We start from the raw sequence: 57419 nt of genomic DNA on the forward strand, positions 1-57419 counted from the left end.
CTCAGGAGTATCTGACTCTTCACGACCCAGTGGACTGTAGCCCACCAGGCTCCTCCATCCATGGGATTCTCCAGGCAAGAATACTGGAGTGGGTTGCCATTTCCTTCTCCAGGGGATCTTTCTGACTCAGGGATCAAACCCAGGTCTTCTGCATTGCAGGCAGATGCTTTAACCTCTGAGCCACCAGGGAAGCCCTTTTGACTTTTAAGAGGAAATAATTCCTTCATGTGAAATACTCCATGAAACTTTCATATTTCTTAAACAATATTTGTAGCATCTCTAGGTTAATATATTGACAACTATGCTTTTCCTGTTTGTCTATATTTCTCTTGCAAGATTATTTCCTCTTTCAAAATCAATTAACATTCAGAAGTTATTTGAGTTACATCTTATCAGACTGTAATTATACTTGCCTAGTTTGGAAATCATATACTGAGAAATGGGCTCCTCTAATTCCAAAATAGTTCCCCCCAAACACAATACAATAAACAAGATGTAGCACTCCTTCCCTTAATTTCTTAGAGAATTCATCCACACAATCTGCATGTGGAGTAGAGTTCCCTTTGGTCCACATCTTCTCTAGCATTCGTTATTGACAGACTTTGCAATGAGGACTATTCGAACTCGTGGAAGCGGTCCCTCCTTGTAACTTGGAGTTGAGTCTCTCCAAACATTAGTGTTATGGAGCAAGATGACATTTTGGAAATGCAGAGAAATTCTATCATCTCCCTGCCCCAACTGCTCTTGTATTTTCCCATCATATTGAATATATGATCACATCCCTTCATGCTTGTTCCCCACGTTAGTCTCTGATGCCTTTTAACTGGAATGCCCTCTGTACTCTTTGGCTTCCATCCCATAGGGCATTTTTCATTTCTTGAACGTTCTAAGTTTCCCTGGTCACATAGCCTTCCAAGATGCTATTTTCCCTGCCTGAAATTCTTCCTGCATCTTAACCCTGGTTTACGTAGGTTCAACCTATGGACCTCAACTCAATTGTTACTCTGAAAAGCCTTCCCTGACACCCAGGTTTTGGTGAGGGTAGAGGCCCCTCGATAAGTTTTCAAAGGATCTGCCTGTGATGTATCATTAGATTCGTCTCAGTGAAAGCAGGAACTCTGTGTCTTCTTCTCTCCGCCTTCTAGTTCCAGAAACTTATGACATGCCTCCCAGCTCATTGTAGGTGCTCAGGATTTACTTAGTGTGTGAAAGACAGAAAAGTTCTTGGAAGCCTCAAGGTGTCACTTGGCTCGGCACTTTTGATTTCTTTGTATATTTGGCGATTCAATTCTTTCCTTTCCTGGGTTCATGTGTACGCTATATTCAAGGCACAATCTAAGGCATTAAGACATATCCATCAGTATGGGTTCTTGCTTTCAAGGAACTCGTACAGCAGATTTCTACAGTTTAGGGCTTTTCAAATGCTCTAGAAGAATGTGAACGTTCAGTGTGATCCATTTTCATTTCCAAGAAAGATCGTTTGACTTCCATAGCAAAGGTGGAGACCTTCCAACGTGTAGTCCAATGCTTAGACCTTGACCATGTCAGGCAAGTCTTGTGGTTCCTTCTGGAGGTGTGTGGCTCTTGCAGAAACGTGAAGATCTTCCATCGTCCTCGGACTTCGGTGTCATTTGCAATCATCAAGAAAGCTTCTAGGTATAGGTTCCAGACCACCACCTCACACACTCAGTAGCCAATGGAGTGGATTCCAGGAATATGCGTTGTTAACCAGCATCACCGTTGATATTGTTGCTGCACGCTCTATGCAGTGGCCAGGTCCTGGATTGTCCACTGGGTCTCATGTGGAATGGAAAGAAGGGCTTCCCCCACCCCCCCACCCCACCCCCCACTGTTGACAGCCTTGTGACTAGAAACAGTCCCTGAAACAAGAATCAAACAAACCAGATAAGACCAGATGGTAGTCCATGAGATGAAGGAAGTAAGCAGCTGGTTGGGATGGCACCAAGGGGAAAGGTTGCTCTTTTTGTCTCCCACTCTACTCCTTTCTTCCTGGACGCCTTAAGGTTTCATCATGTAGATTTGAAATAAAGTTCACCAAAGTCATATGTGTTGAATCAAGATTTTGCATTTCACCATCTCTCAAAAACGAAGAGTGCTTAACCTGCACAGGTTTCTTTCAAAAAAGTCAATTGTTTTTCAATGCTGGGGTTTCTCTCTTGCCTTGTTCAAGTACGCTTAATAGTAAAAATCAACGAAATCTAAAGAAAGATTCAAAGATACCAACAAAGGACACCTTCTGTTTCTTAAATCATCTTTCCACTTGGTAGAACGCGAGCTTTTTTCTTTGTATTTTGCCTAGGGAATTAGCAGTGTCCTGGTTTAGATGGCAAGGCATCCGCCCGCAGGAGACTCGGGTTTGATCCCTGGGTCGGGAAGATCCCCTGGAGAAGGAAATGGCAACCCACTCCAGTATTCTCGCCTGGAGAATCCCATGGACAGAGGAGCTAGTGTTCTACAGTCCCTGGGGTCTCAGAGTCAGTCACGACTGAAGCAAGTTAGCACACACTCAGGTTTTAGTTCAGCCACTCAGGTGTGTCCCCCTCTTTGCCACTCTGTGGACTGCAGCACTCCAGGCTTTCCTGTCCTTCACTATCTCCTGGAATTTGCTCCAACTTACGTCCATTGAATCATCATGCCATAGAACCATCTCATTCCGGTGGCATCCACCAGAGAGGTGGCTGTGGTTTGGCAAAATGCCTGGTCCCACTGCGTGGGTGTGAACCTGCCCTCACCACTCCCTGACCGTGTGACCGTTCACCATGTCCTCCTCTGTAAATTGTGAGGGGGCAACACCTGCTTGGGAAGGGGCACACACAGCATCTGGTATATAATCAATGCACCATCCATCGCAGCGTTGTATATATTAATAATAGGGATCGCACATAATAACCTGCTCCTTTTTCTCTCTTGTCACTTAACTGTGCTCCAGATCACATCTGCTTTACTTACCCCTGTAAATCCCACACCCAGCACAAATAAGACTCAACAAATTTGTGGCTGAAGAGGCAGGAACATATCCTGTCTTCAAGAAGATGAAGCCAAGTGAGATGAGGGCCTAGTGATAACCCTGTGTGATGAGGGGACCCCAGGAGGACCTGTGTGGCTGTGGGGTGGGGTGGGGGCATGGGCAGAACCCCTGATGAGCTCCTGGGATGGGGAAGGTGGCAGGAAGGAGGGCGGGCTATTCCTTTTGGGGTGTCCACAGATTGTACTTCACCCCTCACTGATGAGCACTTAGGCAGTTTCCAAACACGTGTCACTGTTAGGAGGAAACAATCATTGCCCAGCTCCTATTCAATCAATTTCGTACAATATGTTTCTAGCATTGGAGTACAATCATCTGCTTTATTCATTCCATGCTCCGTCCATCCACCCAGCCAGCCAGCCATCTGTTCATCCATCCACCACTCACTAATCAATCCATCCATCCACTCGTTAACTCATCTGATCATCTCAGACTCATTGAGAAGACAGACCCCTCTTCCGCTCCTGCTCCCAGGAGGACTCCCAGCGTGAGTGACTGGAGCCTCGTGGGGACAACAGGGGAGACACAGAAGGGAGATGCCTGCAGGCCCTCCTCCCTCTGAACGGTGAAGCACCCACCTGGTCCTAATGCCTCCTTGTTGGGGTGTTCAGCCGGCCCTTTTCCTTCTTGCGAAACAAGCAGCTGATGGAGGACTTGATTGATGCCCTTTTTCTTTGGGGCTTTGTGCAGCGAGTCCTGCCTGCTGGTGCTGCTGCTGGGGTTGTTCCCGGGGTTGTCCTGAGAGCCTGTCGAGCTTTAGGGAGAGAAAAGGACCTTTAACTGGCACCCTCGTGCAAACACACAGCCCTCCACAAGAGCTACTGATAGAAACAGGCACCCAGCAACACTCGTGCCTCAACCTCGCAGCAGACAGTGGAGTCTCCTTCACCAAACACACTCCACACGAGCAATGCAGGCTCCGAGACACAGAGAACCACCCCAGGAAGTTGAGATTCTCTGCCTTGAGCTCTCCCCTGAGGAGGGCTTGACTCCAGGCCAGCTGGTGCAGAGGGCACTCCGACCCTCCATCAGGGTCGCTGCTCAGCAGGTGAAAACGCTCCAGCAGAAGGCAAGCTCCCCTGCTCTGGGCAGTTCCCCCCACCTCCTGCAGGGTGACTGTCCCCGGCCATGGCAGGAGAGCGACGGTCACCATGCAGGTCAGCTGGCCAAGTGACCACATGTGTCGCCCATCGAGTGCTGCCTGGCTCAGGATGGGAGCTTAGGTGGTGGTCTCAATGAGGACAGTGTCAGTCACAGGAAGGGACGGAGTCTCCTGAGAGGAGACCCCTGAGGAAACAGGAGGGACCCTCAAGAGCGAACCTGAGAGGCACAGGGCCGTCACTGTCAGGAACATGCCCCGGGCCGGGCAGACCTCTACCAAGATCAGGAAGAAAGCTCCCACAGGAGTCAATCTGTAGAGAAGGACGTTTTCTAAAATCACTGAGGTCACTGAGCTCTTCTTCCCCAGCACCTGAAATTCACCACTAAATACAGGCACTGAACCCAATGGTATTCCTTTAAAATCATCCTTGCAACTCCTTCAAGACAAGAGGCGCAGGGCTCCTGAAACTGACGACGCGCACACAGGCCGCTTACTTGTGGGCGTCCCTGAGGTCCTCGTGGGTGGCTGTGCGCAGCGGCCCCGTGTGCAGGCGGCTCAGCTGAAGGGACTGCGGCGAGGCGGGGGTCGAGGTTTCACATTTGATGGCGGTCTTGTCATCTCCTACCTCTTCCCGTAAAGCTGGCAGCTGAGGGAGTGAGGTAAGTGTCAAATTGGCTAACAATAGACTGTTTTGAAAATGGCAATCACACAGGTGTTACATTATAACCAGAAACTTATTTGAAAATCTATTAGCTATGCTTTCCCCCAAGTACAAAAAACCCCCTTGTTCTAGCTTAATGCCATCTTAAAGGACTGTCTTGTTCAAGAGAAGCAGGGCTATGGGGCAGCGAGAGCATCCGACTGAGTGCAGAGACCCTGGATGGGAGCCTCCCTGCAGCCGGGCTCGGCCCTCTCTGGAATCCAGCGACCAGATGGCCCTGCCGGGCAGGACAGCAGAGCGACCCTGGCACCGTGGACCCTGCATGGCATGAACTGCCCTGATGACAGGACTGTGCTCATCGCCAGATGCTGCTCAGAAGCACCACAGCTAGAGTACAAAACCCCTCAGCAAAGCCGTCCAGACCTTTCTGTTTGAAGGAGAAAAAGACACAGCTTGTGCCACCATCCAAGATCATTTGTAGTGATGATGCAGGTTACTGGAACCCATGACAACAAGAGAAACACAGAAAAGGTACCTAACCCCTCCACGCCAACACCATGTGCCTGGATCATATTTCTCGGTAACATACAGACTCGGGGCTCCCCACTGAAGTACCTACAGGCAGTTCGAGTGTCATTCGCTCACAGTGGTTTCCATAAGGCACCCCCTGGTCTTCACTAAGAGATGATCTTGTATCACCCTCGAGGGGTGGGAGGTTCAAAAGGGAGGAGATATATGGGTACCTATGGCTGATTCATGTTGAGGTTTGACAGAAAAGAAAATTCTGTAAAGCAATTATCTTTCAGCTAAAAAATAAACGAATTAAAAAAACAAAAAGAGAGATGATTTCTCCTGGACTCCCATCTTTTCTGCTGGTCCTGGGTGTGAGGACAGGAAAGACAGTGGTGGCAAGAGTGTGGGGACAGATTAACCCCTCAGGGTCCAGACAGGTCTCACTCATACATCTGGGTGTGTGGTTAAGCCAGGGGAGGTTTTAGGAGACATGCATGACATGTATTTTTATAAACAATGAGTGTGCTGTTTTAACCAACTAACCTGTGCCTTTTTAGTGGGATTCTGTAAAGAATACTGATCCTGTGCAGTCCCACGGGAGCTTGGTGACAACAAAGTGACAGTGCAAAATGCAGCTGAACTCGTTTAACAGCAGCTGGATAAACTGGGCTCCCTCCCCTGAGCTCTAACAAGAACCCTCAGACAACAGAAGGCTACAAAGGCTAGAAATTTTCCACATGGAACTGAACAGGGATCAATCTCAAATTCAAGTTAAAATAAGCATTTATAAAAATCAGAAAACAGCAACGAACAGAGCAGAGAAGTGACACACCTGGGTTGACTATGGACTCAGTGGAGACAAACACCTGCCTCAAAGTCAGGGACTTTGGCCAGCCCCTTCCCCCGGGCCTCCTCCTGAGGAAGGCCTCTGGGTCCACAGCCTGGCTGCCCTCCCCCAGGATGGGAGCCACACCACTGGTGCCCACGTGGCCAGGATGGGCAGCACCGTGTCCACTTAACAGGAGGGCAAAGCAGGCCACAGAGCAGGCGAGCGGCACACCCAGGTCACCAACCCCAGGGGGACGGTGCTGGTCTGATGTGCCCAGCAGAAGGGCTCCCCGGCACTGAGCTGCCTGAACTGGAGCACAGCCACCCCAGTCCTGCGGGAAGGCCCAGGAGTGCTCGGTCAGCGGGCTGGGAGCAGGAGAGGGACAAGGAAGGCCAGCCCTTGGGGCACTGGACTCCAACAACAGGGGCTCATCCAAGTGACCCGAGGGGAGAGGCAGCGAGCTCCCTCCTGATGCTCCCTCCATCAGGGATGCCGTGATGGACACGAGAGCCTCTGGAGGAAAGCGGGCTGGACAGCACCACGGTTAAGTGTCTAGGCTCTGATCAGACCAGTCCATACCACGCTGCTGGGTGTGAGAGCCTGGGCAGGGTGCCCGGCCTCCCTAAGCCTCAGTGTCTGTCTGCTGAATGGGGATAGCAGTAGACTGGACCTCACCTGGGGATGAGATGACAGACTCGGAAAGCACGTGCCCGGCACACAGAGTCTCCTGCACACTGCTACCCACCATCATTAAATTGGCTTCCCGCAAATCTAACATCTATGGCTCTGATTCAGTCATTTCTTATAAGAAAACACTAAGTGGAAATTCCATGGTGGTCCAGAGGTTAAGACTTGGCATTTTCACTGCCAGGACACTGGTCTGATCCCTGGTTGGGGAACTAAGATCCCATAAGCTGTGCAGCATGGCCAAAAACATAAGTACAGAACATTTTAAAAATAATAAATAATACTATGTCTATTATAAACAAGCATGAGATGATCAGAAGGCCAACAAGTGGGAGAAAGGCACACTGTTACAATTGTCCCAACGAATGACCAATTTCCAACAGAACCATCAGCACATTTTAAGTGGTGGGTGAGTTTCATCACTTCCATTAAACCGTCAATTATTCACCAGGACATAACCACACAGTGCTCATTCACGTTAAACGATAAGGACTCTTCAATACTTCACAGAGAAACAAAGGCCTGCTAAATTACTCAATAGTTTACCTTTTGACGCTGCTTCCTTAAATCACTAGGCTGACAGATGCATGCAAAGAAATGAAGAGAAACCAGATTCATTGCGACTTGGAAGCTAAAATTTCAAGAATCCATAGAGGCAAATACAGTAAAGCAAAAATGATGGCAAACATGTAAGTGACATGAAGATTTACAGAACATATGACTGGAAGCAGAACATTTTTTTTGACCACAGAAATTAAATAAGCTATTCAAGATTTACTAGAGGAACACTATAAATTATTACTCAGGAAGATACCATTCTATTACAACATCATGATTTATTAAAGCACAGCATTCTGTACAACAAAGGGCCTTAACAGGTGTCTATTCTCAGCCAAATCTCTCTATAAGTTAGTTTCTCTTAATCAAAAACATGTTATACTTTAAATTAGTAATTTAACTGATGAGGAAGTTACCATAATACCTAGTTTAACGTTGAACAAATCTAACCACCTCTTGGACATTAATGTAAAATCCTGACATAGAATTTGATTTAAAACTTCTCACAATAAATTCATTAAAGCAAGTTCCCTGTGAAAATACGTAAGAATGAAAGCTAGCATAATAGCAGGTGCAGTCTTTACATTTTATTAACCATAGAAGATACTTTTTTAACGAGTCTAATAGAGACATTAACTGTGCAAAAGCTGATGAGATTTACAGTCTTAAATACAAGCACCAACACAGAAAGGATATTGTGTCAGTTCAATTCAGTTCAGTCGCTCAGTCGTGTCCGACTCTTTGTGACCCCATGAATCGCAGCACACCAGGCCCCCCTGTCCATCACCAACTCTCGGAGTTCAACCAAACTCATGTCCATCGAGTCGGTGATGCCATCCAGCCATCTCATCCTCTGTCGTCCCCTTCTCCTCCTTCCCCCAATCCCTCCCAGCATCAGAGTCTTTTCCAATGAGTCAACTCTTCACTTGAGGTGGCCAAAGTACTGGAGTTTCAGCTTTAGCATCGGTCCTTCCAATCAACACCCAGGACTGATCTCCTTTAGAATGGACTGGTTGCATCTCCCTGCAGTCCAAGGGACTCACTCTCAAGAGTCTTCTGCAACACCACAGCTCAAAAGCATCAATTCTTTGGCACTCGGCTTTCTTCACATCCCAACTTTCATATCCATACATGACCACTGGAAAAACCATAGCCTTGACTAGATGGACCTTTGTTGGCAAAGTAATGTCTCTGCTTTTTAATACCCTATCTTGGTTGGTCATTAACTTTCCTTCCAAGGAGTAAGCGTCTTTTTAATTTCATGGCTGCAATCACCATCTGCCGTGATTTTGGAGCCCGCAAAAATAAAGTCTGACACTGTTTCCCCATCTATTTCCCATGAAGTGATGGGACCAGATGCCATGATCTTAGTTTTCTGAATGGTGAGCTTTAAGCCAACTGTTTCACTCTCCTTTTTCACTTTCATCAAGAGGCTTTCTAGTTCCTCTTCACTTTCTGCCATAAGGGTGGTGTCATTTGCATATCTAAAAGTCCATTAATTCTACACTTAAGAGGATCATTTCTTTATGTAAGCACAATCTCATTTATGAATTACACATAATATGTAGTTTAGGATCCATCTACATTATGCTTATACCTGCGTGCTGCTGCTGTTAAGTCCCTTCAGTCCTGTCCGACTCTGTGCGACCCCATGGACTGCAGCCTACCAGGTTCCTCCGTCCATGGGATTTTCCAGGCAAGAGTACTGGAGTGGGTTGCCATTGCCTTCTCCTGTAACTGCATAGTGATACACCAATTCAAATTACTGCTATGGGGGAAAAACACCATTTAATGAGACATGAGGACAAAGCACAAACCCGACTAAGGGGACTCACGCTGTGGACAACAGCACTGCTATGACCAGAGGAAGTGGGGGGACGGGGGAGGGGAGATGGATGGGTAAACTACAGCCTCGGGGGCTGGAGGGGGGAGGTCTGGATTGACGACGACTAAGCAGACAACAGGATGAGACAGGAAATCAAAACCAATGATGAAAGCAGACACACTGTCAGAGAACTCCAACAGCAAGGAAAACATACAGAACTGTTCTTTTCATAAATATTCGGAAAGAAATCAAGCATGAAACCACAGAGAAATCGTCAAAGAATTTTAAATATCAACTAATTAGCCAATGATGCAAATTATAAAAACAGTGTCAAAAGACCACAAAATGGACTAGTTACCACTTCACAGGCCTCTAAAATGATTCACGGTTAATTTAATTATAAGCTGACTAACAATGCAGCTAACATGAAATGGGTGGTAACAGAAAAAAGAGACAATACAAGTCCAGTTACAAAGCAGAGTGTTGTACACGTGATTTCATGGGGTAAACAGCAATGCACTCACAACACCTAAGCTAAACACGCAAGAAAGCTGGAATATGTGCTTTAGGGCTGCACACTTTGTCACCAAAAGCCCTAGGTCGTCATCCCAGTTTTAGACTCGGAAAAGTGAGGCAGCCCGACGTCTTCCCTGGGGCCCTGGGGCCCTGGGCTTTTAACCTGGTTTCACATGCAGAGCTGGCCGGAGTGCGTGGCCAGGTTCATCAGCAAGCAGACCAGTGTAGATTCTTGGTTTTGTTCCCACCGCATGCCCTGCACCCTGTAGCCAGGCATCTCCAGTGGAAAATCTGCTGCACGGCTTTCCCATGCCATGAGAGCTGCCTATGGTTACTTTCACGAAGCTGTCTGCTCCCTGAGAACAGAAACTTCCCTGCAGCTGCTGTGCCCTGCACAAGGCCAGGCCCAACGTTACAGAGGCAGGCTCTGGCTGAGTTCATGATGACGTGCTAAGTAGTGGTCCAAATATCAAGACTAATTTGTCGCTGTGCCATTGTGGAATGATTAAAGACGAGGCAGTTTAAAAACTTTTAGACCTCTGAGCGTAGCAAATGTACCTGATTTTCTTCTGGGTATAAAGAGAAAAAAACAAAAAACAAACAAAAAACAGCATGCTGGGGGAGGGATGCGGCAGGGAGGAGGCAGACACATACCAGAGTCATGATGCCCAGCTGGTCTCCCTCCTATGCCAGGCTGTGCTGCCTCCTTCTGGGCTTGGGCAGGGGCGGGCAGGAGCCAGCATGCAAGGAGGTGGGAAGCAGGTTGAGGGAGCTCACTGATTTAAAACGACGGAGGCTGCCTAAGCTCCCTCTGCCCTCCCTGCTCTCAGTCTCCTCGGCCCACTGCTCTGTGTTCTCCTTCTCTTCTTCGATCAACCTAAAATAGAATAAAAGGCGTCACCTGCCTTTGTCAGCAGAGGAACCTGTCTGGACAATAAATTTGGGCTGGCATTCTGTGTCATGATTAGCAAATTCCAGAAACAGTTGCTCAACTAACATCTCAGCCAAAAGGTTCTACCTTTCCTCGTTTGAATATTCTCAAAGTTAGAATAACTTAGCCTTGAGTCTTCCAAACTGGCCCTGATCATTCACGCTTGATTTCACTTATTTACTCTAACATTCTGAAGGGGCCCTGGTGGCAACTCTCTTTCCTGTGAAGAGAAACCTCAAGTTGACAACCCTTGCCTCCCCTGCTCTCAGGGCAGAGATGCACGTCAAGTGCCTCAAGTCTTTTCCACTGGGGATCAGGAACTCTGTATAATCAAAACAGCAATTCACAAACAAGCTGCAGTTTCTAAACACAAGTCTCCAGACTAGATGAAGTGCTGAGTTGATCTTTTTTTTTTTTTAAGGTTGTATATATACAAATGCATCACTCGATGAAGTTCTCCACCAGCTTTGTGTGAGTTTCTGGATTCATGTCAATGTGCTGCATTAACCTAGAATTCAGTTTCTGCTCTTCTCCCCTAATGTGTGGTGGATGTTTTTATATAGCAGTTTAAATACACGATTATGCGAATAAAATGATTTTCAAATTAAAATACAAGATTCTTACAGGAAGTAAACTCTCCAGCTTCACTTCTACTCATACATCTGGAAAGTTTTTCACTGTTGATAACAAGTTGAAGGACAGAATTGACCATTTACATCAAGTCAACTTGTCACATAAGGAAAAATCACTTTTACCTGACAACTTGCTGTAAAATAAAAATAATATATAACTGTTCCATATTTCCTGCGGGAACGTGGAAAGACCATCTTTCTGAGCTCATCTGTGCTCAAACACGGCCCAGAAAGCTGTGTGTCTCGGCGTCAAACGGGCAGGCGGCACCACCTGCGTTTGCTGGCTGTCCCATTCAACCCCTGCCTTTCCCCCAGCCCCCACGCTCGGCCGACAGAAACGGGCACCTTGGCCTGGGCTGACGTGACGAGAACAGTCTGAGCAGCCACTCTGTCTGGTCCTGTGCAGGGTCACCGGCCTGCGGCCACTCTGAACATGGACTCGGGACACGGGCATAGCTGTGCGGGTGTGGCACCAGGCAGGCCTCGGGGCCCCCAGCCACCCAGCTGCACCCAGACCCAAGGCCCCCTGCTTACCACCAGGCGGGCCTTTGGATTCTATCCCTTTTTGAAAATTGTTATAACTGCCAAGACGGTGTCTAAAGAAAACATCTTAAATATACTGATGAGATGAGAAAAACTCAAACACATGTCCTTGGACCACTGTCTTACAACAAGCCAATCTTCACACTGCATTAAGTTAAAAAGGAAAAGGCAGATCTGAGTGGGAATTTGCCAACCCCAAAACCCCAGCTTTCACCAGGTGGCTTTTCACCAGAACGTGGGGGGCTCTGAGGGACACAGGAGGGTGCATGGGCCGCAGGGGACACCGCCTCGGCACCTCACCTACCTTGGGGCTCAGAGCTGAGGGGGGACACCCCACAATGCCCCCCCACACACACACAGAGTTCTGACACCACACCGTGGACAGAACGCCCCGGCTGCCCGAGCTCTGTAATCAAGGGCCATGTCAAAACTGAAAATTCTTGAAGCAGACCTGAGGTCGGGTTTCTTACTATGGAACACTCAGACGTCCCTAGGAGAAGACAGCTCCTCAGAGAAACCGAGTTTCTGGGGACCTGAGTTCGCGATCACCCACCAGATCTCTTCGTTGATGGCGTCCAGCTGCTCCTGAAGCAACACAGTCAGAGTCTTGGCATCGGCCTGCCCGCTGGGTGACAGTTGAGTGGCCAAGCTGAAGAGGGTGACCCTGTCGCCCTCACCGTCAGACATGCCCACGTCACTCTTGAACGCCTGGGCCACGTCGGCCAGCACGCTGGCTTGCTGCGTGCGCTCCCAGTCCTGCTCCTTCGGGGTCTGCACCTGGGCACGAGAGGACCACATCTCGTCAGCGGCATTCAGGGCAGCTCAAGTCTATCAGGAACTGAACCCAATTTTACATGGAAGCCCTGATTGTGGATAAATGGGCCATGCTCATGAGACACTGCCATCTCTTAAGCGAGCAGGACTGAAGAAACGGGCAGGGCAAGAATCCAGTTCCTATATGGCCTGGTGACACTCAGGTCTCATCGTGGACGGCAGGCAATCCTATGAGGTTTTTCACATGGGTGGGCTGATGGAGTCAGAGACAGAAACCATAAATTACAAAAATACATCCATGCCTCCATCAGCCAGGCTGGAGGAAAATAGGAAAAAAGAACCCTTCAGCTCGGCAGCCGCTGGGTCCCCTTCAGTGGTCATCACTGGTCCTTGTTCACTGGAGAGTGCCATCCTCCGTTTCCCAGGCTGGTCTGAACACCCACAGACAGGATCGAGCAGGGGCAGCCGGGGGATGGGAGGGCCAGCCCCACTGTGGCTCCCCTCTCAGGGCACAGGCCCTCGGGCTGTTTTGGGGGACGGCCCCTCGCACCTCAAGGGCGGCTCTGTCGTCAGAGGCACACAGGGCAGTGCCCACAGTGCCCCGTGCTGGCCTCCCATTCTCACACCTCACACCCTTCTCTCTGCAAATCTCCCCCCTGCCACAATCTCAACCCAGGTCCTGTCTTCTTTTCCCAGACATGACCTCAAAGCAACCGAAGGGCAGCCTTGAGGTGCTGGCTTGTTGGCTCCCTGTCCCCTATGGCCAGTACCCTCGCCTCCTGTCTTCATCACGACCCCGCCCCAGGGCGAGGCCACCCCATCACTGGCTCCAGGACCACCTGCCATCATTCCTGCTCCACTCCAGAGAACCAGCTGCCTATGAGTTCACCCCCATCAGCCCGGTCAGCACGTCCTCTCCCTTCTCTTGCCTTCTGATCAACCAAGGGGAACCAGCAGATTCCTCGTCCAGGGCTCCCTGCAGCGCCCACTGCGGGTCTCTGAAAGCTCCCTGGGAGCAGCCTCTACGGTCCCCCTCCCCACCCAGTCTCCAAGTCTCTGCCAGCAGGCAGTGTGCCCCGCCCTGCAGGGCAGCTCCCTGGGGGCTCTAGGAACCCACGTTACCAAACCCCCCTCCCCTGTTGCCCTCCCCCACGCCTGCCCCAGCATGTCTCTCCCTGGGCTCCAGGCCCCGCCCTCCCTGGGGTTATTCCTCAGTCCCTTGCACCCCTTCTCAACCTTGGAATGTGGGGCACCCCACGGCTCTACCCTTGCACCCCATCTCTCTCCACCAGCACCCGCCTGGTGACTTTACCGTGCTCGTACCTTTAAATGCCATCTGTATGCCCATGACCTCAGTCCACCCTGAGCTGAGTGAGTCCTCTCCCGGATGCAGGCCGGAACACTCAGCTGCTCTCCTGACACGTCCCCTGGACATCCCATGGGCTCGTCCACCTCAACAGGGCTGAGGCCCGGCTCTTAGCTCCCCGCCCCAGCAGCCCTCCTCACCTCAGGAAACAGGCTCTGGCCTCGAGCTGCTGAGGCCTGAGCCCGGGCTCCTCCCTGATGCGGCCCGCTCTCTCCCTTCTCCCCGCTGGTTGACATGACCCTTTTTCTATCTCCGAGTGGCTACTTCTTTTCCTGCCTCCGGGTCTCTGGTTCAAGGTCATCCTCCTGGTGTCACCTCACTGGCCACTCTTCACACACAATCATCCCCTCCTCCTCAGACAACTCGGGCACTCTGGTCTCCTTTCCCTGCTCATTACTGTTCGACAGGCTGCAACGGGCTTAAAAGGGGGTCCACAAATTCTTCCATCCTCCTCCTTTCAAGAGGCAGAAGGGGCGACTCCTGCTCAGGCCCTGAGCGAGGCAGGACTTCGCAGCTCACTCTCGCAAACAGAAGTGAAGGTGTGTGGCTTCGAGACTGGGGAGCGAAAGGCCCCGGGCTACACCCCACAATCTTGCTCTCAGAGGGTGTTCCAAGGAAAGCCAGGCCATGAAGAGGTCCACCCAGCAGGGACCTGGGCCTGTCCCCAGCAGCCAGGTGAGTCTGAAAGCCTGCCATCCAGGCTGTCTGTGCCCTCAGGAGGCCCTGAACCAGGCCCGCCTGCTACAATGCACAGGCACTGTGGACTGTGAGCTGCTCCCTGGGAAGTCACTAAGTTTGCCGTGATCCATTACATAGCAGTGGATAAAGAACACACACAGTTTTTAATTCACTGTTGGAGTCCTACTTCTGACCATGTCTGGCCCAAACTAACTGTTCAACAATATAGAAGCTCAAAACACAGACATGTATGAACAAATACATGCCATGAATGAGGTGAAAAGATAAAGGCACTTAAACTTCCAATGAGAATTCTTCTCACTATAAAGCTGATGGATATGTGTATCCATTTACTCGTAGGACGATTTCAAAACTGTGCTAATTAGTACCATGCTGAGCCTCACAGTAGGCCACAAATTATCAAAATTGGTTAAGAAAAAAAAGCATGCCTTAAAAGCAAACTCTTAGCCAGAAAAAGGAAAATGTAAAGCGATCTATCAGTGCTTTGTTCCAAACCCACCTCAGGACCACAGTGTGAGGGGGCAGGTGCCTCACAAGGTGCCCACCAGGGATGGGAAGGGGGCGGCGGGGTCCTTGCCTTGGATGGCTCGTTCTGCAGCGCTGCCAGCTGGCCTTTCTGGGGGGCACCGCAGCAGCGCCCTGTTGCCCGAGGAGTCTGCCGGCCGGTCCGCCACAGGGAATCTGAGGTTTGGGGCACTGCCCAAGTAGGGTCGGCTGCCGGGAGCCGGCATATTGCATATTGAGTGCATATTGCATATTGAGTGCAGCACTTTCCACAGCATCATCTTTCAGGATCTGGAATAGCTCAACTGGAATTCTATCACTGCCGGGAGCCAGCGTGAGGAGCTCCACCCATGACAAAGGTCATGAGGAAGGAGGCTCGGCATACGCAAAGGCGGGATCGAGCCTCAGGAGTCCCCCTGGAAATTCTCGAGCATCTACCCCCCAAAACCAGAGTCTGCCTACTTTCTGCTTTGTGCCTTCACCTACACCTCTGACTTTATGGGGGGCTGTCCCCCACTACCTCTCTCTGAAAAAAGAGTTGGCTTACAGCTCCAGTTAACAATTCCTGGGTGTGACAGTGTTTCAACCTACAAACTCCTTTGGAAATCCTCTAGCCTGCCTGAATAGGTTTTTCCGGCCACATGTGATTGCTCAGAGCCTCCCAACTGTGAGAGGCATGAGATGTTCTAAACTGTCTAAACACAGATTCCTTTGAGCAGTTACAAGATTGATTAGAAATTGTATTGGTGAAGGGATTTTCACTTGTTGGGCCAATGTTTGCTGCTAAGTTTCCATATCCCTTACCTGCTGTGTCCCTGGCAGTGTACTGATTAATAAAATTGGTGTAAGTAGTAGCTTTAATGTTTGTAACCTGGGACCCTTGAGTTAATTCTTTTTCTTGTTATAGCCCACCACACCTTTGCTCTGTAGGAATGCAACTTTAATGCTTTTGGAGGGTGGCTCCTGACCAATCACCTTTAGAGAAAAATAAGCCTTCTGAAGGAAGGGTCTTAAAATGTTAACAGGCCTCCGGGCCAGAAGATGATGCAAATCACCTAAGCTTTTGCATATGATAAGTTTGCAGGAAGAAAGCCTGGCTTGCTGCATGACTCTACCCCTTCCCCCATTATCCTCTATGCATAACTTAAGGTATAAAAACTACTTTGGAAAATAAAGTGCGGGCCTTGTTCACCAAAACTTGGTCTCCCCATGTCGTTTTTTCTCTCACCTTCTGGCTGAATTATTCAGCCTCTTTTCTCCACTGAATTTCCTCACTGAGCTATTCTTATTTCAGCCTCTTTTCTCCACTGAATTTCCTCACTGAGCTATCCTTATTCTATTACTCTATATCCTTAATTAAAGTTTAATTAAGCAGTTGTTTCCTGATCCTCGCTGACGCCGTCCCCGCTTTGAATTCCCTGGATCCACCGGGGCTGGACCCCGGCAGTCGGCTGAAACACACGGGTAAGAATAGCACTGTTAGAAGAAAAGAGTTCACTCTGTCAGTCGAGCCAGAGCCTGTCCATTTGGAAGATCAGCAATTTCACAGCAAAAGGGCCCCTGGGAGGGCCCTCCTGGCTCCAACAGCAACAGGCTGCCCACTGCCCCACATACACTGAGGGCTCAGCCCCACCAGCTGGAAAACTTCTGTATGTGGGGAAGGCAGCGCTGATGCGAGGGTGTGGAGCTGACTAGGACTGGATCGGCTGTCTGGGATGGGGCATCCAGGGTCGCCCCAGAGCCCACCCTCTGGTCCCAGGGCAGGGCCTGCACCTGCTCTGCTTTCTCCTTGGCACCCCACCTCCTCTTCGGCCTGCGCCTGCTCTGATCTCCAGGAGAAGGTTTCAGAGACAAGGTGACCAATTCCTCTGGGAGGTCCCACCAAATACGCCGTGCCTGCCCTGCCTGTGAGCCAGGTTTTCAGTCCCCACTCCCTTTCTCCTGAGCCAGCACAGTGCCCCCCACCCAGCCCACAGTGCCCACAAGCCCCACTCCGAGGCCCCACCTGTGCTGCTAAGTCACTGCCATGACCCCTCGAGAGCTGCCTCCTGGAGACACCCCTCCCTCGCACCAGCCGCTGTGGCCCATTGCTTCCTCTTCTCGTCTCTCACTCTCATTGACACACAGGGGACTGGTGACCAGGCACCAGGCTTCTCCATCTGAGCCCCCCAACCATGCCAGGCCTCGGGTCCTGGCACCCGGGCCCTCCTCTTTACCCAAAAACCCCCAAGAGCAGGAGGGCATGTCCACCTCCTCTTTCTCCACTGTCTACACAGTCCGCCTCACACTCACCTTGTCCACCCCGGGAGCAGGGGTTCCCCACTTCTGACAGCACCAGCCCCTCACATTGGGGGAGCTCTACCAGCAAGTCCGGCCATGTCCCCTATCCGTTCTGCAGGGCACGGGCTCTCCTTGAACTCCACCCACTGTGGTTTCAGACTCCACCTGCCAGTTTCTGGCTCTGCCTTTGTCTCAAATGATATCCCCTTACTCTAGAAGAAAGCTGGGTTGGGGCCCTGGACTTCGAGGATCCCCTAAGCACACAAACACAGAAATATGCGTATGGGCTCCAAACTGTCTCCTAAGTCAGGCTGCAAGCAGTAGTCGATTTCCTACAGATGAATGAATGTCACCAGTTAAGCACTTAATGACCTTTGCTAAAGTTTATCTCTCACTTGTGACCATTTTCCGTTAAGAAGCCAAAGAAACATTTAAATACTTAATAAGAATTATCGCCCCTAGAACAATGAGCAAGAAAAAATCAGAATGCTCAGTAATCTGCTCGCCTCATTCACAAGCCAGGTGATTCCTCCCACCACAGTCAACGGCAAGTCATGTCTCAGTCTCCATTCATGTAAAAATGACTACAGGTCATTAACCTTCTGCGACTCTTCAGAAACATCAGTGTCACAGTCTGTCAGGCCCCTCAAATGAATACGCCCAAATATCAACTGGTCGGCCCCCTACTTCCAAACCTCTGCCTGTGGTTTTGAGTGTTGTCAATCCTGTGACTACCACTCCGTGGTACCAAGTTTGACCCTAAGGAACAATGTTTGTCTCTTCCCTCTCGCTGGCCACGAAGCTACAGGCTCCTTGAGGTGCGACCATGAGCAACACCCAGTCATACTGTCCACACACCAGACAGGCCCTTGTCACACTCGACAGCGCTGAGGGGAGCTGCCCGGGGGAGCAGCCTACCTGTGGTGGAAGGGAGCCCCTCGCAGTCTCGTCTGGTCCACTTCGGCTCTCAGGGTTTCCAGGTTTAGAATCAGCTGGCCCTACGAAAAAGCCAATGACACAGCCTGCACCGCTTGCTTTCCGGATGCAAAATGACTTGCACCGAAATGTGCAGAACAGGTTACGTGAGTAGGTATCAACTCCGAACATTTTAATTCTGAGAAAATGTTCTCTAGGTGTCCCTAGAAAATATAAACACTCAGAACAATATTCACCCATAAACCATAATGAGGAGGAAGTTCCATCTCAGGTGTAGAAAAGGTTCCTCTGGAGGAAACATGGCAAGCCATTAACAACGATGAAGTCTGTAGAGAGAAGCTGGACTTCAGGCGGGGGGTTCGGGTCAGGGGGACACGACTCACTCTATTGCCCTCACTCCTCTCATTGCTTTAAACGGTCTCCATGGAGCTCACCTGCATTCCTGGGCATTCCTCACATTCATTCCTCTATGCCCACTTCACTTCCTCATGGGGTAAAACAAGTCAAACGGGCCAAGTTTCCGAGTCACTCGAATCAACCTGGCAGCTCTGTGCTGTCGGCCATGGCAGTCACTCGCCTCGTGCCGCCCCTGGGCACGTGAGACAGGCTGGTGCAACACTAGATGTGGAAATCACACAGAAGATTTCAAGACTCACAGTGAAAGAAGGATGTCAAGTAGCCCGATGGGTTTTAGGAAATTTTAGATTGTGTAGGTGGCTCGTATTATCTTCCTGATGCACAGCACAGTCCACGTGAAGGGCTCATGCTTTGTCTCAGCTTTCGGGTGATCCCAGAAAGGACTACTCAGAATTCTGAACCACACATAATGGCCACACACTCTAAACCCAACTATAATGCAAACACATTCAGTGTTCAAAACCAGAAATGCTATACGTGTTACAGCAGTGGATTAGCCATAAGGAAAATGTAACTCGACTATTGCTAAGCATCTGCTCAAACTCATGTCCATTGAGTTGGTGATGCCGTCCAACCATCTCATCCTCTGTCATCCACTCTCTTCCTGCCTTCAATCTTTCCCAGCATCAGGGTCTTTTCCAATATGAAAATTCATATTAAAAAACTGGAAATAATTACCTCAAGCAATTTTTAAAGTAATAACAAAGTTGGCAAGGCTGTGTTTTATAAAATGAGCATCAATTTCAAGGTTTAAAAAGCTGTTTTAGAACCTACCATATAAAAAAAAATGGAGAGAAGACAGAAGAATGATCTACTTGAGATTGGCTTTGTGTTAAAAATTGCTGAGACTAATTGACGGGTCATGGGTATTTATTATACTACTCCATCCACTTTTGTGCCTGTTTGAAATTTTCCATTATAATACATTTAAAAACAGTTTATTTTCTGTTAGAACAGAGTCTTCTCCAGCAACACAATTCGAAAGCATCAGTTCTTCAGGGCTCAGCCTTCTTTATGGTCCAATTCTCACACCCATCCGTGACTACTGGAAAAACCATAGCTTTGACTATATGGATCTTTGTCGGCAAAGTGATGTCTCTACTTTTCAATATGCTGTCTATGTCTTGTCATGGCTTTCCAAGGAGCAAGCATTTTTTAATCTCATGGCTGCAGTCACCGTCTGCAGTGATTTTTGAGCCCAAGGAAACAAAACCTGTCACAGCTTCCACAATAAGGCATTGGCATTCAAAGATTTTTAAAGCAAAACAAAAGTTGACTTTGAATTGGCTTAGTCATAAACAGCATCCTGATCTCAACAGCCTCTGAATAGCAGTTCTGAAAGTAAGGAAGAGCACCCCTGATCGGGAGCCATTGAGCTCTCTGCCTAAGCCGGGAGGGCGCCTCACCACAGAGCTCACTATGGGAGTCAGAACCATTGCCCCCTGGGAGTCCATCTTTGAGGCTCTGCAGTCCAGGCCCAAGAACACAGGCATGGTGGGGACAGTACTGACATGTGAGGCTGGACCCGGGATCCCCACTCCATTTCCTGAATGGTCTGTATCGCCGTGTGGCCAACCTTTCCAGGAAACCTCTCTCAGGACTCGGTGACGCGAGCCTCCACCATCACCCTTTCTTGACGCGCCTTCTGTCGCAGCGCAACTGCGGTTCTCCTGTCTAGAGGCAGCCATCCTACACACACACCGTGTCTGGACCAGCGGTTTGGCATGTGGGACTCCAGCGCCACGTCCGAGGCAAGCAGGCTCCACACCTGGGCACCATGCCTTCAGTTTCATGGGCCCCGGGCTGGCACCCCAGGGGCAGTCGTGAGGTCCACCTGTATCCCAAGCAGCTCCCCGGACTGACTGGTCAGAGCAACAAGCAGCCTCTTTGAATGTGGGGAAGCCCTGGCTCCTGCCCACTGCCTATGGGCGACCACCTCTGGCCCTGCTCCCGAGGAGGTGGGTGCCCAGATCAGCAGATGGGGCCACACAGGCACACACTTGGAGGCAGAGAAGGGAGCAGTGAAGAAAGGCAGCACTGGCCCCCACCCAAGCCTCATCTCCCGCCCAGACGCTGCCTCCCCATCAGCACAGGCACCCGCTGCAGCTCCTTGTTCTTCTCCTCCAGTTGGGCCTCCATCTGGTACAGCCTATCCTCGATGCTGCCGCGACTCTCTCCCACCTGTTGGCCAAGAACAGCGTCAGCTCCGCTCGCAAGGACCCTGTCCTGACGGCACGCGGGCTGTGACTGTACGGGCGGCAAATGGGCCATGCTCTGTGCGGACCACAGGCCCCGGGCTCGTGGGGGGCATGCCCGCATGCCTGCTCACGCAGCCTGTGTGGCTTTGTGTGTGACGCCTGGATCACGGAGGGTGCTGGTGACCGGCTGGTGAGAGGAGACGTACTCCCCCTGCCCCGGCCCTGCAACCGCGGCCGCTGCGCCCCCTCCTCGGACTGCCTGTGGCAAGCCAGCACAGGCAGCAGGCAGCGCCAAGTGCGGGACGCGCGAGGCACACATTCTACCTTCCTAAGCTGGGAGGGAAGTTCCAACCGTTTAGCCTCCTTAGAGGCAGAGCTTCCGAAGACGAAAGGTCGAACTACAAGGCCAACCTGGGACTGACAGCAGAGATGCCAGGGGAGAGGAGAAACCAAGCCTGAAGAGGAAGATCAAAGGCGAAGGGCGCCCCCTGGCGGCTGTTAGTGACCCTGCTCTGGGAGGGTTTGCGAGCGCACCTGACACCGCAGGCCGCCCACCAACGGACGGCCCCACAGCTGCTCACGGAGCTCCGGGCAATGCTCCCAACAGCCGCGCCAGCACAACCCCGCCTGACTCTCCATCCCCAGCCACTGCCCACTGGCAGCGCGGGGCAACACTTTCCCACCAGAAGGACAGGGTGGCTGGCTGGCTGGCTGGCTGGCAGTGGGGACGATTCCCCCAGCAGCGCCACATCCCCGGGATGTTTCTCATAAATCATGACCCCCGCAGACACGACCGCCAGAAACATTATGATTCCACATGGTCACACAGCTCGGGCCTGAGGATCCCAGGGTGAGCAGACGCCACGACTTGTCTGACCGCCGGTATCACTGTCACACATCCCTTCAAGGAGCGGAACCTCAGAAAACTAGAGAAGATGGCCAGGCAAGCTGCCTCAGCAGAGCCCACACAGCATGCTCCCATCTCTCTGAGAGAACGGGCTCCACAGATGTCACCAGACTCGTCTGAGGGAATCAGAAGGAAATTTCAGCATTCAACAGGCAGGTGGAGGCGGGGATGAACTGGGAGACTGGGGTTGACATATATACAGTACCGATACTACACATAAAGTCCATGAGTAAGGACCTAGTGTACAGCACAGGGAAGTCTACTCAGTGCTCTGTGGTGAAGTAAATGGGCAGGAAATCTAAAAGAGAGGCAGATAGATAGATAGATAGATAGATGATTGATTCACTTTGCTGTACAGCAGAAATTGGCATAGCAGTGTAAAGCCACTATACGCCAAGAAATGAATGAATGGATGAATGACTTTTTACAAAAGGAGCACACTGGGCCCCCTAGAACTTGTGGAAAGGAGGAGTCCACACCCAGGGTGCAGCACAGTGCCAGGGCTGCCCTCGTGTTGGTCCACTGCCAACGGACTGCCTAGACCAGGCCTCTTCTACCCCAGAGAGCTCGACGCAGAGGTGGGGAGGCAGCCAGTTGTGGTCTCTGCAGTGCTCTGCTCTTACTCACGCAGCCATCCCAAGGCTGAGATCACCGGGAGAAGAAGGGACCCACAGCCCACCTCAGGCAGACACGACCGCTGTCACTCACTTCGTGGATGTCCCACTGCAGTTTCGTGTTCCTGTCCTTAGACTTGAGGAGGTCCTTCCTGGCCGTGTCCAGGTCTTCCTCCAGATCTGTAACGTGGAAAGAGAGGGCTGCCAGGCACTCCTTCAACTGGCTCTCCTCCTGTGACTGCTTTTCTATGACTTCCTGAGTGCAATCACCTTAGTCAGGTCTTCCTCGTGGCTTAGAGAGCCGTAGGAGAGTCTCTAAGGGGGAAAGGAAGCCTTAGCCCTGTTTTGAGAGGGAAGGAACACAGCACTTCCAGGCAATCGGTGAGGTCAAAACAAGGCACTAAGTGTACAAATCCAGGATGGATGGGTGGCTGGTACCTTCTCGTCCAGGGCCTTGTGGTGCTCAAACAGCAGTTTCCGTGCCCTGAGCACCTCCACCTCGCTGGTCATGTTAGCTGGGGACTGTGCCTGCCGCTTGCCCACTGTAATCCGGAAGGATGGAATGTACCGGGCAACCAGTAACCCCAGGTGCTCCAACAGCAGCTGCAGGGCAGGGCCAAAGGGGCACTTTCAACCTCATGCTTGACTTCAGGCCCGATAACTCCTTTCAGCCTCACGCTACAGCTGGAAACATGCTAAGGCACGTTGGAATCCTGCCAGTTCAGTCTAAAGTTAAGAGTGGACTTCCCCAGGGGCCCAGTAGTTACGACTCCACCCTTCTGCAGGGGTCATGGGTTTTAATCCCTGATTGGGGAACTAAGATCCCACACAAAGTGTAGCATGGACAAAAATGTAAGTTGAGAACTCCCCTCTCAAAGGTACTAAAATTACATTAGCTCTCATCATAAATTTGAAGTAAGGTATGAGAACCACAAACTGATCCACCCTGGTCTTCTCAGTGGGAAGATGTGAAAAATGACTTGAAAATCAGACAGAGTTTAAAGACAGCAACACAGAGGCTAGCGGTGACCCACGTGGGGCAAATGTCAACACGTGAGAATCCCCCTGCTGACCCTGGTGTTGCTTCTTTCTGCTTTCAGTTCAGCAATTTCTCCTTCTCTTTTAAGAAGCTGGTCCCTGCATATTTTGAGCTCTACGCTAGGAGTTGGAAACTCCTAGAAAACAGTTAAATGAGAAACTAAATGCAAACATAAATTAAAAAGAGAGCAAGACTGTGAAGACTGACCCTGTCAAGTCTCTCCAGGCTTCACACAAAGGATCTCCTTGCCCCTCCAGAGAAGAGGGGGTCCACTGACCCCAAGACCACACAGACCACCACAACTCAGACTGGCCTTTGGCCTCCACCTCGACCTGGCAGGCACGCAGCAGGGGAGAACCCGGAATCCAAGCCTGCCTTCTCAAGACCCAGGGACGCCTGAGAAGCTTTCCAAAACATAAACCTAACAACAAAGTGGATAAAGAGATTCTTAAATGACACACAGACCAATGACCTAGAGCCACTGGGGAGAGTGAAGAATAAAGGGAAGGTCTACAAGGCCACCAAGCTTTGGAGTGTTCCTCTGGGACAAAGGCAGATGGCACCCCAAGGCCATCTGTTATCCTGACTCCACTGAAGCCACCCAGTCATTCAGTCAACTGGGGAAAATGTAAAATTTATGTTATATGTATTTTACCACAATTTACATGCACGCAGGGCCGTCCACGTGGTGAACTTGCTCAAGCTGAACCACACGGAGTCTTTCGTTCTTCTGTTTTTCTTTGCAGAAACAGAAAGATCCTGGGCTACGTATCCCCTACTATATACTGGGTGTCCAGCACCCAGAACAGTGCCCAGCACTTGTAAGAGGCATGTAGTAGACATGTGAAGCTATGAGGGTGTATGTCATACACGTAAGCAGTAGGTACCCGTCATTAAAACACTGGACACATTGCTCTGTGGCTTGTAAGATGGGAGACATTAACGGGCTTAGCCTTTCTGCTTCAAGGACTGACTCTCTAGCTCGATCCTCATGCCCCAGAGACTCCTCCAGCCAGTGTATTCTTTCCTTGGAAGAAGGGAGACGTAAAGGGTTTAGCCTTTCTGCTTCAAGGACTGACTTGATAGCTCAGTCCACATGCCCCCGTGACTCCTCTAGCCAGTGTTTCCCTTCTTGTGGGGCCCCCGCCCATCCTCTACGTGGCACCTGCACAACCTCTTACAAGGTAAACTGCTGGGGTCGATCCTGCCCACTAAGGCCAAAATGCCCTGGCCAGCAGGGCCCACAACTATGCTAACAAAATGAAACACAACCCCAATGCTTCACTGGGTGAGGGCCAATCCGATGGGCGTAGTCCCTGGCTGCTCTCAGCTTGTTGAAGTCCTTTAACGGACTGGAACCTGGTGGTCTAGAGTCGATGATAAGAAGGTAAAGGAGAGAAAAAGGCTGATATTCCTTGATTTATGCAGAAAGCCAATAAAGCCCCTGAGACGGGACTTGCTCTGTTCACGGAGGCCTCAGGTGCCCTCTCGATGGAGTGAAGATGGAGAGCGCCTTCTCCAGAGGGTCTTAGAAGCCCGGGTAGGAAAGTGAACTCAGAGAGCCTCTGCACTCCAAGGGATCAGCCTGAAAAAGAGAGAGAGAGAGAGAGAGAGAGAGAGAGAGAGAGAGAGAAATACACGGGGACCAGAGCTCTGATGGAGCAAAGGTGTTTTAATCAAACATGGTGTGGGCATATAGACTGTCTTACAAGGTAGTTGTTCTCAGCAAAGATAAAGATTAAAATTCCAGACTTACAAAACATAGGTGATCCATATTAAAGGGAGAGAGAGTTGTATACAATCACTTTTACCGTATGGTTCACAGGAAGGAAGAGGGTACTTATCACTGTATAGAAAAACTAATGAAGGAAATGCCTGGATTCTTCAGCCCGCGGGAGAGGCTTGCCTCTCCTCTTCAGGAATTAATAAGGAGCAGAGAATTCCTGACAGATCCAAAACAGCACACAGGATGCCTCTTGTTAAATGCTTCCTGACAATTCCCTCTATTTTATTAAATTTGTCAAAAAAAGGTCTTGACCAAATGAGTTTGGTTAGTATTAACCAACCTTATAGAAAGGCGATGGTAAACAACAAATATAATTATCAAGACAATCACCAAAGCTACAGTTCCAGACCCGATACTGTGGGTAATACTTTGAAACCATCCTCGTGGGTCTAGCCCAGGTAATTTGTTCAGCTAAGGTTTCCAAATTAGGGGAAGAGGGCAGATTTTTAGAAAAGGTTTTAAAGATTTTCTTTTATAGTAATTGTACATTCAGAGAGGCATTATCACGTATATTTTGTAAATGAAATTTGATTTGTTCCCAGTTGTAGGCACTATGATTGACGTGAACAGGAATAACACAAAAAGCTTAAAGAAATAGAGGAGTTAATACAAGTATACAGTTTGCAATTAATACAAGTTACAGAACGTAAAAGTCTTATTAAATTGTAAATTTTCTATGGCTATAACAAAAGGAAGTGGGACACAGGCCTGTATAAAATATGACTGACTGTAGCAAAAGAAATAGTTACTATGACGACTGGTCCCTATGAAATGTCCGGTCCAAGTTCCAAGTTCTTCGGTGCTCTGATGCTCGCAGCAAGTTTCCAAATGGCCCATTGTTCAGACCCACTCTGTTTATCGAGGACGATCTTAGGAGGAGGTGGGGCTAATCCACGGTCAAGCCACTCAAGAAGTCGTTTGTCATAGTAATGTTCCATCATAGTGTCAGTGACCTTCCATATCACACACAGTGTTGTTAATATCATCTGAGCAGTCAGATAACCACATACCATGGGGTCCCCAATCAACAATTGTATGATTAGCCACAAACATTGATTTTCTTGATTTGGTTTGACATTTGTCCCAAGGAATGGGAGTATAAGTAAAGTTTTTATACGTAAACCCTTTGCATAAAGTTCTTTGTTCTTTCCCTAACTCTTTCCCTAAAGTTTCAGTAGTATAAACATGGTTTACAGACGAAGAAAGGGCAGTAAATAATCCAAGCAGTGTCTGAAAGTCTTCTTTTGGAGGCAGGACGAAAGCCCAAGTTTGTCAGCCCAAATTTGTCGGCTGACGTTTATGCACAATTTTGCTGGGCCCATGCACAAGGGAAGGACTTCATAGCCTAAAGAAAAATTAATTAGTTTTCTTTCCTGCCCAGGGTGTGAAGGCCCTTTCATGTACTAGGGGAGAAAGCATATGTATAGAGTCATTAGTTGAAATGATTGGTCCTCTCTCTGTCCATTCGACCACCTGTAATAGAGGGGGGTTGGGTGTTAGTCTGAGCTTGAGCAGGGGGAGGCACAGGCCAAAAGACTGAGCATTGCCAGGAGAATGTATTCAGGACTCGGAGGCAACCCTTGTTGAGAGACCAAATTTTCAGCTTGATTAGTAGGGCTTTTATTTGTCTCCAAGTGAGGAGATCATCGGGGTGATGCCGCCGAGGGTGGTGCTTTCTGAAGATTTTTGGAGCAGACATGGCCCGTATTGGAATTTCTTCTTCCTGGGGTTCTTATTTCACCTCCATTTTGAATGCCGGGGCCCCCCTTGGGTCGAATCTTAAGAAGAGGTTAAAAAATTTAAAACAAATAAAGCTGTAGTAACAATAGTTATAGGTTTAGAAAATGTTAGAACCTAGTAAAGTCTGCTTTAGATAAGGAAGACAGTAGTGTACCTGTGTATTCCCCTTTTAAAATTTTTTTTATTTGTAACTTTAGTGTGTGATGTGTTTGTTTTGACTATGTCTTGTGTCTGTGGATTATAAGGAATACCTGTAATATGTATTTATTGATAGGTATTACAATTTTATGAGGATCGGAGCCAATTAGAGTTTTAGTCCTAATTCTTCCACTGATAACGATTAGAGCAATTAAATCAAGGTCGGGTGTAAGTGACTTTATTTCCATAAAACGGGTATAGATCCATTTTACTGGGTGTTCTTGTTGGGCAATAAGTCCTGTGGGAGAATTAGAGGGGAGTATAAACAATTCTAGAGGTAAATCTATTTTGATGCGAGTAAGAAATTGTTTTTGTAATTTATTTTGCACCAAACAGAGTTCTTCTCGTGCCTCTTGAGAAAGTGAATGAGGGCTATTTAAATCAGGATCTCCTTTTAAAGTACTAAATAGACTATTCAGTTGATAATTAGCAATGCCTAAAGAAGGTCTAATCCAATTAATATCACCTAAGAGCTTTTGAAAATCATTTAAGGTTGATAATTTATCAGCACGGATCTGAGTTAGTTCGGGAGTAATGTGTTGTTGCCTATTAACAACGAACCCCAAGTAATAGTAAGGTGTAGAGGTTTGAATTTTTTCAGGGGCAATGATTAATCTAGAGTTTTTAAAGCATAGTTGAGCTACATCAAACATGTGTTCAGTGTTTAAGATAGATGGAGCCGAAAACAATATATCATCCATATAGTGAATAACAAGAAAGTTAGGAAATTGCTTTCTCACAGGCTCAAGGGTTTTGGCTACATAGTACTGACACATGGTGGGAGAATTCATCATCTCTTGTGGCAGTACAGTCTATTGGTACCGTTCATGAGGTCTAATATGATTAGGAGAAGAGACAGAGAAAGTGAATCTCTATTGGTCTAAAGGGTGTAAAGGTATATTAAAAAAGCAATCTTGTCCTGGTTGCAATGCACCCATAGGTTTCACAGATGCACTAACTTTTCTAAGGTCTGTTAGGAGACGCCATTTGTTAGTTGTTTTTTTTTTATGACAAAAATAGGAGAGTTCCAAGGAGAACAAGATTCTTCAATATGTTTTAATTCTAGTTGTGCATCTATAAGTTCCTTAGCCGCCTGTAATTTCTCTTTCGTGAGGGGCCACTGCTCTGTCCAAATAGGCTCGTCATTCTTCCAAGTTATTTTAATAATTGTATTGTTTGTTAAATGAGCAGTGGCCCCCAGGGAAAATGTGGGATGTATATCTCAGTATGTCATATCTTATATCTTTTTATTAAAAGCATATATCTCACTTTTCCTTAGCAACTATGAAGTGTCTTGTATATTAGCATTTTATAGATTGGTTAATATATTTATATTTATATATATCAATATATTATACATTATAAAATATATTTATTAATAGTTTAAAATCTCTTTAGTTTTTCTGTAAGAAAAACTTTTTGTAAGAGGAATTTAATGTTTAGTAATTAATGTTTTAAAATCTTATTTTATTTGGAAATGACCTAGCTGTTTAATAAACTTTTATTATTTAGTTTTAGTACAACTCTAGAAATTTAAGTTATTCTAATCCTAAGAGACTATTTTAGATTACAATAACAGATTATAATAATAGATTATTCTATTAAAACTATAATTACTTTTAACAGTTTATCCAAAAGTTTTTATCTCATACATATATATATCTATATATATATCTATATATATAGATATATATATAAAGAGTTACCTTTTTGTTGACAAATTTAGTTTACCTTAAACCTAGGCATAAGAAAAGTATTATATAATGTTGATGACTTAAGACATGTCTTAATTAGATTAGCAAACAATTATATTTAAATTATATTCATATTTAAATAATTATATATATTTAATATTTTTCAGTTCACGTGAATTTGAATTTAAGTAGAGCTCGTTAACTTCATAGTATCTAAAACCAAAGCTGGTATATCGATGGCAACACTGCCAGATGTTGAGGGTTTCAGGTAAAAGATGGAATTTGTCTCAGGTTTTTGCTGAAGGGGACGTGGGGGGTCCCTGCTTGCAGTTTTCTGGAATAGGTTTCCTTTCAATGCCAGATTTAGACTTACAATCTTTAGCCCAATGCATTCCTCTACTGTAGCGAGGGCAGATTTTTGGAGGTCTTTTATCTTTATATATTTTTCTTTTCTTTTTTTTTTAAGCTTTCTTAGGGCCATCCCTTTTTAAATGGTTCTTATTTCCACATGTAAAGCATCCTTTATTTCCCTTTCTTAACGCAGCAGCTATTGTTTCAGCTACCATTTGCATCTTTTGAGTTTCTAATCCTAGATTGCGACAAGCCTTGAAATAATCAATAGTCCCTTTCTCATGAATTGGAGCTATAGCTTTTTGACATCCCTGATTTGCATTATCACATAATGCAAGTAATTTGCAAGTAATTAAAGGTGTTTTAATCAACATGGTGTGGGCATATATACTGTCTTACAAGGTAGTTATTCTCAGCAAAGATAAAGATTAAAATTCCAGACTTACAAAACATAGGCGATCCATATTAAAGAGAGAGAGAGTTGTAAAGCAAATAATTTCTCTAGTTGCCTTTTGGCTTCTCCAAATACACTACGGGAAATAGCAGTTTCTAATCTAGCTAAAAAATCAGCATGCATTTCCTTAGATCCCTGAACTTTAAATAAGTGATGAAGTAAAGTAGAAAAGTGATGGGGCTTTCCAGCCTTTTTACCCATGTCTTAGTACTTACTGGCCTCAATAGGCCCTGCGGTCACTCCGTCCAAGAATCTGCCTACGTGTACCAAGTCCCTGTTCTGGGTGCCACTTGTTGAGGTCCTTTAATGGGCCAGAACTTGGTGGTCCGGAGTTGACGATAAGAAGGTAAGGGACAGAAAGAGGCTGATAGTCCTTGGCTTATGCAGAAAGCCAATAAAGCCCCCGACACGGGACTTGCTCTGTTCACGGAGGCCTCAGGTGCCCTCTCAATGGAGTGAACACACAGAGTGCCTTCTCGAGAGGGTCTTAGAAGCCCGGGCAGGAAAGTGAACTCAGAGAGCCTTTGCAGAGCTCCAAGGGATCAGCCTGAAAAAGAGAGAGAGAGAGAGAGAAAGACAGACACGGGGACCAGAGCTCTGATGGAACAAAGGTGTTTTAATCAACATGATGTGGAAATATATACTGTCTTACAAGGTAGTTATTCTCAGCAAAGATAAAAATTAAAATTCCAGACTTACAAAACATAGGCGATCCATATTAAAGAGAGAGAGAGTTGTAAGCAGTCACTTTTACCGTATGGTTCACAAGAAGGAAGAGGGTACTTATCACTGTATAGAAAAATTAATGAAGGAAATGCCTGGATTCTTCAGCCCGCGGGAGAGGCTTGCCTCTCCTCTTAATTCCTGAGTATTCAGGAATTAATAAGGAGCAGAGAATTCCTGACAGATCTAAAACAGCACACAGGAAGCCTCCTGTTAAATGCATCCTGACATCCCCTCAGGCCACTCTCCTTACAGGACTTGGGCCGAGGCCAAGTTCTTCCTTGTCTTGGCCTTTGCCTTGGGGTTGCAGCACTGAAAAAGTGCCCACAGGCGGGCCCTGCTGCAACCCATCCTCGCGGATGGGGGCAGCCCCCCACTCGGGGGCAACTGCTGTTTCACGGCAGGATACCCACCAATCTCACACTACAACCACTGCTATTCACACTATGACCACCACTCTCACACACACTGCTCTCACACACCACTCTCACACACACCGCTCCCACACTATGACCGCTGCTCTCACACTATGACCACTAGCACCACTGTCTCAAGGAGAAATGGCATGAAGGCTCTGCCTCCAGCACGTCTCCTACGAGCCTGGAACCGGAACCCACTCAGTCACAAGGGGCTCTGTGGTAACGGGGGGCTGGGCTCAGGCCCACCTTCAAGGGTGCAGAGAGGGGGGACGGGCTGCCAAAAAGACGACAGGTGAGTGTGGGGTGCGGGAGAAGGAAGGCCGTGCCCGTGGCTCAGGCCCCCAGTCAAACATGACCCTGCAAGGTACTGGGTCACAGTCGAACCGACCAGTATGAACTCCTTCAGAAACCACCACCCCTGGGAATGAGCACATCTTCTAAGTGGGCTTCTGCCCCCCTTTAAGCCCCAAACAAGCCTCCAGTGAGGCTACTGAAAGGGCACCCATGAACTCAAGGGCGTCCCCAGAACCCACCTGGCTGAGGAGGACTCACCACGCTAGCTGCCCCTCACTCTCACCCTGAGCTCGGTCCTCCCTGACTGACTCCCTCACTCGAGCTCAGCAAGGGCTTGACCAACCTCGCTCCAGGCACTTAAAATGAACCCACAGTGCGTACAGGGGTTCATTCAACCTGCTGTGAACTCGCCCGTTTAACTTCGACCCTGGGCTGTCAGACGACTCTGCCCCGTGGGGGCTGCAAGGTGGAGGTTCAGGGGTGTCCCTGCCTCGAGCCGCGACAGCCAGCGCCTCCCAGAGCCCACCAGGTGCTGCACCACCCTCCGCCCCCGAGTCTCCCACCCCTCTCCTGGCCCCACTCCCACCCTCGCGGCTCTCCACTAGCCAGAGCACAGGCCACTTGCTCCTGGCTCAGCCTGGACCTCTGCTGTCATTTGAGGACCTCGGTCCCCAGGGTGCTTGGGGTCCTATATCCACCCATCTCACGAATTACACACTCTGGGAGAGACAGAGTACAGTTTGGGGTCCCGCCTGCAGTTCACCCTGAACACGTTCTCTCTTTTTGGCTTTATCTACTGGAGTTCTCTGAGATGTGTTTTTAAAACCTCAACTGTTGCTTTCAAAAAGACTGTAAAATCACTGTGCTCAACTTTAAGAATAAAATCTTCATTTTCCACCTTAAAGTGAAACTGGAGGGAAGACTAAAAGCAGTCATTTTTCCAAACTGAAATAGAAAACCCACATGTGACCATGTCACAGAATACAGGTCACGTAACCCCTCCCTCCTCAGCCTTGGCCTCCACCACCAGCAGCCCGTCATCGCAAGGCCTGCCCTGGGCCGGCAGGGGCAAGGGCAGAGGGGAGACCGGCTCCTCTGTGTCCAGGCCGTGTGGGCTGCTTGCTCCACCTCCTTCCCAAGTTCACGTGGCACTGAAACAGCCCGGGCAAGCTGGGGATTCTGACCAGAAACACAACCGTGGGTACTAAGCAAGGACACCTGGTTCTTGTTTTCCCCAGTATCAAAGTTGATCAATACAAGTACTGTGACTGTTACATGTGGCTTCAGATGACAGAATACACCCAGGGTGTCCCCACTTCCAGTGACAGATGCAAGCAGCTTGTAGATCAGCCTACCGAGAACTAGAAAAGCTAAACACAGTTTAAAAAGAGGTCCTTAGGCAGCCACAATCCAAGATTTCAAACAAAAGGGAAGCCCAGTGAGGGAGCTGAAGACTGAGAGGCCCGCTCCTTCCCTCGGGCCATCTGAACAAAGCCGACTCTGCGAAGAAAAGGCAGGAAAAAAGTCAAGCAGAGGGGACTGGATAACACAGCTCTGGACGGTTCCTTGGGCTGGGAAGACAAAAATTTGAGTGCAGGCCTAGTGAATCAGTTCGGATGTCAGAAAATGGACCCAACACTCTGCCCAAACTGGTTGAGCACTATCTGTCACCTCGTGGTGCTCAGGAGACAGATGGTGGGCTTCAGGACCTGCTGAGAAGAGGGCGGCCCTGGGAGGCAGCCCAGGCTTCCAGATGAAGACGCGGGAAAGCTCCTCCCTGGGCTCAGGGGGAAAGGTGGGTGAAGGCTGCTGAGACTGAGCTTACAAGGAACCCCCAGCCTCAAGTCCATCAGGCCCTGAGTGAACAGACAGCTCTGTCCCCACTGGAGGTCTGTGTCAGAGGAGACTCTGGCGAAGACAGCATCACTCAGAACCTCTAGGGTTTTCCAAACATAATGTCCAACATGCAATCAAAAAACCAAAAGAGGGTGTAACAACAAACAGGACCAAGAGAAAAAAAAAACTGAACCAGATCCAGAGGTATCAGATGTATATCAGCATATCAGAGGTATGCTAGAGGTATCAGATGCAAATGTCACCTGTTGAAAAATATACTTGACAAAAGGAAAAATTTCTGAGAATCAAAACCGACTCTCGAACTTTACAATAACAGTGACTGAATTTAAGAACTCAGTCTCTGGCCTTAACATCACATTGGACATAGCTGAACAGATGATCAGTGAACTGAAAGATGGGTCAGGTAAAAAATATATATAAGAGAGAAAAAAAGGATAGAATATAGTGAAGGAGCCCCTTGTTAAACTACGTTGTTAAAAAGTATAAATGGGGACTCTCATGGTGGAGAAAAGAGAAAGGGGAATAAGAAATGCCTCCAGGGGTTGAAACGAAAGACCCTCTTGATGAAAGTGAAAGAGGAGAGTAAAAAAGCTGGCAAAACTCAACATTCAAAAAAATGAAGATCATGGCATCTGGCCCCATCACTACGTGGCAAATAAATGGGGCAACAATGGAAACAGTGACAGACTTTATTTTGGGGGCTCCAAAATTACTATAGACAGTAAAATTAGAAGATGCTTGCTCCTTGGAAGGAAAGCTATGACAAACCTAGACAGCATATTAAAAAGCAGAGACATTATTTTGCCGACAAAGGTCATTTAGTCAAAGCTATGGTTTTTCCAGTAGTCATGTATGGATGTGAGAGTTGGCCCATGAAGAAGGCTGAACGCCAAAGAATTGATGCTTCTGAACTGGGGAGTTGGAGAAGACTCTTGAGAGCCCCGTGGACTGCCAGGAGATCCAACAAGTCACTCCTAAAGCAAATCAGACCTGAATATTCACTGCAAAGACTGATGCCGAAGCTCCAATACTTTGGCCACCTGATGTGAAGGACTGACTCATTGGAAAAGAACCTGATGCTGGGGAAGACTGAAGGCAGGAGGAGAAGGGGACGACAGAGGATGAGATGGTTGGATGGCATCAATGACTCGATGGTCATGAGCCTGAGCAAGCTCGGGGAGTTGGTGATGGACAGAGAAGCCTGGTGTGCTGCAGTCCATGGGGTCGCAATGGGTCAGATACTGAGCGACTCAACTGTCTGACAGGGACAGTGGCAAGAGTTGGTTCAAGAATCAGACCACTGACTCAAAGATGAAACCACACATTGGTTTCAGCAGCTATGCAGGTGCCTAAGGCAAGAAGAGCATGTTCAAGCGCTCAGAGGAAAAAAGGTGTGGCTTTTAGTGGCACAGCAACACTGAGAGCTGACTTTCCAAGAACAAGGAAGTCAGAAGATAATGGACTGGCATCTGTAAAATGCTGAAAAACAAATAACCACCAACCTGGAATTCTATACTCAACAAAAATACTCTTCGAAAGTGAAAGCAAAATAGAGACTTTGAGGGCAAATGGAAATGAGACAACTCATCACCCACACACATGCACTAAAAAAATATTCAGGCAGTGCTTTGGGAAAAAGAAAAGTAGTCTCTGACGGAAATATAAAAAACAAGTAGAGACCAACAACGAGGTAACTGTGAGGGTAAATATTAACTCTACAAAACAATGATGTTAACGCCAAATATATATCTAACAGTTCAAAGTGTAACAGTGACAGGAGGAAACAGTCGAGTCAGGGAGGCAGTAAAAGTACTAAGTTAGTCTTGAGTGTAAAACACATGCTGTGTCTGCAAATGTGCACCTAACAACCTGACAGAGGAGCACAGAACTAGAGAAACACTTCATAGCTTTAAAAGAAGGCAAGAGCAAAGAACACAGACTAGGTGGGACAAACAGAAAACACACAGCAGCATGGTGTCTACACACTGAATATCAACATTATACACAGAGCAAATACTCTCATTAAAAGATAAAGTGTCAAACTGATTCCAATGAAAACTGTACACTATTCACAGAGCTACATGTTAAGATGGAATATCTTTTAGACAGGTGAACCTAAAAGAGACCTAGGCCAACAAGGACAGAAAACTGATGTGGCAATATCACTGTCAAATAGTCTCTAAAGAAAGAAGCATTATTAGTGATAAAAAGGAGCATCTCATACTGACACAAGTTCAGTCTAGCAAGAAGATGAGGATTCTAAATTAACATAACCTCAAAATATCAATACATAAAAACTGACAGAAATAGAAAAGGAGTAACAGCCGAGTTCATAATCCCAGTGGGAGACGTTAAAGACACATCTCTCGTGGAACGGCCCCCTGGTATGTAGTCACCTGCAGCCATGAAGTACCTGAAATGCGGCTGGCTCTACAATGAGATGTGCTGCAAGCCTGAAACACACACTGGATTTTAAAGACTTAGCATGAAAAAAAGAATGTGAACTATTTCATTAGGTTTTATCATGTTGATTACACACTGAAATGATATTTTATGTGTGCTAAAATAAAATATATACAGGTAATTTCACCTACTTCTGCTTTTACTCAACGTGGCTACTGGAATCTGAATTACATGAGTGACAAGCCTGATCTGACTGATACACATGGAACATTGCATCCCACTGATACATATTATTTTCAAGAGCCCAACGAACATATAACAAAAAGAATATATATTGGGCCATTAGGAAAGCTCAAATTATTTCAAAGGACTGAAATAATGCAGGGTATACTTAGGGACTGCAACGGGCTGACGGTTTATGGGCCCTCAAACTTCACCCGGCAGGTGGTGATGATCCTAGGAGGCAGGCACTCTGGGAGGGGTCAGGCCAGGGGGGAATGGGCTCCTGTGCTGCGAGAACAGGGAGAAGAAGCAGGCAGTCTAGGAACCAGGAAACAGGCCTCACCAGATGAGGCACCTGCTGGTGAGCTTGGGACTCCCCAGCCTCCAGGCCTACAAGAAACAACTTTCTGTTGTTTATCAGCTAGTCTACGGGATTTATAACAGTAGCCCAAAAAGACGAAGACAGGGCTCTTCATGGAATTAAGCTAGAAATCAAAAAAGGGTCACTAGAAAAACCTCCCCAAACATTCAGAAGTTAAATGACATACTGCTTGAAGAATTTCCTGATTAATAATTTTAAAAAACACAATGAAAATTAGAAAATACTTTTCCTTAAAAGATAATGAAAATCTGGCTTATTCAAACTTGTGGGATGCAGCGAACTATGTTTAGAGGGTAACTTAAAGCCTTAAACACGTATACTGGAAAAGAAGGAAGGCTAAAAATCAATTAAGCCTCTCTCCCAAGAAACCAGAAAAAACACCATAGCGAATGAAACACAAGGCAGATGGGAAAAAAAAAAAAAAAGAGCAGAAAACAAGGAAACAGAAAGCAAATATGAAGTTTCTTTAAAAAGAAAGCCAAAAGTTGGCACTTTGAAAGGAATGATAAAACTGATAAACCCCTAGAAAGACTTATTAAGAAAAAGAGACAAAGCACAAATCACCAGCATCAAGGATTTTTAAAAGGGGAGACAACACATCTTGCAGATAAGAAAAATATTATGAACCACAGTTCACTTACTAATTGGAGAGGCTGCTCATCTCAATAAATTCCTAGCAGGGGGAGAATGCTTTACTGAAATAGACCCAAGAAGACATACAATATGAGAAAATTTTATTTGCATGAAAAAAATTACATCTGAAATTAAAAGCCTCCCCACAATGAAACCAACTGGTTTTGCCAATCAACTCTTCCAAAATTCTAGGGAAGAAAACAGTCATCTCACAGGAATTCTTGCAGTAAACAAGGAACACTCTCCAACCTTGTTTTATAAGACTAGCATAACCTTGATACTAAATCCAACCAGGAAGAAGTACAAGAAAGTAAAATTACAGACTCTGAGTATAGATGAAATAATCCTAAATAAAACACTAAGAAATAAAGTCCAACTGAAGGAGAATACATTGAGATCAGGTTGGGGTTGTTTTAGAATCACAAAATTTTTAAAAGTTAAATCACCACATAAAAGAAAAATCACCTGTTTCAAAATCTGCAGAAGATAAACTTAAGAATTTTTAATGTAATAATTTTAGCTCATGACTAAGAAAAAACTGCTTAGTAAACTAACAGAGAAGAATTTACATATTTTGATAAAAATATCTACAAAAAAGCTAATATCCTGTGTGATGGTGAAATAGTGAAAGCTTTTCCTCTGATAATTGGACAGAGACAAGGATACTTATTCTCACTACTTCTGTTCACCACTGTACTGGAGATCCTAGTCCATACAATAAGTCAAGAAAAAGGAAAGGGTTATCACAGTTGCAAAGGGGAAAAAAAGAACTTATTTGCAGACATAATTGTGTATACATAAAAAAATACAATTAGAATGATTTGAAGTAAGTGGATTTACCAAGGGAATATAGAAAAGTCGATTCTATCTCTATTAGGAATTTATGGCACTGAAAATATCAAGTTATCTAATTAAACATGTGCAAGACATACAGCAAACTATAAACTTCTAAGATAAATAAGATCTAAAAAAATGGAGAGCTATCTGTATTGTGTTCATGGATTATAAAAATAACATAAAAGGCACACACACACACAGAGTTAATCGTGTGAGGCGATGCGTATGTGGGGCAATCATTCCACGACGTCTATGGGCATCAAGTCATCACAATGTAGACTTGAAATACACAAAAAATGTATCTGTCAATGACTCCTTAGTGAAGCTGGGGGTCTAAAATCAGCGCCTGGCACCTGGTAGCTGGCAGGTGTGGGAACCCGGGTTCACGTGCAGGATGTACACACTCTTAATCACAGGTGAGACTTGAGGCAACCCAGCAACTCTCCATTTTTTTCTCTGTTTTGCTCTGTTCCCCTTGCCATTTGTGTTTAACAGATACCCAGTATCGAGTGAGCAGCGTCAATGCAGCAATAATGTTTCCCCATCTAAGGCGGGAGCATGTAACACCAACAGACTTCCCATCGCCCCGAGATAACTGGGGTGCCCCATCACAACAGAAAGCAAAGAAACACGACAGTCCCCGAGAGAGAGCTGCCCCACGGCAGGGGGAACTAGGTCCACCAGACGTCCCAAGGGGACCCCCAGGGGCTTGGAGCCCAGGCTGGGCCCCTCAGCTTGAGGCCACACTTGCCTTTCCACCATTCTGGGGGTCCTGGCAGAAGAAAGCCAGGCCAAGGAAGGGGGAGGGTGTGGCCGGCCTGTGGGACTCAGGGCAGGACTGACTTGGGTCTGTGCTGGGCTCCACGTCCAGTCACCACCCTTGGAGTGTACAAAGCTCTTGGGATCATTGTAGGTTTTTGGCAAAAAAGCAATGGAGCTGAAGTCACTTAGGATGGCTTTTAAGGAAAAAAATCCTCACTGAGGATTCCCTCAGCGCCAGCCTCGACCCCTAGTGAGATGCAGACTCCTGGTCATCCATGGCTGTGCCCGCAGCCCACCAGCTCCAGGAAAGGACTCCGCCTTCTCTTCTCTGTGTGCCATGAACCTGCACAGTGGGCCTTCAGAACCTCAGGAGACTCACCCCACCCCCACTGTAGCCAGAACCCTCCCCAGGCATTAAAACAGCTGTGGAGTCACTTTGGCCCAAGCCCTGGTTACGGATCCCTGGAGCCCACTACAGCCTCTACAGCATGATTAATCAGGCCCTTTATACACAGATTCCTGCCTGTCAGATCTGAGCTTTGGATTCATGGTCAGCTCTGTCCCTCCCGTGGCAGCCAGGTGGGCCGCAATGCAGACAAAGGAGCTCAGGAGCTGAGTGTCAAGGGAAGCACTGAAAGGACAGTGATGGATGCAACCTGTTGCAAACTGAAGGAGGGTCCCTGCATGCCTCAGAAACGGCCTCTGGTGTGCAGGTGTGGAGGAGAGCCCCCACAGTGCAAAGCAAAGAGAGGTACTCAGGGGCAAAGGCTCTTGGCCTCTCCGGTAGCAGCTCCAGGTGGTAGCTCGTGAACAGTGGACAGCCAATGTGGTCACATGAGCGTGACACTTATTCCCTTACAAAGAAAGAGAAAGGGGGCAGGGTGTGGGAGTACCCGGAGGGTGTGGTGGGGGGGATGAAGAGAGGTGTCCCTCCTCTCTTCAGTGCAAATTGCTTTTGTGAGTCTCAGAGCTGCCAGAAGGCAGTTACCAAGTCAGGTCCCCACAGTATCCAGTGTGGGCTGGGTGCCTTAGCCCCCGTCACATGGACAAGCCACACCACATGGCTTCCCTGAGTTCTAACAGAAGATCTGGGGGGTTTGTCTAGGTACACACTTCCTTACTGTAGCTGTGTTACCCACTTCTGTGAGCCCCCGTTTTGTCCTCTAGATAAAGGACATCAATTGCTACCTTAGCAGGTTGCCAGCTTAATCCCATGAAGACTAATTAGGGTCTACAATTAATTAATCCTACAATTAATATCTGGCCTTAAGAGATATCAATGAATAGCTGGCCTTAAGAGATATCAATGAATAGCTGGCCTTAAGAGATACTGGGCTTCCCTGATAGCTCAGCTGGTAACGAATCCTCCTGCCATGAGGAGACCCTGGTTTGATTCCTGGGCTGGGAACGCTGAGCCGCTACAGAAGGGACAGGCTACCCACTTCAGTATTCTTGGACTTCTCTTGGGGCTCAGCTGGTAAAGAATCTTCCTGCATTGCAGGAAACCTGGGTTCAATCCCTGGACTGGGAAGATCCCCTGGAGAAGGGAAAGGCTACCCACTCCAGTATTCTGGCCTGCAGAATTCCATGGACTGTATAGCCCATGGGGTTGCCAAGAGTTAGACACGACTGAGGGACTTTCACTTCACTTTCAAGAGACATGACCTGAATCCAGATTAAACTGGAGTCTCCCAGTGTCATCTGGCATTTCTTCCCTGAAGCCAGCCAAAATTCACATAGGAGCATTTCCAGGGTCTCCACGTAGCCAGCTGGACAGAAAATCCAGTGTGGTTCAAACAAGCTGACAGACAAGCAGGAGAGGACTCACGGGCAGATGGCCTCCCTCCGGTCTCAGGGGAGCTCCGGGACCACAGCAGGAACCGGCGCTCTCAACCCCCGGGCTCAGCAGCGCCCTCCTTCTCAGGCCGGCGGCTCTGCCCTGACGGGCGCAGGAAGGCCACCAACTGCCCCAGGCTGAACTCACTCCCCTCCCAGGGCTGTAGCCTGACCTCACCCGGCCTCACCCCTTCCGGCAGAACCAGCCCTCCTCTTCCCTTGATTCCAGTGTGAGGCCCGGCCCTGGGCCCTGATTGGTCACCGCCCCAGTCCTGAGCCACTCACGGTGGCCAGGGAGGATGGAACACACCGATTGGCCAGGTCCAGGTCATGTGACCATACTCTCCAGGATACGTGCGAGCTGCTCACCTTGTGTCCGGGGTAGAGAGAGTGTGATGCCCCCAGAGCAGAACTGAGAGTCCAGTCCATGTGTCCGTGTGCTCAGTGTCCTGGGACGTGCCTGCACATCCTCTCTACACACCGCTTTGTCCTCTGCAGACAAAATATTCATGACACACCTCTTCCTTTCCCAAGCGCTGTTTCACACACCCACATTCAAGGGAGCAAGACCTCCTGTTTGAAGGTAGGTTTGGAGATCCTCTCTTAACCTCTGGACTTGTTTCTTGTATTGCTACCACTGCTACTGCCAAGTCACTTCAGTCGTGTCTGACTCTGTGCGACCCCATAGACGGCAGCCCACCAGGCTCCCCTGTCCCTGGGATTCTCCAGGCAAGAACACTGGAGTGGGGTGCCATTGCCTTCTCCAGTTTCTTATACTGTTAGAATAATTTATTCAGTCTAAAAACCCCCCACAAGCACCACCATATGCTTGCTGCTTTGCCTATTCAGGATTCTTAGCTGTTCTGACAGAGAAGGCAATGGCAACCCACTCCAGTACTCTTGCCTGGAAAGTCCCATGGGCAGAGGAGCCTTGTAGGCTGCAGTCCATTGGGTCGCGGAGAGTCGGACAGGACTGAGCGACTTCCCTTTCACTTTTCTCTTTCATGCATTGGAGAAGGAAATGGCAACCCACTCCAGTGTTCTTGCCTGGAGAATCCCAGGGACAGGGGAGCCTGGTGGGTCTATGGGGTCGCACAGAGTCCGACATGACTGAAGCAACTTAGCAGCAGCAGCTGTTCTGAGGGCATGGCCCAGGGACCTCCCAAAGGGAATGCATTTTGTCCAAGGAAGCACCTGAGAGGCTGAATCACTGAATCACTTTGCTGTACACCTTAAACAAACAAATTATTATAAATCAACAATACCTCAATTTAAAGAAAAGATATTCCCTCATCAAAAATTGTTCCAAATTTTGTAAAGTTTTTCCTTCAATTGTTGGTTTTTAATATGTGTCTAATTGGTTTGGTGGTGTTTTGTGAGGTAGGGATCCAACTTACCTTCCCACATGGATACCAGATTGTCCCAATGGGACGATTCCTTTGTCCTTGAATAATTGAATATTTTTTAATTTAATAATGGAAATTATTAAATTAAATTATTGAATTAATTTAATAATTAAATATTAAATTATGTATTATATTAATATTATAAAGTAATCTATTATATTGATTAAATTAACTATTGAATTAATTTATTTAAATTAATATTTAATTTATTTTAATTTAAATAATATTTCAATTATTGTGCTTGATTTATTCATATTTTCTATTTGTTCCTGGTTCAGTCTTTAGAAGATTGTACTTTTCTAAGAATTTGTCCTTTTGTTCCAGGATATCCATTTTCTTGTCATGCAGTTATTTCTAATTGTCTCTTATGACCCTTTGTCTTTCTTTGTGGTCTGTTGTAACGTCTCCTTTTTCATTTCAAGTTGCTTTGAGTCTTCTCCTTGTTTTTCTTGATGAGTCCGGCTAATGATTTGTCAAGTTTGTTTATGTTCTCCAAGACGTATCTTATTGTTTTATTCATCTTTGCTCGTGTTTCCTTCATTTCCATTTATTTCTGCTCTGATCTTTATGATTTCTTTCCTTCTGCTAACTTTGGAGGTTTTGTGGCCATTTTCCTCTTTTTCTAGGTTCTTTAGGTGTTAGATTAGGTTGTTTATTTGATGTTCTTTTCATTTCTTGAGGTAGGCTTCTTGTATTGCTATAAACTTCCCTCTTAGCATTGATTTATTGCGTCACATAGGTTTTGGGTTGTCATTTATTCATTGCCATTTGTTTTTAGGTATTTTTAAATTTCCTCTTTGATTTCTTCAGTGACCTGTTTGATTTCTCCATGTGTTTGTGTTTTTTACAAATTTTCCTATAAATGATCCCTAATCATGTATCAGTGTGATCAGAAAAGATGCTTGCTGTGATTTCAGTTTCTTAAATTTTGCAAGGCTTGATTTGTGACCCAAGATGTGATCCATTCCAGAGAGTGTTTCATGTGCACTTGAGGAAAAAAAAAATGCATTCTGCTGTTTGGTGATGGAATATGCTAAAGATATCAATAAGGTCCATCTAGTCTAATGTGTGATTTAAGGCTTATGTTTCTATATTAATTTTCTTTGTGGATGATCTGTCCATTGGTATAAGTGGGGTGGTAAAGTCCCCTAGTATTATTTTCTTACTGTCGATTCCCTGTTTTATGGTTATTTGTATTTGTCTTACGTATTTAGGTGCTCTTGTGTTGGATGTGTGTGTATTATTATTGCACTATCCTCTTCCTGGATCTTGTAAGTGTCTTCCTTGAGTGTCTTTCCTTGTCTCTTGTAATAGTCTTTATTTAAAAGTCTATTTTATCTGAGATGAGAATTGCTACTCCAGCTTTCTTTTGATTTCCATTTGCATGGAATACCTTTTTTCCAGGCCCTCCGTTTTAGTCCGTGTGTGTCCCTAGGTCTGAGGTGGATGTATTATGGACACCATTTATATGGGGCTTGTTTTTGTTTCCATTCAGCCAGTCTGTGTTTCAGTTGGACCATTTTATCCATTTATAGGTAAGGTAATTATTGCTATGCATGATACTATTATTTACTTTATTATTCTGTTTTTTTTCCATGTCTATTCACTCCCTTCTATTTCCTGCCTAGAGAGCATCCTTTAATATTTGTTGTAAAGCTGCTTTGGTGGTGCTGAATTTTTTAACTTTTGCTTATTTGTAAAGGTACTGAGTTCTTTGAATCTGAGTGAGGTCGTAGCTGGTTGGAGTAGTCTTGCTGGTAAGTTTTTCCCTTTCATAACTTTAAGTATATCATGCCACACCCTTCTGGCCTGCAGCGTTTCTTCAGAAAGATCAGCTGTTAAACTTATGGGGATTCCCTTGTTATTTGTTGCTTTTCCCTTTCTGCTTTTACCATTTTCTCTTTTTGCTAAGTTTTTCTTAGTTTGATCAGTATATGTCTTGGCATGTTTCTCCTTTGGTTTACCCTGTGTTGGACTCTGTGCTTCTTGGACCTGGGTGTGTTTCCTTCAACAATATAGGGAAATTTTCAGTCATTGTTTCTTCAAGGGAGAGTTTATCTTTCTCTCTTCTCCTTGAATTCCTATAATGTGAATGTTAGTATGTTTGATATCCACCAAATGGCCTTAAACTATCCTCAATTTTTTGGCTTATTTTCTTCTTTTTGGTGCTCAGATCGGGTGATTTCCACTACTCTGTATTTCTTTGTCTTTTTTTTTAAATATAAATATTTATTTTAATTGGAGGCTAATTACTTTACAGTACGGTAGTGGTTCTGCCGTACATTGACATGAATCCGCCACGGGTGCACATGTGCTCCCCGTCCTGAGGCCCCGCCCCCTCCCTCTGGGTCAGCCCAGTGCACCGGCACTGCTCTGTGTGTCAGCTTACTGATCTGTCCTCTGAGTCATACAATCTCTTGACTCATCTGCTGTATTTTTCGTGTCAGTTATTGTATTCTTCCATTATAATCAGTTCTTTTTTATACTTATTGCCTCTTTGTGGAGTTCTCACTCTGTTCTTTCATGCTTCCCCTGATAGAAGTCAATATCTTTTATTCGTTTATTTAATGGGTCCACTGGGGCTTGCTGTGTCATTGGCTTTCTCTAGTTGCATAGAGTGGGGGCTGCACTCAGTTTTGGTGTGTGGGCTTCCCATCGTTCTGTCTTCTCTTGTGGAGCACAGGCTCTAGGGTACATGAGTTCAACAGCTGTGACATGCAGCTTTACTTGCCCCGCAGCCTGGGATCTTAGTTCCCAGACCACAGGTTGAACCCTTGTTGCCTACATTGTCCGGAAAATCTTAACAAATGAACCAGCAGGGAAGACCCAGTAAATATCTTTATGACCCTTACTTTGCAGTCATTTGATGTAGATTATTTATCTCCATCTTGTTTAGTTCTTTTTCTGAGTTTATGTCTTAGCTGTTCATTTAGCATAGATTCTTTGTCTCTTTATTTTGCCTTTTTGTTTCTATGCATTAATATTAGGTAGATGAACTATGTCTCCATGTTGAATAAGTGGATGTTTGTAGAGTGTCTCCTAGGCGGCCCAAAGGAACAGCTCCCCCAGGTCACCAGAGACAGGAAATCCAGGGTGTCTCCTGTGTAGGCTGAGTTTGGTGTTCTGTTAGATGGACCTGCATTTGCTTTGGGCATGCTGGTGGGTCTGGCTGGCCCCCAGTGCAGCTGAATGTAAGCCCCACCTCAACAGTTGCAGGTGTACTTCTGGCTGGAGCTGACCTGGAGTGGGACTCACCTTGAGGGGATGCAAGTCACAGCTGAGTCCACCCACCGTGAATGGTAGGAAAGGAGGCGATTGTGTGGGAATCCAGGCCCTTGAGGGCAAAGCCATTTTGGAGGAGCGTTGTGGGCGTGGCTGGGCTGGGTATGTCTGTTCCACAGGGAACACAGAGACATAGCAGGGCAAGCAGTGCTAGCAAGGTAAGTGAGGAATGTCAGAAAAGTCTCCTTCTAGCACTGGGACAGCTGGGTACAGGGAGGATTTTTTTAAATGTCAAGGTATTTCATCCCTGGATAAAGTTTCAAGAAATCCTTGCCCCTTTGGCACGTGTCCTAAAATTAGTATATAATTCTATTTCCCATGTGACCTGTGGCTACATTGAGCATCATTACCGGCAACATTCAGCGTCAGTAAGTTTGGCACTAACCTACTAAGCATGGGGTCTTGGCTTACCACAGCCCCCAGCTCTCTCCCAGACGTAGCTCTGCTGGTTTCAAATCAAGATATGGGGGCTTGTCTTCCTCATTCAGGTCACCAGGGCTCAGGTGCTCAGCATGTCCTCCCAGGGAAGATACCAAGTTGGTAATGTCCCCTCCTAATTCTGGGTCACCCATCAGGAGTATGGGTCCTGACTAGACTCTATCTCTCCCTTCCAATGCATCTCCATATTGTTTTTTCTTTACAACCTTAGTTGTGGAAGAGCTACTCTGCTAATTTTCAAGTTGGCATCTGGGTTTTCCATGTGAGGAAGCTCTCAGAATAAAATAGAGTAAGTGTCTCAAAAAGTGCCGTTTCAGTTTCTGTGGAAGCTGTCTCCTTGTGTAAGTCAGTGGTTCTCAAAGTGTCATCACTGGACCAGCCGTGTTAGCATCACCTGGGAAGTGGTTAAAACTGGAGTTTCTTAAGGTCCACCCTGATCTACTGTATGAGATGCTCTGAATCATTCCTCCAAGCCATACACATGCTCAATCCTAAATTAACCTGAAACACATCTCCCCCAAGGTTCTGGGCCCACCGTGCCCCTTAGCTTTAACCAGGCACTACTGTTCTGCAATTCTGAGGAATTTTAGGAATTTGGGGGGCATGTTTCACCACTCTCACTTGGAAGATACTAAGGAATATCTAATAAGTTGGACACGATACTTCTCTCTCGTCACCCAATGTGAGAGTTCTTAGTACATAAAGTAAAAATAAAGAACAATTTGATTGGTAAAGAAAATCCTACAGCAGGTTGGAAAGGTGCAGATGCTGCATTAAGATCAAGGTCTTGTACAAGGTTCATGGGAGTACAGGATGTACAGATATTTTGTAAACTTCATGGAAAAGAAACAAGGGTGGAGCAGAGTAGCCACTGGGCTTCAGTGACCCCCTACTGCTTAGCTGTGCACCTTCCTGCAGGTGTGATCACCACTGAACCCTGGGAAGAGCACTTCACACCTTGAACTGTGAGGCTCCCCAGCAGGCTGGCCTGTGACCTCCTGGGCACCATCACCTTCTGCTGCTTCCTGAACTGGCCATGTTTTCTCCCTCTGCCTTCATCTCCTCTGCCTTATCGCCTCGTCTTTTGTGGGGTTGCCAGTACCTTGTGGTCTGTGCTGGGCCAAGGAAGACGCACGTTTGCACTTCTGAACCCTACTGGCCACCTGATGACACATCATCCTCCCGTGATCGTTAACTCTGACCCTGATGGGAGAGAGCTGTGTTCACTCACCACTGATGTACTCTCTTTTAGCTAAAGAAGGAATCCGTTCTAATCATGCTTTTTAGGTGGCTGGATTTACCAAACAGAAATACACGAATCCCAGTTAAATTTGAATTTTTGGGAAACAATGAAAACTTTTTTTTCTTTTTTTAGTAGAAGTCCATCTCCTGCAATACTTGGGATGTACTTATACTAAAAAATTATTCACTGAGAACCAAATTTAACTAGATGTCTTGTGTTTTACCTGACAGGCTTACTCCCAAGGTAAAGGGGTTCCCATTTTAGCTTCCCATCCTAGGAGTGGCACTTTGTCTTAGAAAGGAATGTATTTAGTCATCAAAATAAGGTCAGACTTACCTGCACGCCAGCCATGACTTGTGACATATTGATCACATGTTGAAATGATAATACTTTTTGTTTACTGGATTAAAATATAATTTGAAAATTAATTTCATCTGCTTCTTTATGTTTTTAAATGTGGTTACTAGAAAATTTAAGGTATTATATGGAGCTTGAGTTTGTAGTCCATAGTACACTTCACTGGATAGCTTTGGCCTAGAGCAAAAGCCATGCTGGGGGACCTAACGACCATCGGGCTGGGAGTGGGGCACCCCTCTCCCCAGAAAGAGTTAGACTCTCCCCTTTGGAGTCGTTTGTGGCTGAACTGGTCGGGGGCATACAGATTCCTTGAGTGTAGTTTGTCTTTACAAAGATTTTATTGTTTGAATTTTTCAGTTCTGACCAAATCTTGGTGGTTTTTGATTGACGAGAGACCAAACAGGCCTGGAGTGCATTTCCTGTTAAGTATATTTGTAGCAGGGTGCTTCCCAGGTGACTCTGGTGGTATAGAACCCATCTGCCAATTTAGGACACACCGAAGACTAGGGATAAAAGTTTGATCCCTAGGTCAGGAAGATCGCCTGGAGGAGGGCAAGACAACCCACTCCAGTATTGTTGCATGGAGAATCCCATGGACAGAGAATCCTGGTGGGCTACAGTCCATAGGGATGCACTGAGTCGGACATGCCTGAAATGACTGAGCACACACGTGTATTTGCAGTTGAATTATGACAGCAGATTGCGACACATGGGAAGAAGCAAGATGGGTGTGGAAAGGGGGTGGTTTGGGAAAGGGTCTGGTTTCTGGAAGCTGTGCCGTGTTGTCCTTTTTACTCCTCTTTTTCTTCTTTTGGTTTTATGATTGCATACTGGTGGTGGCAAGACAACACTGACTGCATTTGCTAGAAGCAGATGTCCCCATTAATTTAGATTTTAGAGACTGAAAATTAAGGAGGATGCATTATGCAATATGAAAGAAGGAAATGAAAATTTCTTTGGCAACATTCAAACTCTGAATATCTCCTGAGTTGGGTTCGTGGAGGTGGAAGTCTTTTTATATAAGTCTTATATAAGATATAAGACAATATCTTAGGATCATAGTTTAGTTGTAGGACTACAATTCTCCTTGATGATTCACTGCTTTCCTCTCCCTACCCCCTAACCTTCTGAAGTTCTTGGAAAGTCAAGAAACAGTAGTGAGAGCAAAGCAAATGAAAATTCAAGAGCTTTCAGAGGCCAAGGGCTTGGTCTCTGGTCAAATAACCTGACCTTTACTCAGTTCCATTTACAATCTCTCTTCTGGGAAGGCTTGGACGGTAAAAGAATCTGCCTACAATGCAGGAGACGTGGGTTCGATCCCTGGGTTGGGAAGATCCCCTACTCCAGTATTCTTGCCTGGAGAATCCCCATGGATAGAGGAGCATGGAGGGCTACAGTTCATGGGGTCGCAAAGAGTCAGACATGACTGAGCAACTAAGCGTAGCACATGCCAAGCACAGCAACTCGGAGAACCTGCTCTTGCTGCAGGATCCACCTTCTGTCCACTTCCACTTTTCCCTGCAGGTCTCACTACCTGCTGATCATGTTGCCAGAGTGTCCCTCATAGGTGTCTTGTCACCAGTTTGAGGGCATGACCTCCAAGATGTCAGGCCAGTGGGAAGTTGATGCCACATACCTTAGCAGCTGGCAGTCTGGTGCATCTGGTGATAATTTCATTAAGCTCAGCCCTCCCCCACCCTAGGTCTTCTTGTTGGCATTGTTGTTAATTTGAGGATTTCTATAGGACACGTGTGACACATGGCGCTTCAGTAAGAGGAGCTGATAGCCTTGGCTGGCAGAATGAGGCATGGGGCTGTGTGCTAGGTTCCATTTTCTGAGAAGGAGAACACCTCAATTTCATGAGGCCTTGAGCTCTCAGACCCAAAGGAGAGAAACCAAGGGTGTAGAAGGTTGACAGGCACTGACTGGAAATCTGTGTGAGAAAGTGTTACTGCTGGCTGTGTCCTGTGTCTCATGCTGAGCGCAGAAAAACTGATGCTTTTGAACTGTGGTGTTGGAGAAGACTCTTGAGTGTCCCTTGGACTACAAGGAGATCCAACCAGCCCACCCTAAAGGAAATCAGTCCTGGGTGTTCACTGGAAGGACTGATGTGGAAGCTGAAACTCCAACATTTTGGCCACCTGATGCAAAGAGCTGACTCATTTGAAAAGACCCTGATGTTGGGAAAGATTGAAGGCTGGAGGAAAAGGGGACCACAGAGGGTGAGATGGTTAGATGGCATCACTGACTCAATGGACATGCTTTGGGTAAACTCCAGGAGTTGGTGATGGACAGGGAGGCCTGGTGTGCTGTGATTCATGGGGTCGCAGAGTCAGATTCGACTGAGCGACTGAACTGACTGACTGACTGACTGACCACCACCATCATCGTGCACGGTCACTGGCCCTTGTTCAAGTCCAACAGGTCCAACTCCCCTTATCCCCTGGCAGCCTTATTCTACTTTGTGTTTGCAGTGGACTTATCTGGACATCTCACAGTGGAATCATAGATTATTTGTCCATTACTGTTTAGCTTGTTTCACTTGGCATATGACTTCAAACTTTACTCAATTTGCAACACATGTCAGAATTTCCTTAGTTGTTAAAAATAAACAGCACACAGGCTCACCATCATGTACAATCGGGGAATTACAAATTAAAATCGTGATCTATCACACCACACCTCTTAGGACTGCTAAACTCCAAATATAAGATAATACTAATTGCTGGAGGGTGAGGAACAACAGCAATTCCTCATTGCTGGTGGAATGCATGTACAGCCCCCATGAGAGACAGTCTGGTAGTTTTCCCCAAAGCTCAACAGGTTTCACCTTGGGATCCAACAATCATGCTTTCAGTATTTACGCAGTTGCTCTGAAATTGTACATCCAAATGCAAACGAGGATGCAGTTTTGCACAGCAGTTCTATTCACAATGGCTACAAACTTGAAGAAATCAGGATATCTTTCAGTAGATGAATGTGCAAGCAAATTGGTGTACACAGATATCAAGGGGACCAGAACACACCACCCCGAATTATGTCTGACATGAGTTAGTTTAGTTTAATTTAAAATAATAATAATAATAAAAGAATCTGAGTAGAGGTTGCCCCCTATTTTTTTTTTAAATGTGTTCCTTTCTTTATGGCCATGCTGTGTCTTCGTTGCTTTGAGAGGGCTTTCCCTGGTTGTGGAGAGCTAGTTCTGCTCTTGTTGCAGAGCATGTGCTCTAGGTGTGCAGGCTTCAGTAGTTGTGGTGCCTGCATGTAGTAGTTGTGGCTCCCCAGCTCTAGAGCGCTGGCTCAGTAGTTGTGGTGCATGAGCTCAGCTGCTCTGAGGCATGTGGGATACTCCTGGATCAGGGATAGAACCTGTGTCCACCGCATTAGCAGGCAGAGTTTTAGCCGCTAGCTCACCAGGGAAGACTGAGGTTACCCTTTTGTGAGGTACATTTACATTTATGAGAGAAATCTCCCTTTGTAAGGGTGTCCCCCTTTGAACCTAGGAGAGGAATAATTACATCTCAAGGAAGGAACACTTACCAGTGAAGAAGTCAGGACTTAAATCTGCAAACAATCATCTGTTTGTTTACTGTGCTTTGCATGATAACCTGCCATAAATGGCCTCTGCCTTCCCCTCAAGGTCTTTCTTCTGTTTGGGGTTGAAGAGCTATTTATGGTGAAGTCTTTGGTCATTTCAGGGAGGACTCAGTTTTCCTTGGCATCTCCTCTCTATGCAAAAGGTATACATGTTCATTAAACTTCTTTCTCCTGATAATTTGTGTTTAATGATGGAGAAGGAGGGCTCAACCAAGAACCTGGAAGGGGAGAGGGAAATTTATTTTCCTCCTATATACATGCAAAGGAATAACACTCAACAGTGGAAAGGAATGAAACATCAACCCTTGAAAGGGATAAATCTTAGATGCACATGGCTAAGTGAAAGAATCCAGTTGAAAAGGCTGCACCCAGTATGACCCCATTGTGACATTCTTGGAAAGGTAAAGCTACATAGATGATAAGCAGATCACGGAGTGGGGAATTGGAAGTGATCGTTTAGGATGGATACCTGTCAATATGCATTTGTCGAAGCCTGTCACTTTATGTAGTGCAAAGGGTCAATCAGAATCTATTCAAATGTACTTACCCATTGTATAAATAAGTCATAGGATGGAATACCAAACACAACAGCATCTCAACATCACTCACTATTCTATCACTATTCAGTTCAGTTCAGTTCAGTCGCTCAGTCATGTCCGACTCTTTGTGACCCCATGAATTGTTGGTGGGAATGTAAATTGACATAGCCACTTTGGGGGGCAGTATGTAGGTTCCTTAAAAAACTGAAAAGAGAACTACCATACCACCCAGTAATCCCACTGGGTTTGCTGAGACTGCCATAATTCAAAAAGACATATGCACGCTCATGTTCATTGCAGCCCTATTTACAATAACTAGGACATGAAATCTGGAGAAGGAAATGGCAGCCCACTCCAGTACTCTTGCCTGGAAAATCCCATGGATGCAGGAGCCTGGTAGATTACAGTCCATGGGGACAGGAAGAGCCAGACAGGACTGAGTGAGTTCACTTTCACTTTTCACTTTCATGCATTGGAGAAGGAAATGGGAACCCACTCCAGTATTCTTGCCTGGAGAATCCCAGAGACGGGGGAACCTGGTGGGCTGCCGTCTATGGGGTTGAACAGAATCAGACACGACTGAAGTGACTTAGCAGCAGCAGGACATGGAATCAACCTAAATGTCCAGCAACTGCGAAATGGGTAAGGGAGAGTGCTACATATATACAGTGTAATATTATGTAGGCATTAAAGGAATGAAAGTGGGTCCTCTGAAGAAATGTGGATGGACGGTCAGTCATAAAGTGAAATGAGACAGAAAAACAAAAACATATATTGTATCTTCATATATATATATATATACACACACACATATATATATATTCGTATATATGAATTTATACGTTTATCTGTCTATCTATAGGCTTCCATAGTAGCTCAGCTGGTAAAGAATCTTCCTGTAATGCCGGAGACCCTGGTTCAATTCCTGGGTTGGCAATATCCCCTAAGAAAGGATAAGCTACCCGTTCCACTATTGTTGGGCTTCCCTTGTGGCTCAGAGAGTAAAGAATCTGCCTGCAGTGTGGGAAACCTGAGTTTGATCCCTGGTTTGGGAAGACACCCTGGAAAAGGGCATGGCAACCCACTCTAGTATCCTTGTGTGGAGAATCCCCTTTGGCAGAGGAGCCTTGCAGGCAACAGAATGAACAGGATTGAGCAGCTAAGCACAGCGTATATGGAAAATGGTGCTGAGGCTCTTATCTCCAGAGCCCACATAGAGGCACAGACACAGAGAAGGACCTCGACGACGCAGCAGGGGAGGGAGGAGGGGCAAAGTGAGAGGCCAGCAGGGACATGCATGCCCTGCTAGGATGTACGTTTCCTGTTGTTGCTTTTGTTTGTTTTTAAATTTCCTTTATTTATTTCTAATAATCCTCAGGTCTTTAACCAGACAGCTAGTGGAGAGCAGCTGTCTAATATACGGAGCTCAGCTTGGTGCTCTCCATTGACCTAAAGAAGAGGAATGAGGGGGTGGGTGGGAAGCTCAAAGGGGAGCAGATATATATGCACATATAAATGATTTACTTCATTGTACAGCAGAGAATAATGTAACATTGTAAAATGACTATAACACAATTTTAAAAAGAGAGAAAACAAATAGGTGGTCCTGGTGCTACGACTCTGCACTCCCAAAGCAGGGAGCCCAGATTTGATTCATAGTCAGGGAACTGTATCCCACAAACTGCAACTGAGACCCAGCGTAGCCAAATTTAAAAAAAAAATGAAAAATTACGAATGCCACAGACAGCATAAAAAATAAAATAGTATCCATATATTTCTGATAAATGTTGTAAAAAATGGGGACATTTCCTTTTCAGGAAAAGTCCTGATGGTTATTAGAAATAAATTAAGGAAATTTAAAAACAAACAAAAAGCAACAACAGAAAACCTATTATGCCAAACAAAAGAAGTCTGACACAAATGCAAACCCATGATCCGGTTTTTATGAAATCCTAGACAATAGATCTAATCTCTCGAAACCAGCAAATCATTGGCTGCCTGGTGTTGATCAAAATGGTTGGGAAAAGGACAAGAGAAGATTTGTGGTGATGGAAACATTCTGTATCTTGCTTGTGGTGGCTGTACATGGGTGTATTTATCTGTCAGAAATCATAAAACTATACCCTTAAATTTTACTGCATGTGGATTATACTAAGGTCATGAAATGATACTTAACATGATTTGTCACTAGAGAAATGCAAGTTAAAACCACAATGAGAAACTATCTCACATCTAAGATAGCTTCAATGTAAAGATCAGAAACAACAGAATATGACAAGAGTGCACAGGATTAACAAGTGGTGGGAGAACGTGGAGACACAGGAACCCTGTATCTTGCTGGGGAGAATGGAAGATGATGTGGCCACTGTGGAAAAAAGTTCACACATTCCTCAAAAAGTTAAAATTGACCTATGAGCTGGCAAAACTGTTAGGGGAAGCACACTAATTGAAACTGCCCACCCTGGCCAGGCACCATAGTAACAATTTGCATGAGTTGTTTTATGACAGGAGATCCTGATAAGGAATACGAAACTAATAAGCCACCACCAACAGGAAGAGTTCGGGAAGGGTTAAAAGGAGACACCGTGTGTCCGTCCACTTCCCAGAATCCCTCTCACTAGCATCCATCTTGGCTGAGCGATGCGTGTGCCACCAGGAAAGACTCTGAATTAGAATGATTGGCCAAAGACCACCCAGAAACTAATCCCATCACCATAAACCCCAAGACTGCGAGCCACGCGGCAGAGCAGTTCTCCTGGGTTCCCTTACCCTACTGCTCTCCACCCGGGTGCCCTTTCCCAATAAAATCTCTTGCTTTGTCAGCACATGTGTCTCCTTGGACAATTCATTTCTGAGTGTTAGACAAGAGCCCAGTTTCGGGCCCTGGAAGGGGTCCTCCTTCCTGAAACAAAACTGCTCTAGGTCTAAACCCCAAAGAATTGCCAGTAGGGACTCCAACAGACACTTGTACACGAATATTCATACCAGCACCATTCACAACAGACAAAAGGGAGATGCAACCCAAACGTTCATCCATGGGCAATGGATAAGCAAAATGCTTTACAAACACAGTTACCCCTCAAACAACACAGATTTGAACTGCACAGGTCCACTTACACCTGTATTTTTTTCAATAAATATATCTATGGCATGTCCCATGGTTTTTGAATCCACAGACATTAAACCGAGGTTATAGAGGGCTGACTGTAAAGTGTACACAGATTTTTGACTACATGGAGGATCTTAATACTTTTTTGCTTTCAGAGAACTAATTTTGTAAAGGGAATGGTGCTCAGAGATATAACTTAATACTTTCATCTCCACCTGCCTACCTCCCATCTTCATTCTGAAGTCTAAGATCTGCCTCAGTATCAGCAGGGCCACAGCCATGACTTTCCGCCTCTACTCTGTTCCTGCAGGTGCCCCCCCCCCACCCCTCCCCCCATAGTAGTCACTGCTTACTGTTTCTCCGGCCCAAACAACGATTCCATTCTTGGCTCCTTCCTTCCACCAGCTCCAGACATGAATTGAAGAAAACAAAGTTGATTCTGTCTTTGAGACATATCTAGTTCTGCCCATACACGAGTACTTGCTTTACTACACTACTGGTACCAGTGACTTCCCTGATAGCTCAGATGGTCAAGAATCTGCATGCCATGTAGGAGACCCCAGTTCGATTCCTGGCTTGGGAAGATCCGCTAGAGAAGGGATAGGCTACCCACTCCAGTATTCTGGCCTAGAGAATTCCATGGAGTGTACAGTCCAGGTGGTTGAAAAGAGTCAGACACGACTAAGTGACTTTCATTCATTCACTCACTGACTCAGTACCAGTGAGCAGGCAAGTAGATTTAAAGTAAATGCTGCTTAATTAACTGCCCATCTAGATGGAATAAAATCGATCCAACAAAAGTCAGTTCCAAGTGAATAGTGAACCTAAGTGGAAAGGAAAGAAAAACCGGTAGATGACATAGGGGAATATCTTCATGACCTCAGGTAGCCAAAAGTCCAAGAGCAGGAATTTGTGTCTGCTGCGTTCATGCCGCATCTCCAGTATAGATGCCCAGTGTTTCCAGAGGGAACATAAAGGAAACTTCAACACCATCTGGAGGAAACTACACACATGCAGGCACTTGGGTCATTGTGAAGACACGCAGTGTTCTTAATGATCAGATTGAATGTCATATAAATGTCACTTCTCGTTAGTCTAACATCTAATGCAATCCTAATTAACAGCCATTCAGCCTGATTTTCAGGATAAACTGATTCTAAGTTTCACATGAAAAATGAGCAAGAATACCTAGGAAAGCCTGAGGGGAAAAAGCCAGGTCCAGTGATGAGGTGTGATAAGGCCTACCAGGAGATAAGACAGATTTTTAAAGGCAGGATTATTATCATTTTTTTTGAAGAATCCAGGCCACTACTGTTACAAGTTTCGTCATTGGCTCGGATACCACTACATAAAACACTATTCCGAAGACTCTTGACTTGTTAGGTGCCTCCCGATTCAGAGATTGGGAGGGCCCTGGGAGGCGCAAACGGAGGTGGCGGCGATCGCCTTAAATCAGAAAGTGGTGGATAAGTTTTTAAAGGTTTGGCCAGAGGGGCAGGGGGCTCGCCAGGGCACCCAGCTGCAGTGCCCTGAAAGCCCCCTCCTTTCTCAGGAGGTAAAGCACAGTCTCCCTCCTTTTCTTCATCAATGGCAGAAAAATATGATCTGCGTAGAAAGTGGAGACCCACCACCATCCACCGCCATAGCCTCCCCCACAGGCTCTCTAACAGCCTCATGACGGGGGTCCAGGACATTTCTAATCACATTCCACAGAACAAAAGCATCTACAGGAACCCTTTTTGGCCCATGTTTCTCTTTCCCTGTTCCGGAGATCTTTTAACTGTTTGGTGACTGAATCTTATGGATGGTCTGATTGGGGATGTTTCTCTTAAGCTCTTAGGAGCATTTTTAGCTTAAAAAGACCAATCTTTATTAGAATGGTATCGGGCTGCTGCCTCTTTTAAATCTTTTTCATCTTGAGGTGAAGTATATTAATTATAAACAATTAACAAATTGCTTTTATTAATAATTTATAATTATTTATGCATTGTCATAAATAAATATATGTATTTATATAATTGTACATTTTAATTAAAGTAATATACTGTAAATATAAGTATTTACAATAAATTTTTGTAATATGTATGTAATGTAAATGATTACAATGTAATTCATAGCTATTATTAAATATTAATCATATATAATGTATATGTATATACATAAGTATAATGAATATCTATATAATAATGTAATAATAGCATTATTTAATAAATGTAATGCATTTATATATTATTAGATTCATAAACACTTATTAATATTAAAATTATATTATTTAATTACAAAATAATAACAATACATTTTAATAAATTAATGTAAATTATTTATATATTTTATTACTAAATCACGTTGGCAATTAATGTAGTGGATTAACCAGATTCATGAGCAGGATCTAAAGCGTCTCTAATCATATTTCATAGAGAAAAGGTGTCAGTGGGGACCTTTTCTGGGCCATGTAAAGTGTAGTAAGTTTTTAGGGGCTTCCCTACCTTTTCCCAGATATCTAGGTTAACAGTGCCCTCTTCTGGAAACCAAGGACATTGCTCTTGTACAAATGTAAAAACGATTGAACATTAGCTTTCTTAAACTTAATTCCTCTTTTGTTTAACAGTTGTAAGATTACTCCTATAAAGAGTTGTCATTCTTTTGACTCACTGTTACCCGTATCAGAAAATTATCTTTTTTACCTCTTCGTCAAAAAGATTTTTACTTCCCACTGTTTTTTACTCTACCTATTTTATGCAGGGGGGTCTGCGGCATCCTGAGTGGGGTCCTAGCCGTCCGAAAAACTGTACAATGGGGGAGACTTACCTTCGGGACCCTGTTTCGGGTGCCACTTTGCGGGGTCCAGCCCCAGTTGGATCCAGGGATTCTCTCAGGAGAACGGTGTCGGCAAATGGAGAAAGTAAAGAAGAGAGATAAAAGGGGAAAAAAATAGGCTTAATCTTCCTTGGTTTACACAGAAAGCCAATAAAGTTCTTAACACAGAACTTGTTCTGTTCACGGAGTCTGCAGGCACCCTCTCAGATGGGGTTAGGACGCAGGACGCCCTCTCCCTGGTGAAGACGCAGGGCGCCTTCCTGATAGGGTCTTAGAAGCCCAGGCAAAAAGTGAACAGAGAGCCCCTGTGTTTTAAGTAGTCATCCTAAAAAAAGAACAGAGAGAAAAAAAGAGTGAAAAGGAAAAAAAAAAAAAAAATGACACAGGGAGACCAAGCTCTGATGAAGCCGGGTCTGTAGCTTTATTTTCAAAAGGAGCTTTTATACCCTAAGTTACACATTTC

General features: G+C 46.3%; 2 long non-coding RNA genes across 6 annotated transcripts; one reads left to right on the top strand and one right to left on the bottom strand.

Moving 5' to 3' along the window:
* Positions 1-3423: 3423 nt before the first annotated feature.
* LOC129640754 (uncharacterized) lies at positions 3424-40345 on the bottom strand. 2 transcript variants are annotated; one of them, XR_008708957.1, is made up of 4 exons: positions 40161-40345; positions 18385-18464; positions 4643-4794; positions 3424-3800 (listed from the first exon to the last, which is right to left on the bottom strand). It is a non-coding gene; the product is annotated as an uncharacterized LOC129640754 (long non-coding RNA). The 2 variants fall into 2 exon arrangements; XR_008708956.1 differs by lacking the exons at positions 3424-3800; positions 4643-4794; positions 18385-18464 and adding an exon at positions 25232-26836.
* Positions 40346-40541: 196 nt separating this feature from the next.
* Positions 40542-46961, top strand: LOC129640768 (uncharacterized). Of its 4 annotated transcripts, XR_008708976.1 has the most exons (5): positions 40542-40751; positions 43277-43331; positions 44785-44873; positions 45506-45583; positions 46213-46961. It is a non-coding gene; the product is annotated as an uncharacterized LOC129640768 (long non-coding RNA). The 4 variants fall into 4 exon arrangements; XR_008708977.1 differs by lacking the exon at positions 45506-45583; XR_008708978.1 differs by lacking the exon at positions 43277-43331.
* Positions 46962-57419: the final 10458 nt, after the last annotated feature.

The sequence above is a fragment of the Bubalus kerabau genome, unplaced genomic scaffold, assembly GCF_029407905.1.
Source record: "Bubalus kerabau isolate K-KA32 ecotype Philippines breed swamp buffalo unplaced genomic scaffold, PCC_UOA_SB_1v2 scaffold_40, whole genome shotgun sequence".
In the NCBI taxonomy this organism is placed as follows: Eukaryota; Metazoa; Chordata; class Mammalia; order Artiodactyla; family Bovidae; genus Bubalus; species Bubalus kerabau.